We start from the raw sequence: 71,353 nt of genomic DNA, 5'->3' as shown, positions 1-71,353 counted from the left end.
CGCCTTCCAAACCAATATCCGGTCAACCTTGACCTATTGGTATCACATGCTTAGCATCTGGTCACTCCCTTGACCTGCTAAGACTCCCTACCAAGTGTCCGGTCAATCCCTTTGACCCACTTAGACTTTTCTCTTCGTGCCAAGTATCCGGTCACTCCCTTGACCTACTTGACCTTCACAACACCAGATGTCCGATCAGCCTTGATCCATCTGGATTTTTCCTTGCCCGGCTTCACTCACCAGGACTTCCCAACTGCCTGGCTTCACTCACCAGGACTTTCCCTTGCCTGGCTTCACTCACCAGGACTTTCACCAACTGCCTGGCTTCACTCACCAGGACTTTCACTTTCACCTAGCTTCACTCACTAGGGTTTTCACCTGGCTTCACTCACCAGGATTTCCAATCTGCCTGGCTTCACTCACCAGGACTTTTTCGTCTGCCTGGCTTCACTCACCGGGACTTTGCATCTGCCTGGCTTCACTCACCAGGACTTTCACCTGGCTTCACTCACCAGGATTTTCACCTGGCTTCACTCACCAGGATTTTCCATCTGCCTTCCTGATCTAGAGAACGAGCTACCGAGCCCTCTCTGACCTAGTCCGGAGAACGAGCTACCGAGCCCTCTCCGTCTTTCACTTCCGGTCCAGAGAACGAGCTACCGAGCCCTCTCTGACCTAGTCCGGAGAACGAGCTACTGAGCCCTCTCCGACTTCCACTTGCCAAGTTCCCATACTTGGACTTCTCCGTGCCAAGCCTCCATACTTGGACTTTCTCCCGTGCCAAGCTCCCTGCTTGGACTTTTCCCGTGCCAAGCTCCCTGCTTGGACTTTTCCGTGCCAAGTCAACTCACCTCGGGTCAACCAGGTCAACCTTGACCAAGGGTTGCACCCACAACCTCCCAAATTTCTGTTCTTGTCAAACATCAAGATACAACTTGAGTCAGGTCAACTCGAGTCTGGTCAACCAGGTCAACCTTAACCTAAGGTTGCACCAATAATCTCCCATCAAAATACAACTCTTTTGTTCTCGTCAAACATCAAAATACAACTCGAGTCAGGTCAACTCGAGTCGGGTCAACCAGGTCAACCTTGACCTAAGGTTGCACCAACACCTCTGAGGAGTTTGATATGGAAGAACCAAAGCACTCGAGTCATCTGGACTTTATGGCAAGAAACGAAAATTCCAAATCTGAGGAAGAGTACGAGCTCGAGACCGACACCGAGTCCGAGATCGACACCAAGTCCGAGATCGACACCGAGTCCAAGAGAAGCCACAAATCCATATCCGTTTTTGAAAGTCTCGATATGGTAACCTTTTTATTCCAAGTCGAATTTACTTAAAGTAGTTAAATGTCTATTTAAAAAATTAACAAAAATAAAAATAAAATAAAATAACTTACTACTTAAGGAAATTGACCACCTTAAGGAGCAAGTGAACTTGAGTAACTCGACTAACCAATTTCAAGTTGGAACTTCAACTCAAGTTGTAAAACTTGAGGAAGAAAATTCCAACTTGAAAGGTCAAGTCAGCGACTCAAGAAAATGTTGGAAAAGTTCGAGCTGGGATTCAAGTGTTTAAATATAGTACTTGGGTCGCAAAGAGCCATGTACAACAAAACGGAACTTGGCTATAAACCAAACAAAACCAACAAATTGCATCTATCTCTAATTAGTCAAAATATTAGAAATCAAGTCCAAGCATGAGTCTCTAAAAATTATTTAACCAAACCAATTAAACCAAATTATTATTTGATCCCTAAGAGTCAAATTCATTACTTAGATAGATCATATCTAAGCTATGATTGAGGGGGAGCAAATAGAAAGACTGTTCAACCAACTTGGTTAACCTACTTTGCATACTTAAGATTAGGTTTACTTTTTGCTTAGTTTAAAACGGTTAGTTAAAAAGGTTTACCAAACCCTAATAACATAGCATCAGAATGGATTGGGATGATAGTACGTCAAGGAAGCATTGTCCAAGGCATGTCTAGACTGAATATTGAATAGTCTACCTGGTGCACTAGACTTAGTAGATCTGACCGAAGCTACCCAGTCAAATATGGGCTAATAGACCAAAACTTAGTATTAAGATTTTTGGGCAGGACTATTTTAGAAAGTATTCAGCAAGTCCACCATTGATACACAAGAAGGTCATATGTCTCGCCACTGAACTAAAAACTTATCCTTAGGAAGCTTGCTTGATTAACCCAAAACTAAGTTTGAATCTAACCTACATGGGTTGAACAACCTTTTTTATAGGTTTTTTAATCTAAATCGAATCAACTTTAACTTAATCATAAAATCAAAATACTAAACTTAATTAAAAATATTTCAAAACTTAATTAAAATTATTTTTACAACTTAATTAAAATATTTAAAAACATAATTAAATTATTTTAAAACTTAATTAAAATTATTTTAAAACTTAATTTAAATTATTTTTAAAAATTAATTAAAAATATTTCAAAACTTAATTAAATTATTTTAAAACTTAATTTAAATTATTTTAAAACTTAATTTAAATTATTTTAAAACTTAATTTAAATTATTTTAAAAAATAATTAAAAATATTTTAAAACATAATTAAAAATATTTTAAAATTTAATTTAAATTATTTTTAAAAATTAATTAAAAATATTTTAAAACTCAATTAAAAATATTAAACCTAATTATGAAATCCTAAAATGACTTAAAACACCTATTAACTTAACTTAAATCTAACCTCTAAATTAATATTAACTTAACTTAAAAAAAATGCAAAGTTAAATCTTAACTTAAAATAAACTTAACTTAAAATTATTAGAATTAAATCAACATTATTCAAATAAACAACTTAAAATAAGACTAAATCTTAAATTTAAGCTAAAACTTGATAACTAAACTCAAAACATTTAAAACACCATTAACCACACTTTAGTTTAACTCATACGTTATGTGTAGAAATCCAAAGCTCTGGACAAATGGATTTTGAACAACGGTTGCTTTAGATATATAACTGGGGATCAACACAAATTCACCAATATTGAGTTCAAAAACCTAGGACCAGTTGCCTTTGGGAACAGACAAGCTAAAGATAATTGTACAAGGATTGCTTGTTGAGCATTTTCATTAAAATTTACTTAGTATAAGTCAATTATGTGATTCTGAATTTAAAGTCAAATTTTTATCTTTTGAATGTCTAATAAGTTATAATGAATCAACTAATATATTGCTGAAACGATTTAGAGATAAAAATATCTACTCAATAAATCTACTAAAAACTTCACCCAAGTATTTTTTTTAACACAACATGAAGAAACATGGTTGTGGCATAGGAGAAACCTAACTGACATATTTACCAAATCTTTACCTGAAACTGAGTTTAGTAATTTAAGAAGACAATTAGGAATATGTTTTATAGAAAAGGGTTCTTTATCCCTTAACACGTTTTTGAAAAATATTACTTAGTAGCTTTTCAAAATTCTCTTTTCAAAATAGATTTTAAAATATTTTATCTTTTTGGAGTAGCTTAGACCTTCCCATAGAAATGTATGTTCCAATAGTTTTAGCAACCAGCATCTCACAAGCATAGTAGGATGCCTTCCTTATGTATTTTGAAAACATAAAATGGTGTAGGATGCTTAGGACTTACCTTAAGATTTTAGATACTTACTTATGTCAGTAAATCGCTATAAATCTGGGCTTTAAACAAAACACATTATCAACTTGGGAAATCTAACTAGTAACAACCTAGTTAGAATCATACTCTCAAGTTGACCAACCTGAATCAAAACTGCTATCTTGTGGTAGTCGGCTAAGTATGAAAGTTGGACATTTCATCATAAGAATATTTTTCTAGTTTTAAAAATCATGCTTGGACTTTTAGGTACTTATCAATTTTAGGGGGAGCATTAATAACATTTTCTCAATTATTTTTCAAATTATTTTCAAAAATACCTTTTACATATTTTCAAAATTTTCAAACTTTATCTTTAAAAATCTTTTCAAAATTTGTTTTCAAATCTTTCTAAATTTTTAAACTCGCATTAAATCTTCACCTTAATCTTCAACTTAAATTATATTCATTTTCATTTTTTTCAACTTAAATTATATTCATTTCCATTTTTTTCAACTTAAATTTTAACTTATCAAATTTTTAAATTTTTTCCTTAACAAATTTTCAAATTTTTTACATTAACTTATCAAATTACCCTACCAAGTTTTAACTTAATGTTTAGCTTTACCAATTGTTCCTATCTTTTGACTTTAGAAAATTTCAATCTTCCTTTCAAAATGTATCTTTCTAAGTTTTCAAAGGTTTACTTTTCTTGGATATTTTCTTACTTAGATTTTTTTCAAAACCTTATTTTCAAAACTCTTAAGTTTTGTTTCCCTTATTTTTGATATGTGTCAAAGGGGGAGAAATAGTGTATTCAGAGGGAGTTGTTAAACTCAGGGGGAGTAAAAGTAAAAAAAAATTAAAAAAAAAACTTGTTTACTTGTATGTTTGCATATGTTATTAACTTAACTGTGAACCTTGATTGTCAAACATCAAAAAGGGGAAGATTGTTGGTGCAAGGTGCGTCAGAATTGAACCTGAGTTTTGATGTTGTCAAAGGTTCAAGTTAAATCTTGTTGTGATCTAACAAGTTGGCTGAGTGTATGGTTGTTTACTTAATTGAGAAAACCCTAATCGTGACTAGGCAGAAAAGACTTAGCAGATTGTGGAAGTCAGGCAGAAAGACCAAGTAGGTCGAGAGGACCCGACACTTGGCAGAGAAGTTCGATAGGTTTGGAGGACCGAAGATAAAGGGAAAGTCCTAGTGGGTTGATCCGATGCTAAGCGACAAAGTCCAAATAGGTCTGGAGGACCAAGGTTTGGCAAGTAAGTTGAGGTAAGCAACTGAAAGAGAGACAGTGAGGTCGTGTTCCAAGAATGAACAAACCCTAGGTCGCTGATTCAACTGAAGAAATCGGGAAGGTTTCCAAGTTGAGATCAAGACAGTGTTACTGTCTTTTACTACTCATGCATCTCACTATATTACTGTGCTAATCTTTGTTTTGCAGGGAATGACCTGATCGGTCTACCGAACCGAAGAATCGGTCAACCGAACAAGGCTAACTCAGACCAAAGACTAGTTCAGACCAAAGCAAAGTATAGTCCGATCAAAACTTGATCGGTCGACTGAACCTTCATTGTGTGGCACAGATCAGACCGAGCCAAAGCAAAGAAGGAAACTTGGATGATCGGTTGACCAAACTGGAGGATCGATCGACCAAAAGATCTCTCATTAATGGAGCATAAGTGCGAATCTCGACAAATAGAGAAGGTTCAATGTTCGGTCGACCGAACATGGTGATCGGTCGACCGAACCATTAAACATCATTAATACTCGAAGATTGGATCTCAGCGAAGAAGGAAGGGAGCGGGTTTAGTCGACTGAACCCGAGGATCGATCGACCGAACGTTGACGATTCTTATAAAAAGGGGCTCGAGGTCCGAGGCAGATAATCAAGTTTTCAATTCATCTCTGTGCAAAGGCTCTATTGGTGCTACTATTTTGTAACACGCCTTTAAACAAGCTACTGCTCCAGCACAGCGCCGACAAACTTCATCGATATTCCTTGTTTGGTATAATTATTATTTATTAGCTTGCATTGTACTTAGATTAAAATAAGATAGTAGATTGTTACTATCTTATACTTTGCATCTGTACGAATTGCTTCTCTCTGAAGGATTTCGGAAAGAAGAGTTTTAATGAATTGCTCAACAGTGTGATCTAGGATCCCTGGTCTTAGAGTAGGAGTTGACCTAGACTCCGAACCAAGTAACCAAAACGAGTCGTTTACTTTCCGTTGCACTGCTCTTGCTATTACGCTACGAAAAGAAAAGTTCTTTTAAGAGCGATATTCCCCCCCCCCCCCCCTCCAACCGCATTTTTCGATCCTTCAGAGACATGGGGTGTTGTCATATGAGCTCTTAGAGTCAAAACTAGGTGCATCTGAGTATGTCTTCCTACCTTGTCCACCTGCACTAATGGCTAGTAGCTACCCGTGATATACCTTCTCTGTGTTGGCCTAGGGACGAGTTGGCAGGGACGCTGGGGCAAGCAAATCTCCTTTTTTTTTCCACATGAACACGCATGTCTTTGCCCCCATATGTTGACGTGTTGACATAGTTAGTACTTTCATGTGTAGTTGCTCTAATAGATTTTGGGATCAATTTTCAGTGAGTATAAAATGTCTCACTGGATGCCCCGATCCATGTAAAGGACCATTGCACTAGAGAAAATTCTCCATGTGATTTATCTCTTTTCAGAGAGTGAGGGGCTGCTAAAGTAACGACTTCACCTTTTTTGCTCCAATGAATATGAATGTCTTTGTGACATGCAAAGTAGTCAAGTAATTTCTTATGTATCTACGATTCAAATCTTAGTAACGTTGTACTACAGGCATTTTCCTCACGTTGAGTGAAAATATGAGATGTTGATTGTAGGACGAGGAGTTGAGATTTGCCTAATGGTTCGTCGGTAGGATCGGGCTATCTATCTCTAGGATTAATTGCACCGAAAGTCTATACACTAGATTATTAAAAAAAATAAATAAAAAGTGAAGGTCTTTGCAACTTGACTGACAAATTCAATTGACAAATCCAGTCCAACTTCTTCGACTGACTTGAGAAGACCCAATTAACCAATCTAGTTCAACAAACCCAAGTAACTTGATAAACACACACATCTATATTGTGCCAATCATATTGAATAGTCCAATCAATATCCTAACCAAGCTCATTCAACCTAACCAATTTGTCTATCTCATTTGACCCATTTAGTCCGATCAACATGCCGCGAACCACCTATCTAGTTAGTTTGGTTCAACATGATCTACTCATCTAACTAGCATATCTATCCAATCGAACTAAACTAATCTAGCTCGACCGACTCCTTTGGTCCAATTAGCTCATCACACCCAAGAACCTCCAGCCAAAATCACCATTCATCTCGATCAACCTATATATCCAACCTCAGCTGAATCAAATCATCTAACCTTAACCATTTGGCTCATTCCTGTCAAGTTTTTTCGCATCTTAGCCATGGGCCCAAACAATCATATCTCACTCGGCAATTTAATTACTCTCCACGTGTCCTTAAACGCATAATTATGAAATTAATCCTTGTCATTCGTATTACACCTTTCTATAAACAATTACATTAAACTAAATGATAGTAGTAATAATAATAATAATAAAGGAAAGTCATCCGCTGTCGTGATTAGCGCCGGCCAATCCCATGGCTTCCGGTTCAAGCAACTGGCAATTTGACTACCGTTTGTGATTAACAACTAACAAAGAGTTGATGATTTTGTTTTTTTTTTAAAAAATAAATAGAATTCCTTTTTTTAGTCAAATAAAAAACGAGAAAATTATTTGAGGCGGACAAGAGAGATCATGGCAGTCGACAAGTTTCCTCAAATTTTGCTCGCCACGTGGCCGATCGGTGAGGTCAACTAGAAAGCGCGCTGCACGCCTAATATTAAACAAATCCCCCTCGAATTTCATTTCCAACCAACTTGCGGCAGTTTGAATCTATTTCAACTCGCTGTTAACGTAAGTAAGCAGTTTAGTCACTAATTAGTTAAATTGACAAACATATTTAATAGTTTTTAAAATCAAGTTGCTACAGAATCTAGGTAGATCCTTCCTTCTGAGACAAGAAATCTACGTGATTGATGCACTACAATCCATGAATGTAGTCCAGAAATACTTGAGGTTTAATGAGATAGGCTTAGGTTACCTAACTTAGAATGATCATCATAAGTCCTAACATAACCGTTGCTGTGCCCTAAACTTAAAAGAGATAAGGAATGGTGAATTGAACGTATATGTACATTGGAAAGGTTTAGGGTTTTAGGGTTTAAGGGGAAAATAGTTGGCCATTTCATTGAAAAGCCAAGCAGGGAATCTGTTCCACTATTTCAGTGCCTGCTTTAAAATATATTAAACCGTGGATTAAAATATTATTTCACATCTTACTCTGACAAATTGATAGTGCAAAATGTTCTTAGTTAAATTTATCCATCAAAATATTATGGTTTGGCAGAGACTCCACGAATATATAATTTTTTTTGCACGTGTTCGAGTCGTGAAATTTGCACTCCATTTGGTCCTTGTTTTTTATTTGATATTAATTTAATTTTGTACCCCCCATCCCTGTCATGATTCTTCCCTCTCTTTTTTAATTCTCGCCAACACAGCTCATTTCATGGAGCTGCCCAGCATCATCTCCATTCGCTTCTGCATCCGATTTCCCCAATTTCAGCTTTATAAAGCCACTGCTAATTTGCTCTTGGAACAGTGGACGATTTGCAGTTGATTGATTGATTGATCGATTGCTGGCTCCGGGTGTTCTTGATGCCTTTTGACAGGCAAGGATTTGAGGCTTGTTGTCGGTAAAGATTCTCCTTTTCAATTTATAATTAGGTTAGTACTCTGCTTCTACTTGCCTCTGGTTGCTTGTGATTGTCGGGTAATCTTGATTCGTATGCTGGGAGAGAATTCTGGGAGTTTAATTTGTTGGTTGCAAAATAATTTTGACAGGCAACGAGTTTTGTTCATCATCATCGAGATGCTCGTTATTCTCGATTCGGGTTGATCGGTGATATGATGGAAATGGGCGGGGATGAGCAGCTTCTGGCTGCGTATCCCTTCTACTTTGGGGTTTCCTGCGCTTTTGTTGCCCTGGATCTCGTATCGAGGAAGAGGAGAGAGCTTCTCGATGTCAATGGCGGATGGGGATCTCGGTTGGCGGAGATGATGCTTAAGGGGAGCGCCCAGTTGTTGGGTTTGCTGGTGGAGAGAGCCCAGGCGAGGGGGCAGGCCATGGAGAAGAAGTTAAAGAAGGCCCATTTGGATCTGGAAGCGATGAAGCAGCGGCGAACCGAGGACGCCAAGGCGAACGAGAAGGTCGTCGCTATCTTTGCTGGCCATGAACAACAATGGATCGCAGAGAGGAAGAGCCTCCGGCTCCAGATCCATGCCCTGGCCAATGAGCTCCAGATTGCGAATTCTAACAACAACGACGCCATTTCGATTTTGGAGAAGAGGATTGAGGAAGAAGAGCAAACGAGGATGCTCAAAGACGATGCATTGGAAGCTGAGGCGAGGAAGCTTAAGGATTTGGAGGAGAAGCTGGAGTTGGCCGATGAGGTGCTCGATGAAATGACCGAAAGAACTAAAAAGGCGGCGCAGGACCACTCAGCCGAGGTTTGGAAGCACAAGACCGCGTTCGTGGAGCTAGTGTTGAGCCAGCGGCAAATGGAAGCCGAGATGAACCGCACTCTCCGGCAAGCAGAGGTGGCAAAGCACGAACTCGAGGAGGCTCTCGAGCGGAAGGAGGAAGCTTTCGCCACGGTCCATAAGCTTTCACAACGGATTGTGAGAATGCAGAAGGATTCCGAGCAAAAAGATAAGATTATTTCTGCAATGCTGAGGAAATTGAAGCTTGATACAGCTGAGAAGCAGATGCTCGTGAAGGAAGTTAAGATTTCAAAGGCAAAAAAGAAGCAAGCTGAAATGGAGATTGAGAAGTGGAGGAACATGTGGGAATCATCAAGGAACAAGAACTCCAGGAACATGCATTCTGTGGATATAGCATCGTTGCAGAACCGGAGGCCGGAACTGGTGCCAGTGGGTTCCTTTGGCCAAAACTCCATAAATCTACTTCCAGAATCCGAGGATAGGAAAGAAGAACCTTCCACAATAGCTGCATTAAAGTGCCACGGTCACCTCTCCATTGATGAGAATGGTGAAGCTGGTACGACTAACATGCTCTTCTCATTAAATTTGATGTTCTCAAATTGAACCATTTAAGAATCATTCTTGGTTTCCTTGAACATTTGATAAACAAGCAATCTTAATCATTCTCATATTTCAGTCTCTCTCAACACCGGTGCAAATTATATTTTTCTGAATTGAAGATAGTAGTTTGTTCTTATGTTCTAATCAGAGCCAAAGTTGGCTTCAGTTGATAGATCTTCCAAATTATCTCATTTTGCTTTTCTAGCATTGGCTATGGAGGACTACCAGCAATTGCAAGATTGGGTTCGCAAGGAAACAGAAAAGTATGCAACCATCCTTGAGCAGAAACATTACGCAGAGATTGAAGCATTCACAGAGCAGTTGAGGCAAAACGATGAGAAGTTGGCGGCTTCTCAATGGCAGGTCAGGAGCATGGAGTTTGAAACAAAGAGGCTTAGATCCCACATTAAAGACTTGGACGAGGAGATATCCTATTTCAGAGTAGAAAATGCTAAATTGGAGGCCATGTTGTTGGATAAGGGGCACAAAATCAAGCAGCAGTTCAATCTCCATGTTCAGAACTCACAAAGGAATCATTCAAATCGTTTTCCCATTCCTGATACTTGTCATGCTATTTGGTCAGAAGTAACGATCAGCGAAAACAAACAAAAAGAGAAAACAGAAGATTCAATTGCCGAGTTGATTGGTAATATTCACGAGACGATGAATAAGGCAGTGGAAATGGACGCTGGAAATGACACGGATCGGGAAAGAAAGAATGTACACGCAGAAATTAACAAAGGTAATGGAGCAGAGCAGCCATCACCAAGCAATAATAGTTCATGGGAGTATTCTGATGGATGCAGTGAAACGCCATCCCCAGAACATCATAAAAATTCAGGGAGTAGTAATTCTGAAGACCAAGTGATGAACATGCCAGAGGTGTCCAACTCCCATGCCGCAGACAAAGACATTGAAAAGAAAGAGATGAGATTGGACCTAGCTAATCTTCGAGCTACAAATAGTTGCAAACATGATGCTGGAACTGCCCATAAGTTGCCGTTAACCAAGACATCCCTTGTAAATGATACTTGTTTGAAGATGGATATCCAAGCACTTGGAGTCTCCTACAAGATCAAAAGGCTAAAACAGCAGTTGATTGTGCTTGAAAAGCTAGCTCCTTCACTGGCAGTGATGCGGATAACAAATAAGGATGCAAAAACAAGCAGTCTGGATGGGTCTAGCGACAAGGAGATCGATGAGAACAAGCAGCAGACCAATGGCCTATTGCTAGTGCAATCTTTACTAAACAAACAACTAAAGAGATACCAGTCTCTTGAAGAGAAGACTGATAACCTATGTAGCAGAATGGTAAGATTCTGTTAATGAAATACTTCAACATTTGTCAATCGATTGATATTTGTTTTCTTCTAATTGCAGAAAGAGAGCTACGGATCAGGAGGCGGTCGAGATTTGCAGAATGGCAGGACGATGGAACAAAGTGAAATGCTCGGGCACTTCCTTGAAGAAACATTTCAGCTGCAAAGGTCTATAGTGGCAACGGGCCAGAAGTTGATGGAAATGCAGTCAAGGATTGACTCTACACTTAATGGTGCTACTAGATTCGATGAGTCTGTAGGTTTCAATATTAAGCTGTTTGCAGACATTGTTCGGACTCTTTTTAGAGAGATACAGCAAGGATTTGAGGTGAGAATTGCTCGAATCATAGGAGATCTTGAAGGGACACTAGCTTGTGAAGGGATTCTCCATAGATGAAGCTGAATGTGAATGTCAAAAGCTATAATAAAGCTATCAACATTGCGTGGTAAAATCAGAATACTTATTTTGCATATATATTGAAGGGACAACGTGCATGTTTAACATAGGTTTTGTTTACTCTGAGGAAGTGAAAGGAAAGAGAATGCCAAGGGAAGGAAGATGGATCAAAAAATAATCATTTGGCTGGTGGATAGAAAAGAGGAGAGATCTTTCCAAATAAATCATGTCTTTACAATTTCACACAATCTCTTGCCTCCTCGATACCTTTGAGCTCGCAACCCCTTCGATAGGCAAGCTCCCATGACCTCCTCTAGTGAGAGACCTCCTTTGACCTCCTAGCGAGCTCTTGTAATTACCTTGTCCAATCTGCAAATGAACTCAAGAGGCCTCTTAGATCTCCTTCAACCTTTTAGACAACTATCTATAGTCAATCTCAATGCCAAAACATGTGGCATAAAGATGTCTTCTAGGCACTAGGCTCCAATATGCTTCCACAGTGGAAAAGCTGCTCTATTTTTAGCCATCATGGTGGTCAGTCGCAAAATGCATATAGAACTCAGGTCACAGCAACTCATTTTAAAGCATTGCAAAATGAAACTGAAATCAAATTGTAACAAAGGATTTATCAATTGATCACGAAATAGCATAAATATTGACATCAAATTGATGTTCTCATCGTTCAAACAAGACTAACAGCAACTCGTATAGAACAAAAGAGCAGTAATCTAATGTAGAACGTAACTAATCATGATCATCAAACCAAGGAATGGATGAACAGAGGAATCTCTTTTATCATTTGCAATGGATCCAGTCGTTACTCTGCGGCCGGAAGTGAGAATCTGCAGAGGGGACAAGAATTGCTCCACCGCAGCCACTCCTTCATGATAAAATAATTGGGTTGAGAAATATCAACCTAAATCTTATCCATTCTATTTAAATTCTTAAGAAATTATAAATTGGATAGCCAAAAATTATGGAAGCATACCAGAATGCATAGTATGCAGTCGATTTTGGGCAAGATCTTCAATTTGCAGATCTTCCTTAGTATCCAGAGAGTTTTGTCGATGAGGAAACAAAACAAAAAAAAAACATCATATCCAAACTGGGACCATAACCCTTATTTATAGAAACATAAGTTTGCCTATTTCTAATTTGGCCCCTCAACAAATTAGAAATTGCACATGGTATCCATATTAATTTATTCATAACAATTAAACCCTTAAGTCATATTACTTAATCATAATTTGATCACATTAAATTATGACTTCTTTAATTGATGACATTAGACATTTATAATTACAATTATGGTCCCAAAATTCTAACAATCTCCCACTGGACCATATGTGTAAACTTATAAATGTTAACCTTAATGAGCTCATAACTTTTGTCATCATAGATGTAGAGTTTCCTTAACAATCTCGTCCATTAACTATATAGACATAGGATCAATGTAGTTTTCGTTGTATCTTTCACAACTAAACCATCAATGGTCACGTACATCAATATAATCAAATGACATAGATCAATTATGAATATGTGGCATGAAAATTACATGCAAGGTGATATATTCATGTCAATTTTCAACTGGTCCTCTTTAACCAAAGTGAGATCAGAACTTTAACTTAAGTTATACAAAGTGTAATGAAGTAAACATTGAACTTTATATTTGATCAGATAATCTCTAAATACATATGTTTCATCAACATAACCAAACATATATATAAAACATGTATAGTACAAACTCCCACTAGATCTAGATTTCACCAAACTGAATAACACCCATATGAGTGGTATGCTCATAGAAGACATTGGGTGGTAAACCCTTTGTAAAAGGATCTGCTATCATGGAGTTTGTGCCTATGTGTTCTATCGAAATCTGTCCACTTTGTACTCTTTCTTTCACAACAAGGAACTTGATATCGATGTGCTTCGATTTTGTCGAACTCCTATTGTTGTTAGAATACAATACAGCTGATCGATTGTCACAAAATAACTTTAGTGGTCTTTCAACCTTTCCCAAAATACGCAGCCCAGTGACAAAATTTTTCAGACATATTCCATGATTAGATGCCTCGTAACATGCTATAAATTCTGTTGGCATGGTGGAAGAAGCTATCAATGCCTGTTTGGCACTTCTCCAAGAGATAGCTCCGTCGGCCAACAGAAAAACATAGCCAGAAGTGGATCTCATGCTATCTTGGCATCCCGCAAAATCAGAGTCAGAATATCCCATGATCTCAAGAGTATCTGACCTCTTAAATGTGAGCATGTAATCACTAGTTCTCTTTAAATATCTCATTACCCTATTTGCTGCTTTCCAATGATCCATTCCTGGGTTGCTTAAATATCTGCCCAACACTTCAACAATGTACGCAATATCCGGACGCGTACATACTTGAGCATACATAAGACTTCCTACAGCTGAAGCATAGGGAATCTTTTGCATTTCTTGAGTCTCGAGGCTTCCTTTAGGGCATTGTTTAAGACTAAACTTATCTCCTTTAGCAACTGGGGTATTACCTGATTTGCAATCTTGCATGTCAAATCTTTTAAGCACCTTATCGATATAGTTCTTTTGTGATAATCCAAGAATACCTCGAGAACGATCTCGATGTATTTGGATTCCTAATACAAAAGATGTGTTACCAAGATCTTTCATTTCAAAATATCTAGATAGAAATCTCTTGGTATCGTTCAACATACCTATATCATTTGTGGCAAGCAAAATGTCATCAACATATAGAACCAGGAAGATATGCTTACTCCCACTGAACTTATGATACACACAATCATCTACCACATTTACCTCAAAACCAAATGAGATTATTATTTGATGAAATTTGTGATATCATTGATAAGATGCTTATTTTAACCCATAGATGGACTTCTTAAGTTTAAAAACCATACTCTTTGGATCTCCTAATACAAAGTATTCGGGTTGCACCATATAGATTGTTTCCTCAATGTATCCATTGAGAAAAGCTGTCTTGACATCCATCTGATGGAGTTCCATATCGAAGTGTGCGACAAGTGTCATGATTGTCCTTAAAGAGTCCTTCGTTGAAACTGGAGAAAAAGTCTCTTTAAAGTCAATCCCATATTTCTGAGTATAGCTTTTAGCTACAAGACGTGCTTTATACCTTTTCACATTACCATTTGAATCTCGTTTGATTTTAAAAATCCACTTACAACCAATGGGTTTCACACCTTCTGGTAATAGGACAAGTTCCCAAACTTTATTGTCTTGCATTAACTTATACTCCTCATTCATTGCCTCAATCCACTTTTGAGAATTTGAATCTTGCATGGCTTGACGAAAGTTGATCGGATCATCCTCTGTCATACCATCATTTTCCTCATGTTCTTGAAGTAGTACTATGTAATCATCCGAAATAGCACTCCTCCTTTCTCTAGTGGACCTTCGTAAAGGCACCTGTTCTACATACACTGGTTCTTGAGGTTGTTGAGTTTGTTCTTCTAGAAGTTGATTAACAATGTCTTGTTGTTCTGGTATTGCATCCTGATCACTGACAGGAATAAAATCCTGATCATTATTAGAAGCAATCATAGGAATATAAACCATTTCCTCTTGAAGAGTAGTGGGAATACATTCCTCCTCAAAGACAAGGTCAGTTACTTTATTCTTCCCCCCAAACTCAATATCCTCAAAGAACATTGCAGTTCTCGTCTCAAAGATGGTCTTTATTTTGGGATCGTAAAACTTATAGCCCCGTGATCGCTCAGAATATCCAATAAAGTAGCTACTTACAGTTCTGGAGTCCAGTTTCTTTTCATGTGGCCTATACGGTCTAGCCTCAGCTGGACATCCCCAAATATGAAAATGTTTAAGACTTGGCTTTTGCCTTGTCCAAAGTTCAAAAGGTGTTTTAGTAGCTGCTTTAGTGGTATTCGATTTAGAATGTAAATTGCTGTCTTTAATGCTTCTCCCTAGAGTGACATTGGTAAGGTTGAATGATTAATCATACTCCTTACCATATCCTTAAGAGTTCGATTACGTCGTTCAGCTACACCATTCATGCTTGGTGAGCCTGACATGGTGTACTGTGGGACGATTCCACACTCCTCTAGGTATTGAGCAAAAGGTCCTGGACGTTGCTCACCTGAACTGTCATATCTACCGTAGTATTCACCACCACGATCAGATCTAACTTTCTTAATTCTTTTGTTTAGTTGGTTCTCAACTTCAACCTTAAATGATTTGAAAACGTCTAATGTTTGAGCCTTCTCATAAATAAGAAATAGGTATGCATATCGAGAATAATCATCAATAAATTATACAAAATATTCTTGATCATTCCAAGAATGTGTTGGGAATGGTCCACAAACATCTGTATGTATCAATTCCAATACTGGTCTATTTGGTCTGTTTGTCCTTAATGCATTCAATACAAATATTTAGGTCTGAAAAATCAATGGAGTGTAAAATTCCATCTGATACAAGTCGTTCAACTTTATTTCTAGAAATGTATCCTAAACGTTTATGCCATAAGGCACCTGAGTTTTCATTATTAAATTTATGCTTAGTACCACGTGAATCCACATTCAGGGTTTCAATATAAGAAGCATTTATATCAAGCATATATAGATTGTCATAAATTATAAGTGAACCGGTTCCAACAATAATAGAGTTAATAGATAAACTGAATTGACCATTTCCAAACGAACAACAGTAACCTAATTTGTCCAAATTAGAAATAGAAACCAAATTCCGTCTAAATGACGGTACAACAAAAGTATCTATTAAGTCTAAATAGAAACCAGTGCTTAACAACAATCTAAAATGCCCTATTGCTTCCACCTCAACCAACTTGCCATCACCCACATAAATGAATCTTTCAGCATCAGTTGGCTTTCAGTAGCTCAGGCAACCCTGCATTGAAACACTGATGTTAGTAGTAGCACCAGAGTCTAACCACCAAGTGTTTCGAAGTACTGAAGTTAAATTTACTTCAGAACAAACCAAATTGAAAAATATACCCTTTTTCGCACGTCAGGCATGGTACTTAGGACATTCTTTCTTGACATGATTAGACTTGTTACAGAAGAAACAACCTTTCTTGTCTGTATCCTGCTTTTGTTTCTTCACATAAAGACCTTTAGTAGCCTCATTCTTTCTTTTGTTGCCCTTATCTTTAGGGGTGCTTGCCAAATAGGCACTTTCAGCCTTGATTTGCTTCAACCTCTCTTCCTCTTGAACACAGTATAAAATGAGCTCATTAAGAGTTCATTTCTCCCTTTGACGGTTATAATTTATTTGGAACTGACTGAACTGGTTCGGGAGAGATATAAGCACTAAATGCACAAGCATGTCATCCGACAATTCAAGATTAAGTGTCTTTAATTTTGATGCAAGGTAGGACATTTACATAATATATTCCCTAATATTTCCCTTGCCTTTATACTTCATGGAAATCAAGCTCTTCATAATTGTGCTTGTTTCCACCTTATCGCTTTTGACAAAGCGCTTCAATCTCATCGAGATATTCCTTAGCTTTGGTGACACTATTAGACACCGCGCCCCTAAAAGCCTCAGGTATGCCGCGCTTGATGATCATAAGACTCATGCGATTAGAGCGATCTCACTTCTCATATTTAACCCTCAGTTCAGAGGAACTAGTTTCTGTAGGAGCAGTGGGTTGCTCTGTCCTAAGCGCAAGATCTAGATCTATGCAGCCAAGAACAATTAAAATGTTCTCCTTCCAATCCTTAAAATGTGTACCATTAAGGATCGACACTGAACTTAAGTTAGCAGAAATAGTAGCAACATTTGCTGAAAAGAGAACACAAGAATTTAACATAAATAATATGCTCATTTTGAATCAATTAAAAACAAATGGTAAATCTCATCTAAAGATACCTAGTGCAACAACAATATCAAGTCTTTGGACAGTAATATTATTTGCAAGTGGTACTCTTTCTGTAATAATCAAACACTAACAATAATGCATGGCAAATAATAAACTTATCTTTTGATCGATTTATTATATGCATCAACCATAACAGATAAAACCTTATAATTGTTACATGTTTATTATCACAAGTAAATGTATAATTTGCAAGTACAAATCTTCCTTTGGGTCGATTAATACTCACATAAATATATACATTTACACTTTATTTAATATCTCAATAATATTTTAATTAAAATTAAATTCAAATAATAGAGGTCACTTTGGCGACATATAATTTAAATTTAATTGAAATTAAAATTAAATAATAGATATTAACCGAACCCATATAATCCATTTAAAAATTTAAATCAATATTATAAAATAATTTAATTAAATTATTTTATCCAAATATTTAAATTTAATGGATTATTTTAAAGGGGATAAAATTGTTGGATCGAGAAGCACTAGAGGAGGGGGGGTGAATAGCGCTCATGGCTATTTCGTTCGATTCGTAAAACTCGAGTGTTAAAGCAGCGGAAAATAAAAAGAACAACACACAAAGACACATATTATTTACTTGGTTCGGAGCCTGTGGCGACTCCTACTCCAAGGCCCACGATCGTTGATCGCTTTCGGTGGGCAACAACTATAATATCGTAAATGAGAGTACAACTTTGAAATACAATATTAAAGCTGGAATACAAATTATACCGACGATGAAAATCATTATCTTGAAGCTTCGACTCGTCGGGGTCTTGCCGTAGCTCATCCGGATCGTCTTGTTAGCAGCACACAGGAGAAAGAGCTCTAGAGGATTGATTGTATGAGTGTTGCCTCGACAACCCCTTTTATACACTGCTGAAGGCGCCTCTAAGCACGTCTGAGGCGCCTCCAAGCACGTCTGAGGCGCCTCCAGGCTGCCCGAGTCGCACGCGTGGATCAGCATAGAACTGGTCGCACTTATTTACTTTAAGGCGCCTTCAAGCCTCTTCAAGGCGCCTTCAAGCCTTGGTCCAAGGCACTTCCAGCTTCATCTGAGGCGCCTCCAGCACTGCTTCGCAGCCAGCTCCTGCTTTGCACTCGAGGTGCCTCAGACACTGTTCATCTGAAACTTAGCTTGTTCCTTTCTTACTTGCAAGACACGTTAGTCCCAAAACAATAACATACCCTTCAATACAAAGTTAGAACAGATATAAATATGATAAATCAAGTAATTGACATCCATCGGACTGTTCGGGTCTAACTTCAGATTTCCCATCGGAAATCCTAGGTCGACCCGACGCCTACTGTTCCCTCTACAGGGAACGCGTCCTCACCTACTCCCTTCAGGAGAGATTACCTGGTGCAAGTCCGGTCCTCCAGACCGACTGGACTTTCTGCCTAGAGTTACCACCCCCTAGGAGCTAGGGTTATCGCCCCTAGGGTTTTTCTCTACCTGGGGTTACTACCCCCTAGGACCTAGGGTTACCGCGCCCTAGGGTTTTCCTTCACCTAGGGTTACCACCCCCTAGGACCTAACGTTACCGCCCCTTAGGATTTTCTACCACCTAAGGTTACCACCCCCTAGGACCTAGGGTTACCACCCCCTAGGATTTTTCACCTGCCTAACCATAGTTAGGACTTTCATGAAATCTCATTTAAGCACATTAGATAACAAGGAATCTTAACTTTGAATCCCTTTGCCATTATCAAAACTTAGGTTTGATCCTCGGATGCTTCCCGCACCAACAATCTCCCCCTTTTTGATTATGACAACAAAAAATCAAAGTTAAGTAAAACAAGATGCACAAAATTAAGATAAGCATGCTATAGATAGTGCAGGCATGATTTAAGCTAAAACATAGTGTGTAAGGCTCCCCCTTAATGAGAGCTCTGTTTTTCTTATCACTTAATTTTGAATTAGTATTTTGAATTTGTCTTACTCTCCCCCTTTGCCATTTATCAAAAAAAACTTTATAGGAGGAAAGAGACAAGATGAAAGGCCTAAGTTTTTAAAACCAAAAAGTTGTACTTTAAAACGACATTTCTTGTAGGTTTTACTTGAAAATTACTTTAGTGTTGAAGAGCTCTTTTTACTTAGCCAGAATTTGTGCAAAGTTAGGTTTAATTTTGAAAAATTGAAACAAACGATTTTCGAAAGGCAAGTTTCGAAGATAGTAGGCTAAGTTTTGCAAAAGAGAGATTTTAGAAGGCTTTGTTGAAAAAAAATTAATTTTGAAAGTTGGGTTAACTTGAGATCTTAATCTTTGAAATAAAAATCAAAAAGTTAATTTTGAGGAAGGCTATAGAAGTCAAAAAGACATTTTTATTGAAAGGGAAGAGTTGGGTTGAAGGCGCCTTAGGTGGGGAAATCACGGAGAAATCGCTTTGGCATCGCGTGAAAAGTTTGAGCAGAAACAAGCAGAGAAAGCTTTTGTTCGTGGTGAAACTAGGTATTGAAGGCGCCTTAAATGTTCTTTAAGGCGCCTTGACTGTGCTGTTGGAGGCGCCTTGGAGATGGTCTGATGCGCCTTAACTGAAGTAGGCGGGACTTTTCCTGCCATTTTCTAGGGTGCCTCCCTTGTATGGGAGGCGCCTCCGAGAGGCTCCACGTGTCTTTTTTTTTAAGTTAAATTTGAAAAAAAAAAATAAGTTAATTAAATTTGAAAAAATTAAATTTAAAAAATTTTAAGTTAATTAAATTTGAAAAAAAAATTAAGATAATTAAATTAAAAAAAAAGTTTAAGTTAATTAAATTTGAAAAAAAAATTAAGTTAATTAAATTTGAAAACAAATTTTAAGTTAATTAAATTTTAAAAAAGTTTAAGTTATAAATAATCCGAGCGGAAAGCCGACGAGCACCGTCGTTAAAAATTGAAAACCGCGCCGACCGGCTATAAATATCCGCGCCGACGAGCCCCGTCGTTAAAAATCGAGAGACGGGCCGGCGTCTATAAATAATCCGAGCGGAAAGCCGACGAGCACCGTCGTTAAAAATCGAGAGCCGCGCCGACCCACTTCCTGAAGGGTCTCAGCCTGAGAACCGATGAAAGGCTGTGCGGTGGATGGCCGAGCCGAGCGGATGGGTAGGTCCGAACGGAGCTATAGATAAACTCATCCATGGGCTCATGTTTCCGACGCCCAGGTAGGAAGACCGAAGGGCCGAGCGGGAGTCCGATCGGCAGGGGCCAAGGGCCGAGGGGGTTGTCCGTTCGGCCAAAATAGGGGCGAGGGTATAAAGGGGGTCGAGCGGCCTATGCGCTCGACTCAGGATATGAGATATCAGCCGAAGCATGTCTAATGATTAGGTCGTACACAAGATCGGACGATCTTGCCGTCACATCATGGAGAGGATGATATAGTAACAGTATGGTCTCATGGACGTCTCCCTGACAGATCCATATTTAGACATGGCCCTTCTGACAGAACCATACCTGGGCATGGTCAAAGGCAGGTGGTTGCTTTGATTGGCACGCCCAGGCTTCTTTGAGAGATCTATATAAGGCTTCCATTTCTCCACTGGAGGTATGAAAAATCTTCATCTTGAAGCCACCTTTTTGTTATTCCTCGCCTGACTTGAGCGTCGGAGGGCCGTCGCCAGGACACCCCTCCCGGCTCGGTTTCGTTGCAGGTTCACCGGAGCATTCGAGGATCTAGCAGGAATCGCCACGTGCCCAGCGTCCACTGATTCCCGGTTCGGACAGGATCAAATTGGCGCCGTCTGTGGGAATATGCAGCCCGGCTCCTCAGAAAAAGAGCCGGTCGGTTTACACTCATCGGAGATCAGCTTTACAAGAAAGCTTTTTCGCGTCCTTTGCTGAAATGTGTAAGCTCGGAAGACTCAGCTTACATCCTCCAGGAAGTACATCAAGGATCATGCGGGGGACATCCAGGCGGGCGCTCGTTGGCCAAGAAGATCCTCTTGGCCGGATACTTTTGGCCAACCTTACAAACAGATGCCGCTCGGACAGTATCTACATGTCTTTCATGCCAGAAGTATCATAACTTCATCCACCGACCGGCAGAGGAGATGAAGGCATCAACCATCTCATGTTCGTTTGATCAATGGGGAATGGATATTGTGGGTCCATTTCCGATGGCGACCGGGCAGAGGAAATTCTTACTAGTGGCGGTAGACTACTTCTCCAAGTGGGTGGAGGCCGAGCCGCTCGCAAAGATTACTAAACAAATGGTTAAAAAATTCATCTGGCAACACATCATTTGTCGGTTCGGCATCCCCCGCCGACTAGTGTCCGACAACGGGCGGCAGTTCACAGGGAAAATGTTAGAAGAGTGGTGCAGGAGCTACGGCATTGAGCAACATTTCACGTCTGTGGCCTATCCTCAGAGCAACGGTCAGGCTGAAGTCGCCAACAGGGAAATTCTCCGTATTCTGCGTGCTCGGCTCGACCATTTGGGGGGAAGTTGGCCAGATGAAGTGCCGAGCGTCTTGTGGGCCATCCGAACGACGCCAAAAGAAGGGACAGGAGTCACACCGTTCCATTTGGTATATGGCGGTGAGGCCGTCATTCCAGTCGAAGTCGGCGTTGATTCAATCCGGATCCAGAGCTACGATGATGACAACGCCGAACGAAGAAACATGGAGCTGGACTTGGTAGAAGAGGAGAGGGCGAAGGCAGCCGTTCGGCTGATGGCATACCGCCAAATTCCCAGATCGTTCCAAGTCGGCGATCTTGTCTGGAAGAAAGTCAAGCCGGTCGGCGACGTCGGCAAGCTTGAAGCTCCATGGGCCGGTCCCTTCAGAGTCATCGAAAAGCTCCGCTCGGGCGCGTATTATTTGGAAGACAAGGACGGTCGGCAGCTAGATAGACCGTGGAGCGCGAACCACCTCCAGCCTTACCGGGCGGGATGAAAGGTGTATCACTGTAAATCACTCGGTGTACTTCATTTTTCGACTGAATGCTTGAAATGCAGAAATGAAGAGTCAAAAGAGCGAAAATGAGACGTTATCGTGGGTCGAAGGCCCTGTACCGTTCGAACGGCGGTAAATTATCTTAGCAAAAATGCTCGACGAAGCAGACCCTGAGCCGTTCGGCCAGGAATACGTTCTCCACACTGGGTGAAAGGTGCGCTAAATGTAACTGTATATGCTCCTCGGTCGCCTAGGCACTTGCGATGCAGGAAGTAGAAGGATGATAGCACAGGGTATCCTCTGCGAAACGGAAGGCCAAGGTCGCTCGACCTGGTAAGGAGTTAGCCCTAAAGCCGTCTAGCCCAGACATTAAACCGGAGAGCCGCGCCGACCGGCTATAAATATCCGCGCCGACAGTCGAGAGACGGGCCGGCGTCTATAAATAATCCGAGCGGAAAGCCGACGAGCACCGTCGTTAAAAATCGAGAGACGGACCGGCGTCTATAAATAATCCGAGCGGAAAGCCGACGAGCCGCGCCGACGAGCCCCGTCGTTAAAAATCGAGAGACGGGCCGGCGTCTATAAATAATCCGAGCGGAAACCGATAAGCACCGTCGTTAAAAATCGAGAGCCGCGCCGACCGGCTATAAATATCCGCGCCGACGAGCCCCGTCGTTAAAAATCGAGAGACGGGCCGGCGTCTATAAATAATCCGAGCAGAAAGCCGACGAGCACCGTCGTTAAAAATCGAGAGCGGGCGTCTATAAATAATCCGACGGAAGCCGACGAGCCCGTCGTTAAAATCGAGAGCCGCGACCGGCTATAAATATCAAGCCGACGAGCCCGTCGTTAAAAATCGAGAGGCGGCGTCTATAAATAATCCGAGCGGAAAGCCGACGAGCACCGTCGTTAAAAATCGAGAGCCGCGCCGACCGGCTATAAATATCCGCGCCGACGAGCCCCGTCGTTAAAAATCGAGAGACAGGCCGGCGTCTATAAATAATCCGAGCGGAAAGCCGACGAGCACCGTCGTTAAAAATCGAGAGCCGCGCCGACCCACTTCCTGAAGGGTCTCAGCCTGAGGACCGATGAAAGGCTGTGCGGTGGATGGCCGAGCCGAGCGGATGGGTAGGTCCGAACGGAGCTATAGATAAACCCATCCATGGGCTCATGTTTCCGACGCCCAGGCAGGAAGACCGAAGGGCCGAGGGGGTTGTCCGTTCGGCCAAAATAGGGGCGAGGGTATAAAGGGGGTCGAGCGGCCTATGCGCTCGACTCAGGATATGAGATATCAGCCGAAGCATGTCTAATGATTAGGCCGTACACAAGATCGCACGATCTTGCCGTCACATCATGGAGAGGCTGATACAGTAACAGTATGGTCTCATGGACGTCTCCCTGACAGATCCATATTTAGACATGGCCCTTCTGACAGACCCATACCTGGGCATGGTCAAAGGCAGGTGGTTGCTTTGATTGGCACACCCAGGCTTCTTTGAGAGATCTATATAAGGCTTCCATTTCTCCACTGGAGGTATGAAAAATCTTCATCTTGAAGCCACCTTTTTGTTATTCCTCGCCTGACTTGAGCGTCAGAGGGCCGTCGCCGGGACACCCCTCCCGGCTCGGTTTCGTTGCAGGTTCACCGGAGCATTCGAGGATCTAGCAGGAAGCGCCACGTGCCCAGCGTCCACTGATTCCCGGTTCGGACAGGATCACGTACTATCATCCAATACTTCACCAGTACCGTGGATCAAGTTAAACTTAGCCCTTTTTATTCTAGTTCTAATTACCCTGCCGGGTAGGTTGCGTTTAGTTATCCTGTCAGGTAGATTCCTTTTGGAGGTGCCAGCTATTCTAGAGCCTCCCTTCATATTCCTTTATAACTTTTATTTAATTTAAAGTTTGAATTATATATATATATATATATATATATATATATATATATATATATATATATATATATATATATATATATATATATATATATATATATATATTATTTATTAATTTATTAAGACAGTTTTTCTTTTTGCTCCCTCTAGATCATAGCCTCGATAAGGTTTATCAAGGTAATGAATTTGATCCTTGGGGACCCAATATTAACCAAGTCCAACTTGATTGACCAAGTTGGACTTGGGTACCCATGCTTGGACTAGTTTACTATTTGGTCTGTTGACTAAGGATAGATAGGATCGATATTTCCTTTTGGAATTAAAACCTAATCCAGTTCTATTATAAACGGCTCTTTGTGTCCCAAGAATCAAGTCAAGATTCTTGGAGCCCAGTGTAAACCGTTCCAAAGCAGTCTTCAAATCCTTGACTTGGCTTTTCAGGTTGGAATTCTCTTCCTCAAGTTTTTGAACTTGAGTTGAGGTTCCAGTCTAAACTGGATCAGTCAAGGATTCGGTATTAGTCACTTCTTTAAGGAGTGTTACCTCCTTTAGGAGCGACTTGATTCGAACTTTGAACTTAGCTACGTTATGCATTAAGTAATTGATTAAACTATATAACCGACATTTACTTACAGAGGGGTTTGGCCCTTCGGAAATAGATGCGGATCTGTGGCTTCTCTTGGACTCGGCTTCCGATTCGTCCTCGCTTCTGGTGTCGTCCCGGGCTATCAATGCGAGGAAGCTTGCCTGCTCGACTTCTTCGTCGTCGGATTCCTCGGACGAAGATTCGTCCCAAGTTGCCTTCAGAGCCTTCTTAGTTTCTTTGGATCCTTTTGGTTCGAGCAGTTCGCCTTGATGTGCCCCTTCTGATTACACCCGTAGCAAGTCACCTCGAATTTGACCTTTGAACTCGTTTGGGCTTCTTTGGTCTGGATTGCCTTTTTAACATCCTTTTTGTTGAAGCCCTTCTTTTTGTAGAGTTTCTTCATCAGGTTGACGATTTCGGTTGTGAGCTCGTTGTCGTCTTCCGAATCTTGTTCCTCTTCTGATTCTTGTTCGGTTCTACGTTTTGATTTTGACTCGCATGCTCTTCCTATACCTGCAATCAAAGCCAACCCTTTCTCGGTCGGACGTGAGTTAGTCTGTTCAGGAAGCTCAAACTCAGACAACAACTCATTTAATTTAATAGTAGAGAGGTCCTTAGAAACCTTGTAGGCATCTACCATGGATGCCCATAAGGTGTTCCTCGGAAAGGCGTTTAAGGAGTACCTTATGATGTCCCGGTTATCTACCTTCGGGAAAGGAATTCGGCCGTGGAGCTGGCTAGCCATCTCACCTTCCTGCATTTTTAAGTTATACAGTTTATTGAATAACAAATTTCGCTTACTTACTTTGGTATCCGAGGTCCCTTCGTGAAGCTTGATCAGCTTCTCCCATAGCTCTTTGGCGCTCGAGAATAGACCGACACGGTTCAGCTACTCCTTTGTTAGTCCGCACTGGAGGGTACAAGTTTCTCTGGCATTTGCCTCCACCTTCTTGATTAATGCTGGTTCCCAGTCCTCGCAGGGTGTAGGTTTGCCGTCTTTATCAGTTGGTAGTTCCAATCCAGTCTTGACGATCATCCACGTTTCAAACTGGATCTTCAAGAAGTTCTCCATTCTGCCCTTCCAGTAACCGAAGTCCTCTCCGGTGAAGAGCGGGGGGCAGACAGTATTATAGCCTTCTTGTTGGGCCATTTTAGATCTACCGCAGAGAGAAGAAAGAAAGAAAATATCCCAAGACTTGATCTTGGATTAGTAGTGTTGTATGAAAGACAATAATTAATTGCGTTCTCGAGTGGTGTTGCACCGACTTCGAGAAAAGAGTACGATAACAAAAAGAACTTAATCAGAAAATAGCAATTATGCTAATTTCCAATTGACTCCGAAAAATAGAAAGCACCACGAAAAAATTGCGTGATTGGTGGTTGCACCAGATCAACGCTACCCCGCTCTGATACTAATTGTTGGATCAAGAAGCGCTAGAGGGGGGTGAATAGCGCTTGTGGCTATTTCGCTCGATTCGTAAAACTCGAGTGTTAAAGCAGCGGAAAATAAAAAGAACAACACACAAAGACACATATTATTTACTTGGTTCGGAGCCTGTGGCGACTCCTACTCCAAGGCCCACGATCGTTGATCGCTTTCGGTGGGCAACAACTATAATATTGTAAATGAGAGTACAACTTTGAAATACAATATTAAAGCTGGAATACAAATTATACCGACGATGAAAATCACTATCTTGAAGCTTCGACTCGTCGGGGTCTTGCCGTAGCTCAGCTGGATCGTCTTGTTAGCAGCACACAGGAGAAAGAGCTCTAGAGAATTGATTGTATGAGTGTTGCCTCGACAACCCCTTTTATACACTGCTGAAGGCGCCTCCAAGCACGTCTGAGGTGCCTCCAGGCTGCCCGAGCCGCACGCGTGGATCAGCATAGAACTGGTCGCACTTATCTACTTTAAGGCGCCTCCAAGCCTCTTCAAGGCGCCTTCAAGCCTTGGTCCAAGGCGCCTCCAGCTTCATCTGAGGCGCTTCCAACACTGCTTCGTAGCCAGCTCCTGCTTTGCACCCGAGGCGCCTCCAAGCTCGATGGAGGCGCCTCGGACACTGTTCATCCGAGACTTAGTTTGTTCCTTTCTTACCTGCAAGACACGTTAGTCCCAAAACAACAACTTACCCTGCAAGACAAAGTTAGAACAAATATAAATATGATAAATCAAGTAATTGACAGCCATCGGACTGTCCGGGTCTGATTTCAGATTTCCCACCGGAAACCCTAGGTAGACCCGACGCCTACTGTCCCCTCTACGAGGAACGCGTCCTCACCTACTCTCTTCAGGAGAGATTACCTGGTGTCAGTCCGGTCCTCCAGACTGACTGGACTTTCTGCCTAGGGTTACCACCCCTAGGACCTAGGATTACCGTCCCCTAGGATTTTTCTCCACCTGGGGTTACCACCCCCTAGGACCTAGGGTTACCGCGCCCTAGGGTTTTCCTTCACCTAGGGTTACCACCCCCTAGGACCTAAGGTTACCACCCCTTAGGGTTTTCTACCACCTAGGGTTACCACCCTCTAGGACCTAGGGTTATCACCCCCTAGGGTTTTTCACCTGCCTAACCTCAGTTAGGACTTTCTTGCAATCTCATTTAAGCACATTAGATAACAAGGAATCTTAACTTTGAATCTCTTTGCCATTATCAAAACTTAGGTTTGATTGTCGGATACTTCCCGCACCAACAAAAATAAGGACCATTAAAATAATGGAGGTCACTTATTTGTATCCATATAATTATCACATTTTTTTTAATGTCAATAAAAAAAATAAAAATGAAATGACACCTAACAACTAAACGTGGCCATCCTTTGCCATCGTGGCCACTGTTCTCGTAAACGTGGCATCATTTTCTGAATTTTAATCACGTAAATGTTGAAAAACTGCAACTGTTTATCTTCAAAAAAATCGACGTTTCGTCGCGTGCTTCGCCGCACGCCTCCACGCCGCATGAACCACCGCAACTGTGGTTGTCGACCACGACAGCCAAACCGACGGCATACCAGGACCGTTGCCGACCTTTCCAATGTGGAACGCCGGTCACATTTTGCTCGCGTGGTCGCCAGCTTCTGTTTGCGCAGAAACAGTGAGAGATGGCCACAGTCAACTCACCGGCCACATACGTATCTCCGGCCAACTGTAACATTTTATCCTGCTCGGAAAACAACCTCCAGCATGAAGTTGTCGCCGGTAGCCTATTGTTGGTCACCGACGCTCGCTCGCGATGAGTAGAAAACTCAAGAAGCGGAGTTCAGCGTGTTGCCAACTATCTTGGATGTCGTCGCCGGTCCAGGAACATGATCACAAACAACCTCCCACGGTACTTTCCCTTTATCGGTGGAAGTTGCGATGCAGTTGCAATTTTTTTTTTTTTTCAGCCGATGGCAACACAGAACAATGTCGAAAATTGCGATCCAGAAATAAAATCGCAAGATGATATATCCAGAACCAAAATCGAGATTACACAAAGATAAAGCTTTGTAATCAAAAATTATTTTCCTAAGAATTTGAAATAGAAAGCTCTCATACCAATTGATAAAATAATTGGGTTGAGAAATCTCAACATAAATCTTATGCATTCTATTCAAATTCTTAAGAAATTATAAATTGGATAGATAGAAATTACGAAGCATACCAGAATCCATAGTATGCAATCGATTTTGGGCATGATCTTCAATTTACAGATCTTCCTTAGTATCAAGAGAATTTTGTCATGAGGAAACAAAACAAAAAAACATCATCTTCAAATTGAGACCATAACCTTTATTTATAGAAACATAAGTTTATCTATTTATAATTTGGCCCCTCAACAAATTAGAAATTATACATGGTATCCACATTAATTTATTCATAACAATTAAACCCTTAAGTCATATTACTTAATCATAATTTGATCATATTAAATTATGACTTCTTTAATTGATGGCATTAGACATTTATAATTACAATTATAATCCCAAAATTCTGATACTTCATACATCCCTCGTTAAACGATCGTATGGCCATAAGGCATTGTCAGAGCCTGCGTCGTCACCTCAAAATCGAACATGTGACATAAAGGCTTCCTGTAGTTTGTTCTAAAGCTTTGCCAGTGCATGTGTTGGGTCTGCTGGGCATAGCAGCTCGCTGTAAATATGAAATCAACAAGAAATGTTCTTTTCCAAAGAAAAATCATACTGTGATGATAATCAATCATAATATAAAGGATCGCATTAACGAACTTAGAGAAACCAAATTATGAAAAAATCTGCCTTCAGAAGATGTCGTTTCAGCCATTTGTTTAGCTTTTTGATACAAATTAATTCATACTGTGAATACAAACATCTTCGCCAGTGTCTTTACTATCAAGGCGATGCAGGACTAACATAGAAGTATTTAATTTTTTATAGATCATAATTTTTTATTCGGTATTTGGAAGCAAATTCTCTTGGCTTTCATATGATTAAATTTTGGACCAAAAATAGGTTTTTTTTTTTGGAGGATCCTAGTATTTTTTTTTGTTATTTTTATTAATTTTTATTTTTATAATATTTACGATATCTTTAGTAGTTTAGTAGGTTAGGTATTTATGAATTATGGATGGTCTATATAAACATCATATTCAACTATATGAGGATTTATTTAATATTCTTAATAATTTTTCTATTTATGAGATTTTTTAAAAAAATTTCCAATTTTTCTTTTCTGGTCAGCCCCGAATCACTATCCTGTCGTTACGTGACAACCACCTTCACTTTCAGTGTATGGATATAGATATATATCTATGGAGATGGAGAGTATGCCCTTTCATTATGTGAGGCATCAATGCTGCTGTCTCCTCGGCATGGAATAATTGACATGATCGATATTAACAAAGAGCATCGTCTAAATGTGATAAGGAGTAGTTATGGCATCGATATGATCATTCCATAGAGCAAGAATTAATGATGAAGGGGACAGATCGCAACTAGAATATCTCGACGTTGTCTAGATCATTATGATCATTTCATAGAGCAAGAATTTCCCAAAAAAAAGAAAGATATGTTTTGAGGGGACAAAAATAAGGATTACAATATTTATTTGGACTAAAAGGAAAAAAAAATTATTATTATTGTAATCGGAATGATTCCTTTTCTCGCCACATTTCATAGAGTTTAACTCCTAATAATAAAATTATGCGAAATTATTTAAATAAATAAAGTTAAGTTTATCATATGATCCTATACATCTTTATGATTTGTTTCGATTGATGTTGATATATTATTTTATATATTTTATTATTTTATATATTTTATTATTTTATTAAGAATTTTGATATTTACTAACTAACTTTAAATTAATTTGATGAAACTCAAAATCAAATTAAGTTAATATCTTTTTTTAATTTTTACATTGAAAATATTTTTAAGATTTATTAGTAATTTACACAAGCATATCAATTAGAGATCTAGAATAGGAATTCAAGACAATTATGATGTATTATTGGAAATTTTTCTCATTAATCAATTAGAGATCTAAATTTCGAGACTCAATTGCAGCGTATTATTGAGAATTTTTCTCATTAATCAATTAGGAATATAAAGTCTCTTTAGTCCTACATCTTAGGATTAATAACACTACAAGTAAAGAAACTTCTATAAATACCTTGGGTCGGTAGAAACTTCTATAAATACCTTGGGTCGTTAACGTTAGAAAGTATACTTTTCTCGACCTTTTGGTTAAGATCAAATATGATATTAAATTATTTTTTTTAATAAAAGAGAGTCCGTTAAAATAACTTGCTGTTAGAATTCTTAAGTGTCATCTTTATGGGCGGTCGGTCTTTTGGCTATGATTAAGTGTTGTATTTGTTAGACCTTTTTGGCTAAAATTATATTATCATTGAATAATGTTGTTTAATTACTTGATAGAAAATATTCATTTTATAAAATTTATATGTATTCATGTATTATATTACACATGCAAGCAATGGTGCAATGTGTGTGTACGATCGCTAACGTCACCCTTATATAGCACTATTGTATAGACGTACCTTTACTCAATTTATGGGTGATCTTTTGGTTAAGATTAAGTGTAGTATTTGTTCTAATAAAATTTACGTATATTCATGTATTATATTATACACTCAACGTGTGTACATGATTGCTAATATTTTCACTATTCCAAAGGCTAGTAGTCGCCCGTGATTACCTCTTTCGTGTTAACCCCGGGACGGATTGGCGGGGGCGTTGGGGGCGAGCGTATTCGCCTTTTGCCACAATGATTGCTAATATTTAATTAAGAATATGGACTTTTTAATAACCAACTCTTAATTGATTTGGTGAACCCCAAAATTAAGTTACGTTAATATCTTTTTTTCTTTTTATATCAAAAATAATTTCAACTTCTTATCCTTCTCAAATCACAGACGCATAACCTAATTCCTACTATCTGCATCGCTGCTTCTTGTCGCCTCAATCCTTATCGATTTTTCATCATTTTCTCCTCCCCTTCATCTCTCTAATTTTTATTACAACTTTCTCTTTCTAATCATTTTTATATCACAACGCATCAATTCATTTGTTTCAGTTCTTCTGTATATTGATACAGCCGCATCAATCCATCTGTATCTCATCAATTCTTGGGAAAAATTATAGTGACATCTATTCATCTATGTATTTTATCGGTTATCTCATTGGTTCTTTGGGTGATATAAGACATTAACTCTATATAACTTGAGGTATGATTAACAACATAATTTCTACTTTACTTTCATATTAAGATTTTTATAGAATAAATCGTATTATTTGAAAGTAAATATTTATTTTATGTAATTTACGTATATTCATGCATTATATTACACGCAACACGTGTGCACAATGCCTAGTATATAATTAAACATATAGAAGGAAAATAAAAAATGGAATAATATCTTTTGGAACCCCTAACGCTCGCGAGTTACCATTAATTATTTATGTCTACATGTTTGACTAATGCCAAAGACAATGAGATCATGAAATATTGAAAGATAAAGACTTGCTGCGCTCACGGGGTATAGGTAGACGGTGGGCGCATGATATTTCTGGTGTAATGACTAAAGATCGATTTTTAAGAACCCATGACCTGCATGGTTTACTCTACCATGCGCTTCTCGCTTATGTATCTATATTTATCTCCCTCTTTATCCGTAAGATTGGTACTAAAGGGCTGTTAAGATAGCATATATTTTTTTTTTTTTGAAAGATTTTTGTGAAAGATAAAGACTTCATGCTTAACAAAAAATTAAACTTTGTTAACAAGGGATATATATATATATATATATATATATATATATATATATATATATATATATATATATATATATATATATATATATATATATATATATATATATATATATATATATATATATATATCTCAATGATTATCTACTGTTTTTAATTAGACATATATCTGTCTAGTGTGATTAGTCAAAATATAATCTACTTAGGATTGACTGACAATATTCTTTTTTTTTTAAAAAAAAAAACTATTTTGTCATCATAGAATATAAATTTAACATTTTATTAAAAAACCAAGGGTAATTGAATATTTCAGAGGTTAAAAATTTGCGTATATATTCACTGTTAAAAAATAAATACTTGAAGTTGGATATATTGTTAAAGAGTTAAGATAAACATATAGTGTGATAATTTAAACTGCCATTTAATATTCTGTAAGAGGAAAAAATATGTAAGAAATAAATACCACTTTGTTAGAATAAAGAATACAAGATCTAGTAAAATTTGGAGAATCATTTGTTAAATCTAATTGTTAAATTTTATTATCTAAGTTCTTAATAAATTACAATATTAAGTGAATTTTTAATAAGTTGAGCTTTTGTAATATTGTAAATCAATTCTACAAGAATTTTAGAGGCTATAAATTTAATTAATTGTTAGTAAGATTGATACTAAGGACTATTAAAGATAGAAAAACCATTGTTTAAGAATGTTTAACTTTGTCATTGGTAACTACTCATAGAAGGAATAGTTTAATTTCAAATATTGTATATAAAACATTTAATAGTGACCTAAAAAACAGGGTACCTCTCCAGTCTCCTCTGTATTCACATAAATTCACCATCTCCTTGCTATGGACTACTAATCCACTCTCAACCAAACCCAACCACTAGAATAAAGAGTCATCGTGTAATTCGATAGTCATACATGATATGATGCTTTGGATCTATAGAGCACTCAATGCGCATGTACTCCATTGTCAAATCATATCTAGTAGCAAGAACCACTGGTCGCCCACAAAATCTTTGCCTCTGGCCCACCATTATCTTGTCATTTAATTTGTTTGGGGTCGCCATAACTTGTTTACCCTATTTGGCATGCGTGCATCCGAATCTCTCCACTTCGACGCACGCAATCCCCTCACCTTGCGCAACGTAATTTAAGATGCGTAAAACGGTGGGGAGGTTAAATGAATTGCCACTGGCAACCAGACAACATCTAACTGAATCAACGACCACCAAACTGCCGGGAATCTGCTGGTACCTTGGTCCGAATCTAGGCCGTGAAGTTTTTCGGTACCGAGTGGTCCCGGTTTTGCGTAAGGCAACCTGCCAGGCCACATGGCTTTTTCATCCGATGATCAAATTCGGCCAACTACGCACCGAGGAATCCGCCGACAGCCCACGATCCCCGCGGCAGACTGGCCGAACACCCCACTCGGCGGTTACGGCCGTTCTGCCACAAATCCACTGCGAGATTCGACCCGGTGCGTGGCCTCAGATTCTGTGCCTGTCTCAAATTAGATTCGTTTCCTACTCGACCTCATGTGATGCCCTGCCTTACCCTGGCCCACCACGTGCCCCCCGGCATTCGCGCCGCGATCGGAGCGGGAGATGATGGAACGGTGCGCGCGCTGTCGTCTATGGGCCGTGTCTCGGCCGCTTCATCGTCGGTCGGCGGGAAGGTGGCGGGAAGTTGTGGGTGCCTCGATTGGAATAGGAACCACGAGAACGATGGATGGCCCTACCCAATCGGTCGCGTAGTAGTTTGCCATTTGGCGGATAGTCGTATTTATTTAATTCGCTAGAAGAAAACTGATCCATATTTTATTTTGAAGAAAATAAAACAATTTTATTTCCCATGAACGACTTCGACTCTCTCATTCTGAGAACAATGATTTAAAAATAAAACCAATGTCTTTAAATAAAAGTGAAATCATTTATGTCTATTTATGTAGATTGGGGTGCAAATCATCAATGTCTATTTTTTTTTAAAAAAAAAGAAAAAAAGCGGTAAGAAATCATTTATGCCTTGTTTAGTTAGATGAGCAAATGGGTCAAAGCATTCAATTTTTGGCCATGTGACATGTTGAATGTATATGTATTCATTTGTATCCTGCAGGTGCACTTAGCAAAGTCAACATAAATACTCTTTCCACGATGATCAATTATAATTTTTTGATTTATCTTCTTAAGTTGACCTTTTACTATAATTTATATCTTAGTAAAAAATATATTACCTTAATTATTTTTCACATGTGCTGTTGTTGTTCAACAAATTTTCTCATAATTTATCTCCCTTTGAGATAATGATGAGTCAGTTTAGAAAGGTGACAATTTTACTTGTTTATTTTTCCTGTCTATTTGCATCCTTATTAACTTATGAAAATATTTGTATGGGTGTGTATATTGCATATTATTTAATTATAAAAATTGTGCTTAATTAACCATATATTTTATATTGGATTTCGATTGATTTATTTAAGTTGAACTGAATTTTTACTCACCTTATCCACATATTTATATTCTTATTAAATTATAGAAATATGGCCTATACATTGTCAAAATCAACATTTACAAGAGTAGAACATGAACAAAAACATTTTTCATACTTGAATATTTAAGAAAATTGTATAATATCAGTTTAAAATAATTTAGGTAATATGAAAATTTTGAGTTTTTTCTTTAAAAAGTTAATTTTGATGGAAAAAAAAGAGACAACTTCTCAGATTAACTTATAAATACTGAAACATAACAAATCATGAAATTCTCATGGATATCGATGGATGGATTCCAAGTTCCTAGGTTTTGAATTGGTCAAACCTCAAACGGTTTGACTTTGAAGGTGACAAGATTAATGTGCTAATCCATCGAAATAGACAAATTAGCCACCTATTTGCTTCTACTAAGAACAAGAACCGCAACAAGATCCAAAGCCACAACAAAAAGACGGATAGTCCAATTTATTCCTGTCAAATGTCAAATATTTTCCTTTTTTCCCTCACTGGATAATTCATCTTTCTTTGTTCACCAAACAAAAGTAAGTCGGATATTTTAATTATTTTTTCAATCTTTTTTTAAATATGAAAAAAATTAAAAAATATGCAAAGGCGCCATTATTTTTTTTTTTCAAAAAAAGAATTACGTTGATGGATAAAACTCTTTTTAAGGAACGAAAAGAAACTACTTTGGGGCGAGTGGATTTATAAATAAGCCCGTCTCTGCTTGTCATCCAATTCGTCTTCTTCGCCATTGCAGCAGCGTTAGTGGGGAGAAAGAGCGAACGAGAGAGATGAAGTACGTGTTGGTGACGGGCGGAGTGGTGAGTGGGCTGGGGAAAGGGGTGACGGCCAGCAGCATCGGAATCCTCCTCAAGGCCTGTGGCCTCCGCGTCACCTCCATTAAGATCGGTACACGCCTCGCTCTTCATATCCTCCCAAATCAAAGGATTTTTTTTTTTTTTTAATATTTCCATTTTTTGCATTCCGAGTTTTTTGTTTTCTTGTATCATTCTCGCACTACGGTCCGTCAAAATCGTTTTTTTGAATCGCATTCCCCTTCTTTTTCCCCCTTTAAAAATTGTGTTTTCCTCCCTTCTCTTCTTCTTTTCTGTGAAGGCCGTCGCAGCCGTGTGATGTAATGATGGGGACATTGGCGGTTGTGTTTGGCTGCAAATATTTGGGAGAGATCGTTGCAGTACAGGTCTTTCGATGTGCATCCCTTCAGTATTATCTGGGCCTCATCGCGAATATAGATACCTGATTCGCTTGTTCTTCTTCAGATTTGCTATACAGAAAATTTGTTTGACTGAAAGGCTTTTTGTTTCAACTTTACACTGTTGTAGATGTTGTAACGTGCTTGTTCTTCTTCAGATTTGCTATTGTTTTTTCATCTTTTCTTGTGCTTGTGTTTTCTCACTTAGTTTTCCCTTTTTTAAAAAGAAAAAAAAATGTAAGAGATAGTTAACAATATGGATAAAGTCTTCATATCCTTAGTTTGCATCACTCTATCTTAAATTGATAACTCTGTCATTGTGGACTTGTGCAGATCCTTATCTAAACACTGATGCTGGGACCATGTCTCCATTCGAGCATGGGGAAGTTTTTGTGTTAGATGATGGCGGAGAGGTAATATGAGCATTGAGATATCTCTGATGCATTTCTTGAAATCTAGAATCAAGTTAATTTTCATTCAAGGATTGGGCTTCTATTGTGTTTTCTCAAATCTAGAAACCTAAACATTTTGTGCCCAACTCTTGTCTATGAAAGGCTAGTTAATCATTTCCTTCTGTGGCTTCATTTCACTTCAAGTGGTGACCCTTCTTGTACTTCATGTAATAGGTGGACTTGGATCTAGGAAATTATGAACGCTTCCTTGACATCAAGTTAACTCGCGATAACAATATTACAACTGGAAAAATATACCAGGTGACTTTTATTCTTTGCGTGTTGGTGATCCTCACTTTGTAAATTTACTTCCAATTTTCTTTGGCTATTTTGGTTCTTTATGAATTACTGTTATTCTCCTCTCGTAATGTATCTATTTCTGGTGACAGTATGTCATTAACAAAGAGAGGAGAGGGGACTACCTGGGAAAAACAGTTCAGGTGTGTCTCTAACTAATGAACAAATTGCACCTGCTCACTAAAAAATTTGGTTACTTTCTCACTATCCCTTCAAAACTGTCTTTATTTCTTTTGAAGGTCGTGCCCCATATTACAGACGCCATTCAAGAATGGATTGAACGTGTGGCAATGATACCTGTAGATGGCACAGATGAACCAGCTGATGTTTGTATCATCGAATTAGGCGGAACTATAGGTAAGGTTTCTTCAGGAGTTCTGTTTTAGTAAGCACAAACTATAGTAGCCAAAAGATACTGCAACTATCTGATCAAATCTTACTATTGCAAGTTATTATTATCTAAATACTGCCATATTCATCCAAGTATGCATCCAGAAGAAACATTACTTTCCATAATATTAACTGTGAAGATCTTAATTCAGGAGACATTGAATCAATGCAATTTATAGAAGCTTTGGGTCAATTCTCTTACCGTGTAGGTGAGAAGAATCTGCAGCCAATTGCTCAATATATTAGTTTTGACAGCTTATTTTAAATCCTCTTTCATGTACAAGATTTTGGTTGTTCATAACAGGGCCTGGTAATTTCTGTCTGGTTCATGTCAGTCTTGTACCAGTTCTCAAATCAGTCGGCGAACCAGTAATGAGTACAAAGTTATTTGCAGCTGAATGTATTTCTCCAAATCATTACAGCTAACACTTTCTTTTATTCCTGTAGAAAACTAAACCAACACAACATAGTGTTAGGGGATTAAGAGGACTTGGGCTAACCCCACATATTTTAGCTTGCCGTAGTGAGAAGGTCCCTATTAAACTCTCATTTCATCATTTTTAGCCCTCTTGTATGTTGCCACTAATTTCTTTTCCTTTACCATGATTCATCTACTAAAGTTCAATTTGATGTTTTTTTTGCAGCCCCTTGAAGTAAATGTTAAAGAAAAACTTTCACTTTTTTGCCACGTTCCAGTAATTTTCTCAACTTTTACTCGTCAAGATATTTTCTCTGTTGTTTATTCTAGGATGAGAGTGCTAATTTTATCGTATCAATCAACTATTTGTTTCTTTTAGGTGGCAAATATTATTACCCTCCATGATGTTACAAACATCTGGCACATTCCATTGGTTCTGAGGGTAGTGCAATTTTTTTCGTTTTGACAATACCATGAATACTCTTTGTTTCAAAAATTGTCTCTAGTTATTATAACATTTATATTAACATCCTTCATGACCTCTGCAGGAGCAAAAGGCTCATGAAGCTCTTCTGAAGTTATTAAACCTTGAAAGGTCATTTTGTTATAAAGCTTATTCTGTTGCAATTTAGTTACTTGTTCCCTCCCTCATAAGACAACTTTAACTTGTATAGATGCACTAAGGAACCTCTACTGGTAGAATGGATGGCTAGAGCTAAACTCTGTGATATGTTGCATGATCCTGTGAGCCATCTTCTTTCCTCTCTAATTCTTTTATTTGTTCCAATGGGAGTTAAAAATACTTACTAATTAAATGATTGTTTTTTTAGGTGAAGATTGCCATTGTAGGAAAGTATACTGGTCTTCCTGATTCTTATCTCTCTGTACTGAAGGTGAATGCTGATGTCAATTTGTTCTTCTAAAATATAGTAATTTCCATTGATTCTTGTAGTTCTGTGCACTTTAGGGCTGTCATTGTTGGGATTGGCAACCCTTGTGTGTGTGTTCTTATAAAAACGAAGCACTTTCACTGACTATAGTCTCCTTTGTGAAATTGCAGGCTCTTTTACATGCTTCTGTTGCTTGTCGGAAAAAACTTGTCATAAATTGGGTGCCCTCATCTGATCTTGAAGAAACTTCTGCAGAAGAGGTCTGCTTTCATGATACTCTATAGCCTCGTCCCTTGAATTTCTTGTTAGCATTTTCCTTGTTTTCAAAATTTACAATAATTCTTATTGGCACAGACTCCTGATGCATACAAAGCAGCATGGAGGCTTTTGAAGGTGAACTTGTTTTTACTTAAGAAATCAATGCCAGACATTTTAAAGTGCATTTTCATCATCTTAACTTTTGTTTCACTCCAATATAGTTTACTTTTGCAACAATGTTAACAATCGTTTGTTACAGAGTGCAGATGGCATACTTGTCCCTGGAGGTTTTGGAGACAGAGGGGTGGAGGGTAAAATTCTTGCCGCTAAATATGCCCGTGAAAACAAAGTTCCGTACCTCGGTATTTGTCTCGGGATGCAGATTGCTGTCATAGAATATGCTCGCTCAGTCATGAACTTGAGGGAGGCAAATAGCACAGAGTTTGATCCTGATACAACAACTCCTGTTGTTGTTTTTATGCCAGAGGTAACTCTCGATTTCTACATTTTCCATCCTATTTTTTCAGATAATCTTACATGATCTTTTTATTCTCCCTTAACATAAAAGGGTTCCAAAACTCATATGGGAGGTACAATGAGACTTGGATCGAGGAGAACTTACTTTGAACTTGCTGATTGCAAATCTGCAAAGTTGTAAGCACAGAAGTATCTTTTGACCAGTGATGGTTTCATATTTAGTGTTTAAAAAGGCAATTAACTTGTTATATCTTCCGGTTTTTCTTTAGGTATGGCAAAGCAAGCTTTGTTGACGAAAGGCATCGACATAGATACGAGGTTTGGCCCATTTCATCTTGCTGATTAGAGAAGTTTAGCTAGAAGTTTAATATGATAACAGAGTTTGCTTAATCTTGTCTTGCTGTGTTTTTCCCTATAGTTCTTAGTTATTAATTTTACAGGTAAATCCTGAGATGGTAACAGAATTTGAAGAAGCTGGTCTTGCTTTTGTTGGTAAAGATGAGACGGGAAGAAGAATGGAAGTAGGCATTTGGAAGATTTTCTTGCACTCAAGAATTTCAGATTTTTTTTCTACTGTTTTTTAATATATATATCTACTATCATCAATGGTGCAGATTATTGAGCTGCCCACTCATCCTTACTTTGTCGGCGTGCAATTTCATCCAGAATTCAAGTCTAGGCCAGGGAAACCCTCTGCTGTTTTCTTAGGTAAGCAGCATTTTGAATATTGCATAATTTCAAGACACTAAGCCAGTTTTATGTTCAAATTCAGCACACATGCCTCAGTTTTGAATGCAAGATGAAAGTCGTATCAATTATTGCATGCCTCAGTTTTAAGTGACTGCCACTGATACTTTCTACTTGAATGGTGATCCTGCATCCACTCTGATTAAGCATATGCATCTTTGCCAGTGTTCTCTATTTCAATTTTTTAAGTCTATTAGCTTTACATATAAATTGTGACTTTGAATCTTGTCTCCCTACTTCCTTCTCGATGATCATTTCTGCACAATCATTTTACAATTTTCTTTTCAAGCATCTCATACACCATCTGGGATTCAGAGGCTAGTGCACGCCTAGTGCTTTCTTTTAGGAAATTAAAGGAATAATTTTAAATCTTATTTAACATTCTTCTTGACAAACTCTTTTACAGGTTTAATAGCAGCTTCGTGTGGCCGGTTAGATTTTTGGTTGCAAGCTTCTGGTCAACCGAGCATCTTAAAACCTCATACTTCCAGTAATGGTTTCTCCAAAGTCTACCAAAATGGGAGCTTGAAGAAATCTCCCAAAAGTCTGCTTAATGGAACTTTCCACTCCAATGGAAATGGTGTTCATGTCTAACGTTGGAATAGTCAACCTCCTGGATGTTATTGTGGCTTTTATGTCTTGTGGTTTTCTTGGCAGTTTCTGTTCTTCCATAGTTGCATGTGCACTGCTTTGTACAGTTAGTTGATTATGAAATCGAGTAAATGCTCCAGTGTTTTGACAGGGAGCCTTGGTGACCTTGCCATCAGTTAGAGTTTCAGGTGTAGCCTCATTTCTTCTAATGAATGTTTGATTTTGACTAGAGGAAGTTGGTGAGCGAATCAGGTGTATTTGAGAGAGGAAAGATTTATGTGAAATTGTTGTATGACATTCTAATCTCTAAGGTGATGATGCCTGTCAGTTTTATTTTATCTTAATGTTTCTACATGATGATACCTCGTTGGGCTGTTGATCGTTTCTACTCTGCACTCGAAAAGTAGCAAGACTTGCTGCCATTCACATTGTTCATCGTAAAACTGACAACAAGATAGCTCGATTGATCACTAACCGGGATTAAGATTGAAGCGCAAGGCAGTTGCCATTGGTGGGTGCAAAATGCCCGTCTGAGATGCTCTGCCATTAGCATCACACAAATGGACAAGGTTCTCCATTTCCAATATCAATCTTCATGTCCTGTAATTTATCACTGAATCTACCAAACTCGGAATATGATGAAGCATGTAGCAGACTTTGACAAAACAAAAAAAAAACGACATTGGAGTGGAGAAGAAGAGATGCTACATAATTTGTTTGGTACACCAACTGTACCAAATAATAAACACAAGACGGTGAACAAACGTTCACCGTTCACCAACTGTATTAAATACGATGTAGTTTATACAAGACCTTATTGTCAATTTGTCAAATTTTAGCATGTAAATATATAATAAACATTTTAGTATTAACATTCAATTTATTTATATATTATAGTTTTTCTAATATAGAAAGTATTAAGATTTATATAAATGATGTTTTAGGCTGCCAAACAATAGTCTCTATGTTGACAACAACAATGCCACTGTGAATTTTGAAACTAGCTTTTTTGAGGGACTGATGTTCTATTTTAATAGTTTAGCCATTGAGCATGGGCTATTACAGGATTACAAGATGGCTGCAGAAATAGATAAAGACGGATAAAGTGCGAGGGCAATAATTGAGAACAGATGGCACGGTGTAGTGGTATGGAAATTTGGTAGTTTAGTGATATTTTCTACTTAAACTGTAATCCTGCAAACTTTATGATGCTTAATATTTTTGACACTGCAGTGAAGAGCCATTGGCAGAAGGAAACAAGAATCAGTGGAAATTCAGTCCAGTTTCAGTTTGAGCTTCTAAAATATTATAGAAATAGTTAATTTTAACAATAGATGAAATTCGATCGTAAACAGTTCAAAACAAAGTTCATTCTAAGAATAGATTTAGAAGCAAAATAGGAAACGTAATTTCTAAGGCAACAAATCATTAAACAGACGCGAAAGGTTCAAGAGTTGGGATTCAGAATCTGGTTGTTGTTGTTGTTTTAATCATGAAGATGAAGAAGGGCACTGGTCGGCAGGATTGTTAATGCTCTAAAAATAAAAGAAATTAGAGAACAGAAGAGATGAAAGAAGATAGAGTGAGTATTCATTAACCATTTTGATTTCTACAGAAGACAGACTTCTTTTTTCCTCTCTTAATTTGCTATTTCATTCAACTCCAAACTCCCCAAACACTTTCTCCGAGAAAACTCATGAATCTCCTCACTGAGCTCTTGCTCTCATGGCTGTTGTTTTCATTATTCTCCTGTTCTACTTCGTCTTCTGCTTCTTCTTCTTCACTATCATCAACACACCCCTCATCGCCGAATTCACCGACAATATTGTCGCTACACAAATGCCCTCCATCCACTTCCAGGAATCGTTTCGCTTCCGATCCCAAGATCTCCTCCCCCGCCGCCGCCGCCGCTAAGTCGCAGCCTTTCCGCTCCCTTTGCTTCCGGCGGCGCCCGCGACCGCGCTCCCTGCTCTCCAGGCTCTCCTCGACCGCGTCGATGATGCGGTGAATGACGTGCCGGTTCGGCGACGCGTCCCACCGCGCCCAGAAGCTCTTGTAGCACCCGAAGCAGTCGCAGCCCAGCTCCGGGGGATGCGCCCTCCGCCTCCGCTGCTCCCTCCACCTCCCGCCGCCGGACAACAAGTAGGCCAGGACCTCCTGCTCCCCCGCCGTCAGCGTCGCCGCCAGGGCCATCACGGCCGCGGGTAGCGCAGCCAGGTGGCCTTGCGGCGCTGGCGCAGGGTGCACCTTTCCCTTCCCGTTGCCGAGCTTCTTCATCTCCCAGCCGAAGAGTAAAGAAAAAAAAAAAAAATCAGTTTTTGAGGCAAGAAGAAAGGTAAAGATGCCTCCTCTGTAGCGATGATAAGACGTAGAAATGGATATTCGGTGAGGAGATAACTCAAAAGGAGAAGTGACGGAGCAGATTTACTTCCTTTCCTCTGTACCAATAACATTAAAAATCTTCGACTGTTGGTAGTTTTGTTGACTGAGTTAACGGGCTATGCTACTTTTTGGGGGAAGGTGAAAGCAGCAGGAATCAATAATGAAATTGCTGACAATCTACGCTGTCCAATTTGCATTTAGTGAGGGCAATTCCAAGCAACTTTTTTTTTAGAGAACTTTCTGAAATTTAAAAACTGAAGGAAAAAAAATTCAAACCGTATTACATTTGAGATTTTTATTGTAAAAACAGTAAGGAAATTTTAAAATTTCTTTTCTTTTAAAATTGAATAAGATGATGAAAAAATAATAAATAAAAATATATGATTTGACACATATTCATATTTAGATTTTTTTTAAGTACACATATTCATTATCATCATCACTTTTTAGTTTGAGTACGATACAAACAAAAAATAATTAGAAGTTTTGTTAATCGGAGGAAATTTAAACATATGGATTAGCAAAATATATAACTAATTAAGACACGGTCAAAATGTAAATTTCCACCGTTCATTGAATGCCCAAAATAAGGAAGAAAGAAATGCCCCAAATCCAAAAATAACCATTAACCTTGTTGCCAACTTCCCTTTAAATATCATCAACCTCTTCCCTCTCTTCCTCGTCCCTTGCTCGGCAACAAATTAATAATTCCGGTAGCGAACGAAGTTGGCGTCGAGAATGGCCGCCTCCCTCAAAGCGGTGGCCGTCCTCGCTCTGATCATCTGCGTGGCTTTCATGGAATCGAGCGTCGTCCCCGCGGACGCCCGGCCGCTGCCGGTGAGAATGGTCCTCGAGGCAGCGCAGGAGAGCCAAGGGGTGGCATCGTCAGCCGTCATGGCGGCCGAGGCCGCCGCCGCCGATGAAGACGCAGACGAGGGATTCGAGTTCGACCAGGAATTGGTCGTGTTGGGTCATTAATTAAGCAAGTTAATGTTTTATTTGATTCGTGAGGGTGGTGATCGATCTACATTGTAATATTCATTCTGATTAAGTTTTGTGCCTTCTTCCATTCTTGGCGTTTGATTTTGTTTGGCACTACGTATTGAAATTTTCATTGTCTTAAAACACACATTGAAATCTCAACTCAATTTCTTTGCTTTCCTTGGTTAAAGGCATTATGATCATAGAAAGAAAATTAAGAACAATTAGGACGCCTGCAAAAGAGAATGTACAAATGAAAACAGTTGGTAGTAAAGGAAGAAAATCAATAGCACTGTAGGATATCTTTCGAAATGTGTTCAGAGATCGTTAGATGAGAAAATTTTCTTCTGTGAGAGGGCTTTTAGTAAAAAGTTGTCCAAAGACGAAGAGGTCAAGTGGCAGTGGCAGAAGAAGAGCCAGAGTACAAATTTTCAAGCACCTGCACAGCATCCTTCATCGAAGGCCTCCTCTGCGGCGCCGTGGCGCAGCAAGCAAACCCTAGCTTGAAGCACCCTAATAACGCCTCCTCCTTGCCCTCCACCTCGTCTCGTATGGCGGCGTCCGCCATCCTCACCGCCCGGTTCCGTTCCTCCGCGACGAAGCCAGAGTTCAGGCGGCAGAGCTCCAGCTCCGAAAGCACCCGCCCCGCGATCAGCTCCAGCAGCACCCTCCCGAAGGCGTACACGTCCCACTTCACGCTGGCCTTCAGGTTCTTCAGCGACTCCGGCGCCTGGTAGGGTGGAGGAGCGAACCTCGACGCGGAGGACGCGCCGGCGGCGGATGGACTGGCTCCTGCAGACGCCGACAAATCCGGTAAGCTGATCGAGGAGTGCGTGGAGCGTTTGCTCCCGAACTGCCGGGTTGATGGGCCAGCGCCGGCCATCGCTCGATCGAGGCCGAAATCTCCGATCTTGGCTTCCATGTCGGAATCCAGGAGAATGTTGCTTGGTTTGACATTGCCGTGCAAGGTCTTCTTGTCGTGGAGATAGGCGAGCCCCCTCGCCACGCCTCTTGCGATCCGGAGACGCGTTTCCCAGCTCAGATGTAACGCTGACGAGCCGAGCTTCTCTGCAAAAAAAAGGTTTAAGGGCAAGTTAAATTTCGCGTTTGTGCAAAGATTTTTAGGATTTTGATTTCGTATCTTGAAATTCATGGAGAGGGGAAAGTAGCGTACTGTTGCTAAATGTGATGTTGGCGAGGCTGCCATTGGTTGCGTAGTCGTGGATGAGAAGCTTCTCGTCGGAGCCCCAGTAGAATCCCCGGAGACGAAGGAGATTTGGATGTCGAAATTTGGCTATGCTGCGGACCTGCGCATCGAATTCCTTGTACTTGTTGACGAGGCTGCTCTCCCCGATCCGACGCACAGCCAAGGCGGTGCCGTCGGCTAGCACCGCCTTGTAGACGATGCTCGACGCACTTGCCCCGAGAATGAAAGCCGAGGCCTTGAGCAGAGTCTCCATTTCCAGGTTAGTCTCGCCGTCCACAATGACGAGAGTAGCCTCTGCATGTTGCTTCTTCTGCTGCAAGTGGTTGGATTTGCCGTCCTCCCCCTCCGCGCCCTTGCACGCTGCGTCTTCGTCTTCCGCCTCCGTGTCTGGTGACTCCGACGACTCTGATGTCTCCTCGGAGTCGCCTCCGTCGTCGCTTTTCTTCCTCAAACAACATGATAATGACCTGATCACACTGCAATCGCTAGCGTCGGCTGCTTCTGTGGCCGCTGGAGGCCGTTCATTCTTCAACCAGTTGCTTCGACCATCATCCTGCTGCAGTTCATCTTGCTGCTTTTGCCTTTTCCTCTTCTTCACATGGTATACGTGCAAGATTACTGCGGAGATGATCGCAATGCCAACCAAGTCCCCGACCGTGATCAGGATAACCGCCAACGGTCGAAGCGATCCACGGCCGGCCGTGCTCTGGCCGGCAGTATCCGGAGTGGTTCCGTCCGGATTCTTGGGGAATGCTGCAAAGGCGGGGGGAGATTTAGCCGGTTGCAAGGTCACGCTGGAGGTATTGGGAGGAGCGCTGGAGAGAGAGGAAGGGATGGTGCACGGGTTCCTGAGCGGCCTGCCGCAGAGGCTAGGGTTTCCAGCAAAAGCCATCGGTTTCTCAGAGCCGAAAGCTCCGCCGTTTGGTATCACTCCCGTGAGATTGTTGAACGAGAGATCCACCGTGGCATTTACTGGAATTCTCGCCCCCAGCTCCGGAGGGATCGAGCCGGAAAGCCGGTTGTAAGACAGGTTCAAGTAACGGAGCCTCGCCCCGCCGAGTTCCGTCGGCAGGGAGCCGTTGATGAGGTTGGAACTGAGGTCCAAATACTGTAGCCGCTCGTACCCGCCGACAGGAAGCTCTCCGCAGAGGTAGTTGTTGAAGAGCGAGGCGACGGTGAGGTTCGGCAGCCGCGAGAGCTTCGACGGCAACCTACCAGTCAACGCGTTGTCGGAGAGATTGAGCACCTGGAGGCTGCTGCTGAACTCGTCCAAGTCCGGGAGCTCGCCGGAGATGGCGTTGTTGGCCAGCGAAAGCACGCGGAGCTCGGACGCGTTGAAGAGGGCTGGCGGGAGTGTGCCGTTGAGCATGTTACCGGAGAGGTCCAGATGGCGGAGGTGCTGGACTAAGCCGAGCTCTGCGGGGACGGATCCCAAGAGCTGGGAGTTAGGCAGGACCAGGCTGATGACTCTAGAAGCCATGGAAACCTCCGCATTGTGGCGGCCACCGCCACCGCAATTAGCAGGGGGACTCCAATTGAAAGCAGCTGCCTCCGGGAATCCCGTGCAGACGACTCCATTCCAAGAGCAGGGCGTGTCATCGTAGAGGTTCCAGTCGCTGAGCACGGCCATAGGGTCGCTGAGAACGGAGTACTTGAACTCGAGCAACAGCTCTCCATCTCCGTTGAGGCCTAGCGTGCCGCTGATCTGGAGAAGAAAAATTACCAGCAAAGTAACAGATCTAACATTGGAAGCCTCCCATTTGTTTTGGAGCTCGCAACTTTTTGAGCTCATGTTGTTGCTTCCCCGGTGTAAATCATGCCTCGGTGACTGCGTGATCAAGGGGAGAAGCTTCCAACTGTCCAACATTTGTTTGCAGAGAAAGATGAACTCATAAATTTGTAGAAGCAAAGAGATCAGGAAAGGAGGCAAGCAGAACAAATCAATCTCTAGACTGCTACACTTAGAAATGTGTCAAAGAGAGCAATTTTGTATCCAAGAAAAGATCGAAATGGAGAGGAAATAAGGGGGGAAAAAACAAAACTTAGGCTGCTACCGTCACTGAGAGCGACGCCTGCAACATTTATTTGAAGGGGGAAGAAGAACTTCAGAAGGGAAATGGTCGCAATGCATGTGAAGGAAAGCGAGATGGATTATGGGGAAGAGAGGAAAGCAAGTGTGCTGCACCCTCAATATTTTTTAACCTGTAACAGCGTAACGGACGGAGAAGGATGGATAAATTACTTCCAAGAGACAGATGCTGGAAAGGAAGCAAAAGGAATGGCTTGCTTGCCCTTGTTCGTTCTATTCGTCGGTCAACTTGACTTAGGGCTGGCTTACCGAACGAACGAACGAACGAACGGGCTAAAACGTACCGTAAAGTGTCACTGGGAGGGGAATCTCGCTGATCGAAAGTGGACATGGAGGAGAGATTCGCCAATGAGCCAGTGAAGATGGAGCCAAGAACAGAGAAAATGGGAGGGAGGAGGGTTACGAAATAGAAAAATAATATGCACAGACAAAGGATCGCAGGGAAATATGCAAGGATAAACAGATAATATGATTAAATATGTTTTCCTGTGTATATCAGCACTCTATGGAATATTAGTTCGATCTTCCTCTTGAAATTTGAATATAAAAACGGTGTTTGAATTGTTCTTTAGGTAGCAATCCGCTCGTTAAGTAGAAAATAAATGAAAGACAGAAGGAGATTTTTTTTCCCTTTGAAATTTCATGCAAAAGTAAAAGTGAGATTCGAACTCTCCTTTTCGTTTTCATTTATTTCTTTTAATCTTTTTCTCACTCACCTTTTTACTGTTTTAGTGTAGGATTTCACTCCGTCAGCATACGATGTTATGATATCATCATCATTATGGTTTAAATATACCGTAACCTAACAATTTCTTTTTTAAATGAACGGAAAGTGATACTAAAGATTTGGAGTGCTGTCGCACACCTGCCCTTTTGTACTGATCATAAGTATAATTTTATGGATGCTATGATTGAACAAATTCCATAGCTTTGATTTAATCACGTTTAATCTTTATTGCACGCTTCATTCCACACATTCTCCATAGGTTCAATTTGTCTTCCATGGGGGGTCTCTTGCTAGTCAAGGACTAACTCATTCTACTTGTTCTCTCTTTGGAGCTTATGAATGGGTGTGTTTCATATTATATCTTGTGCTTGTAGTCTTTAAGTGGCAAAAGATGATATCGCTCGCTCCAGCGTTTTCGTCGTACCACGCCTAAGGTCTTCACGAGGGAGATAAATCACGGTAGCTGGAGAAGTTAGTGCGCAGTGGAAAGAGGTGCACAGGGACCAGGAAATTATGCCCTGACTATCTCACGATTCAAACTCATGTTCTCAAATAACAAATTTCTATGTACTAACCGCTCCAGATAACCTTGTGGGACATTATGCTTGTAGCCTTTAAGCCCCTTGAAGGAGGGAAGAAGCTTCAAGGAAGAAGATAAAAGAAGATCAACATCAAGCAACATAGTGATCGTCAAAGTTGGCGTCATGTTGGCAGTAGACATGTGGCAAGGCTAGGCTAAACTTAGTTTTTAAAATTCCACTTCGGGTGCAGTGTTGGTTCATCTTACTGCTTTCAAAAAAACAATAGCCAAAATTTTGTTGAATAAAAATAAAATGAAAGTGCTCAGGTCGATCACGTGCCTTCCAACTGAAAAGTTAATAAATGATTAAATGTGTAGTGATGTCACGTATATTCTTTCTTTGTCGATCATGTTCACAACGAGCATCGTTCCAAGAGAATGCGACAGCTACTTTTACACATTGCTTTCTATCTTTTTCAATTTCATTTTCAATTTACTTTATTTTTTATTTTTACTCTATCAGATAAAAAAAAAACCCAAGCTTCTAGCCAGAGTCATATTTAGGGGGAAATGAAAATCCTGAAGTTACATGTGTAAAATGACTGTATTTTTCCAGCTTACATTGGCATTGATGTGACCATAAGCAAAGGGGTAAATGAATCCAGTCGTGTATAAATTATTCGAAATTCGATTCAATAAATTCAAATTTCATAATATTTGACTCATTAGTTCATAAATATACTCATTAAGTTTATGAATTAATTTATAAATAAAAATAATAATTTTAATATTAAATTTATAGATTCACACTCTATGTATGAAACAAATATATTAAATTTATTTATTAGAATAAAATTATAAATTTTAATAAGAATATTATTATTTTCTTTAAATATATAATTTAATTTTTAATAAATATTTAAATTTTTATTTGATATTTATTAATCTAAACGCTCGTTTAAACTCGATAAAAGTTGAATAAGCTCGTGAACCATGAATATATTCGTTAAATAAAACTCGAGCTCGGTTCGATTATAAACAAACCAAACTCAAATATTCAAGAGTTCGGCTCGGCTCAACTCGATTACACCCCTAGCGATAAGAAGGAGTCCACCTGGTACATGTCAACTGTTATGTTGGAGGTCAAAGTTAAGGATATCAATGTCAGAACTTAAAAGAGCGGAAGGTGGTTGCATTGGGCGACTGAATGAACCAGTGTCCGATCGGTAGGAGATTCGTCCGAGCGCAGTGGCGGATCTAGGAATTCAATCATGGAGGGGCGACCGCAATCTGAGCGCGGCGAATTTTTTTTGAACAGTTAATAACTTCTATGTAATTAAAAAATATTTTTTAAATAACTTGCATACAAGAGAAAAAGGTACAATATTATGAAAAGAAACTCGTACAATAATATTAAAATATTAAAGTAGTCTACTAACGAATACGTGATAATTGCATTCTTCGAGACTCCATGTTCTGAAAACGCTGTAAAATTGGCTCATTGTCGACAGTATTAAAAACATCTTTCTCGATATAGACTACTAAACTATCATTCATCCATTCATCTCCAATTCTGTTTCGCAAATCTATTTTGACAATATTCATTGTCGAAAACACTCTTTCAACGGTTGCAGTAGCAACGGGAAGAAGTAAGACTAGCTCCATCATCCGATAAACCAAAGGAAATACACGGTTCTTCATTGTTTCAATCATTTTTTTTGCAAGAGCTCCCAAATTTGAAATGCCTTCAAATCGTTCATCTGATTTGATGTCATCAATATATGTTTCAAGCTCTTGTTCAACCAACATACGCTCATTCCAAGAAAAATCATCCTCATAAAAATGAGCTAGACGCACTAACTTCTGTACATTAAATCTAAAGAACGAGTTCCTAGGATCAAGGCATGACATATAAATCAACAAATATGTAGTTGTTTCAGAGAAATGACTATCCATCTCCTGTAGAATAATATCGATAACCTACAATTTAAAAATCAAACAACAAAAGTAAAAATTAATAAATATGTTACTGTTTAAAAGAATTTAATTGACGGTAAACAAAAAAAGAATTATGAAATTACCTCACAAAAGATTTCAACATGGTAGTAGTGATAAAAATTAACATTTTTTTCATCTCTCTTCAAACGGCTACGGCTGTTGATGTTATCTGTCATATTAATCATTTCAATGGAATGAGTGTTACAAAACTTCTTCACATCCTCAAGTAAAATATCCCATCCAGAATCTCTCAACTTTTGCAATTTGCATTTTACATTATTGATCAAACGCATCGCATTCACAATATTTTGATCTTTCTCTTGTAGAACGGTTGACAAATGATTTGTGATTGCCAATATACGTTTCATCAATAATAGAATAAACACAAATTCATATCTCTCCATTCTTTCAACTAAAGTTCTATTTAAACCCTTAGAAGAACGATCATCATCATCAATCAAATTTTGAAGAACCTCTATAACAGATGGCCACATTTGTTCAATACGATATAAAGTTGAATGATGAGACCCCCATCGTGTATCTCCAGGTCTAGCTAGACTAGTTTCTTGGTTTAGTTCTCTACCAGAACTAATCTCTCCTCTTTCAAGAAGTTTAACTTTTCTGTCATGTTCAAGTTGTCGAAGTTTGTCGGCCCTTTTGCAAGATGATGCAGATGTGTTCACAATTGGACCAACAATCCACATGAAATCACAAACATATTGATTTACTTGAGCAACAGCTACAACCACTAGCTGGAGTTGATGAGCAAAACAATGAACATACAATGCATACGGATTTTCTATCATTATCAGTGACTTTAAGCCATTAAATTCTCCAGACATATTTGAAGCACCATCATATCCTTGACCCCTCAATCTCGCCACTGGCAAACCATACTTAGCAAATAAAGAGTCAATTGCCTCTTTCAAGCAAGCAGCTGTAGTTGTTGCAACATGAACTACAACCATAAATCGTTCAATCACCTCTCCATGTTTGTTCACATATCTAATAACAACTGTCATTTGCTCTTTCACTGAACAGTCACGAGCCTCATCAAGTAGTAAAGTGAACCACCTATCTCCAAGATCAGCTAGAATAGCATTTGTGGTCTCAACTGCACAAGCATTCACCAATTGCTTTTGAATTTTTGGGGCAATCATTTGATTATTTCCTGGTGCATTCATTCCAACAACTGCCACAACTTCTGGACACTCTGAGCTATACCATTTGAGCAATTCTAAAAAATTTCCTCTATTGGATGATGTGGAAGACTTATCATGTCCCCGAAAAGGCAATCCTTGTAACAACAAAAATCGAATTACTTTTAAAATGGAAGTCAAGAGTTTGCGATAAGCAACTTCAAGCTCATGTTTCCCCGATGAAAGTGAATACTCCACACTTTGTCTTTGATTCTTGAAACCCTCAAACTGTATTCTTGCCTCATTGTGCGCACTACCAGCTCCACCTACATGCTCATTGAATTTTTCAATTGCTTTTTTCCAATTTATGAAACCAGATCTCGTAAACACATCATCTCCTCCAAACCCTATATTACTAGGTCTAAAAAGATAACACCAGAAACAAAAGGCTGCATCCTTTGAAACACTATACTCCAACCAATCACGGTTTTTAAACCAAACCTCTCTGAAATATCTATTGTCTTTACCCATTTTTTTTTCTTGGAAAATTATGGCCTCGAGGTTGACAAGGGCCCATAACAACATATTCTTTTCGAATACGATCTCTAGCACCAACATCATACTCTTCAATCAATTTTCGTAAACCATGATCAGCAACAATTTCTACTTCACTACTCAGATTTTCAATATTTTCAAATAAAATTTGCGGAGGAGGAGGAGATGGTGGTGGTTGTGGTGCAGGAGTAGACTCTTCATTCGGAACACTAGACGATTCAATTGAACTCCTAGGCCTCTTTGCAAAATATTTCAACATTTTCTACAAATTATAATGTATGGGAAAAAATTATCAACATAATGTAATGTGAACAATTTAACAATAACACAATTAAATTATTTAACATCATTCATCGACACAATTCTTTTAAAAAATAAAATTAATTTAGCATAAATTATCAATATTCATAAATTACAATTAACTAACAGCTAATAAAAAAACTAATTACATATTCAGAGTTTATAAAAAACTAAATTACAAATTATCCAACCATTAAATATATAAAATCTAAATTTTTAATTATCCAACAATCAAATATAAAAAGCAACTAAACACTTAGACAATTAAAATTTTAAATTAGTACTTGTATCATACATTGTAATCAAGAAATAATCAAACAATTATTAAAGAAATAAAATAAAATAAAATCTACTTACTTGAAGGGCGAAGGCTGAACTTCGCCGCTTTGGTCGGCACTCGGAAGAGACTAGAGAGGGAAAAACAGCCTTTGGGCGCAGGACTTTACGGATTCGTTGCTTTGGTCGGCGCTTGGGAGAGAGAGAGAGAGAGAGAAGAACGAAAGGCAAGTCGGCAAGATGCCAAGATCACAAGGGTAAAGCAGTAAAGGTTTTGTGAGCGGCGTCGCGGCAGAAACAAAAAAACTCGAGCAGAGATAAATAAAAAATCTAAAAAATAAACCTTTATATAATTATATATGGAATGAAAACGTGTCAAACAAAAAATCGAGGAGAGATAAATAAAAATATAAAAAACTAAACCTTTATATAATTATATATGGAATGAAAACGCGTCAATGTGGACACGCGGCTGTATCAAAGGGGGCACGTGGTTCACAATTAACAAAATGCACTATTCTTCGTCTCTTCGTTTTCTCCGATATCGTTCTGTTTTTTTCTCTTGCTGCGACTGCGATTTTTTCTTCGTCACTGTGAAGAGTTTTTTACCGTCGCGCCCCGATTTTTTTTTTTTTGTTTCGCCAGCAAGAGGGGGCGACCGCCGACGCGCCCCCCGGTACATCCACCCTTGTCCGAGCGGATCACCCGTCCGGCTCAAGGTAAGGCGATGGCATCTCTCGACACCGAGCGTTCTAGGAAACATTGAGGCACCGGGTATGGAAGAGCTTGTTCGATCTAATGACAATAATAGAAATAATCTCTAATTGATTTCAATCAATTGAGATTTATTATATTTGGCACACAATCAAGATCGACATGAATCAAATAGTGAAAATAATATTTCCAAGTCTATTATATTACTATGTTTATAATTATATATTATGATTGTATGCCTTATTTAATCTTTCCATTATTATTTTGGACAATTTATATAAATAAACCTATTGACTTTAGTAATAAGATGATAAAAAAGCTTTATATTATTTCTTTCCTCTACTTAATGATTTTTACATGGTATCAAAGTCATGATCCCTTCCTTTTCTTTATCTTCCCTCAAAATTTAGATTCTTAATTCTTAAATTCCTATTCCAGCACCTCAATTCCAGCGCCAGATTTCTACAGCATTAGTCAGCAACAACGTGAACATCTTGGAGCACAACAACAACTTGGAGCAACCCAAAGATCAACTTACTCCATCAACATCTTGCAGTCTCATCGCCAATGCCCTTTCTTACCAGTATTGTACGACAACCTCAGGAACTTCGACAACTACAGTAATAATTTTTTTCCCTCTACTAGTACGATTTTCTACTTTGTGTTTTTATTTTTTTTCTCCTCCTCCTCCGCTTGGTAAAAAAAATCGAGAAAAAAAACAGAAAAAACCGAGAGAGAGAAAAAAAAAAGCAAAGGAAAAAAAAGAGCAATAAAAAACGAAGAAAAAAAAGCAGAAAAAAAATGTGGAGAAAAAATCGAGAGAAAAAAAAGGAAAAAAAAAATGTCTTCTCTCGAGTCCATTGAAATCTTTTTATCATCACAAAATATCTCTTTTTCAATTCCTATAGTTCCTTCTTTCTCTGTTAAACTTGATCATGATAATTATTTACTATGTAAATTACAATTTCTTCCTTTATTTTGTGTTCATGATTTACTTGGTCATGTTGATGATAGTTTATCCTCACCTCAAAAAGATGATTCATCCTCTACTATTTGGTTTAAGAAGAATCAACTTGTCTTGACTTGGTAAATTTCATCAATTACTGAGTCTATACTTCCTATGCTCGTTGGGCTCAACACTTCGTGCCAGGTTTGGGAAGCTCTTGATCATTCTTTTGCATCTCACTCTCAAGCACGAAGCCATGCTTTTGCATCTCACTCTCAAGCTCGTTGGCCCCCTAGATCATTCTTTTGCCCTACAATATACCACAATTACATGACCCGAAATCTAATTTCCTGACTTTCAAAAAAGCAACCTACAGTCTCTCGCTCGAGTACTGAAGCTGAATATAAAGCTATCGCTAACGCAACGTTAGAAATTATTTGGCTACAATATCTTCTTTCAGAATTACATTTTTTCCCAACTGCTACGCCTAAAATATGGTGTGATAATATTGGAGCAATTTATCTTACAGCAAGTTCTATTTTTCATGCTCATACCAAGCATGTAGAGATTGATTTTCATTTTGTTCGCGAGCGTGTGACAACTCAACAACTTTCAGTTTCTTATATCTCTACGGAAGATCAAATTGCTGATATATTTACTAAACCATTATCTAGACAACGTTTCGCCAAGTTAGCATTCAAACTCAACATTCAGGCACTCCGTTGAGTTTGTCGGAGGGTAATGACAATAATGGAAATAATCCCTAATTGATTTCAATCATTTGAGATTTATTATATTTGACACACAATCAAATAGTAAAAATAATATTTTCAAGCCTATTCTATTAATATGTTTATAATTATTATGATTGTATGCCTTATTTAATCTTTTCATTATTATTTGGACAATTTGTATAAATAAGCCTATTGGCTTTAGTAATAAGATGATCAAAAAGTTTTATATTATTTCTTTGCTTTACTTATTGATTTCTACACGATCAAGAGGAACAAATCATCGCTCGAAATCATCACACAGAAGAGTAGCCGAAGCCGACCGAGCGGAGGAGTCCTGGTGTCGAGCGGCTGACCCGTTCGGACAAGCAATAGGGCAGGCAGACTGTGCACATTGGAACGTGGGGGACGTGACCACGAACATGCTAGAGAATGTGGCTACGTACATATCGGAGAACGTGGCCACACTTCGAGAAACAATTTTATTGTTTCACTTCTTCTTCACATTCTGATGACTGACTTGAGCGTCAGAAGGCCAATGTCGGGACCCCTTTCCTGATTCGGCACTGACGTCATTTATTTTGTAGAGCGAAATGGAGTCCATATTTAGTCAGTGAGTTCGCCACATCTCAACTTTTCATTCGTACGCTTTCGGACATGATAAGGCATGATCTTTGCTCTGATATATCCATGCAAATACGAAGAAGAAGAGGAGGAGGAGGAGGAGGAGGCATCTTAAACAGCAGTGGTCCTGACAAACACTAGAGAAATACCTACAGATCGATGGACTTTCTGCTTGCGATCTCAATGAGTTGCTTGCCACTGAATTCCTGTGTTTGTCCATTGCAGATTTGGCAATTTTAGGACTTGTTTCAGTGGACCTGTTCCTGTTCTTCGGGAATCCTTCCACATCTCGTGATCAGAGTCCAATGATGTATTGATCAGGCATTAGGCAGGTCTTTTTCAAGGACATGAAGATTCAATTGCAGTACAGAAAAGTAAAATATGAATGGAAAAAAAAGAAGAAGAAATAATTGTTGTCACCATTCTAGCCGTAGGAACCCTAATCCAAGTAATTAAAATCAAAGATTATTATGAATGATTAAGTCAAAATAAGCGTATGAGCAAACTCGGGGAGGAGTCGAAAAGGATCGGCCAAAATATTTATTTGTATTTGATAGAAATGATTATTTTCTTAGTTATATAATAGTTAATCAAAGGATAATAAATATAATAAGAAATTTAATCTTCTATTTTATCAATATATTTTTTTATAAAAAAAATTATTTGTTACTTAGACAGCTAATTGCAATTATTTAATTAAAAATAAATTATTTTTGTATGAATTCAACGTTATATCTATTTTTTATTTTTATAGACATAATTAATTTTTATTATTAAATGTTTTTTATAAATTTAAAATTTACCATGTTTTTATGTGTGTAATTATTTTGTATTTTACTAAATTAAAAATGTATTATAATATAATTTTTTTTTAATGAATCAGATTATGTAAATAACTTATTTTACTATTATATCAATCTCATAAGGGTAATTAAAAAATAATTTAGGTTTAGACTTTAGAATAACATTTTGATTAAAAAAATCCCTTTTAATGATTCTTAAAAACTAAATTTTAATAGTAAATTACTTTTCCCACCTCGTTCTGGCAGCACACCCCCTTCTCTCTCCCCTGTTAAATGACTTTTTTGCCCCTCCTTTAAAATAACAAGTTATTTTATTTTTTTCCAATTTTATTTACTTTCTTTAGTTTTATTTTTTTCAATTTTATTTACTTCCTTAGTTTTATTTTTTTAAAATAAATTTTGTTTATTATTTTTTTCATCAATTTTTTTTTATTTTTTATCCATATTTTACTTTCAAATTTTTTATAAGTAATAACTTCTAAAATCTATTATTTTAAAAAACAAAGATTATAAGATATCGAATCCTCTATCTAAATATCACCTTTCCCCATATCCTACTCATTGCCCCAGTCCATCGTCGGTGGCACCACCGGCGGCCTTCGGCCGCCGCCCCGATTAAAACTATATTCTAGGGGGAAGGTGAATACGGTCGCCATCGACGCGATCAATCCCGAAATTCAGCCAGATTTGAATAGACTTTTCTTCGTCGACGATATGAGTCTCTACTTAAATTCGGCCGAATTTCGACGTCGATCGCCCTGATAGCAATCCCGGGTTCATCTTTCCCTAGGGTATAGTTCTGGTCGGGGCGACGACCAGAGGCCGCTGGTAGTGGGCTTGAGGCGACGAGTAGGATAGGTGGACAGAGTAAATTGGGGACAAAATATCCAATCTTATATTACGAATATAAAAAAAGCATGACTTTTTTGTCGAAAAAATACTTAAAAAAATGATATAAAGGTAAATAATATGATGAGACTGGGAAGGGAGTGTGTACGAAAATCTACGATTAAAAAATAAATAAAAGATTATAAATATATAATAAAAAATTAAAAAGAATTAAAATTATAAAAAAAACTGATTAAAAAAACAAAAATCAATAAAATAAAACAAAACAAAATAAAACGTGGAGGTGGAAAAAACACTACCACTCAACATATATTAATTTATAATTTTTATTTTGATCCATATTTTTATACTATTTAAATTTTTACAAATAATAACTCTTAAAATCTAAGATAAAAATAAAGAAAGGTTAAAATAAATAATAAAAAAATTATTCAAAAAATAAAACTGATAAAAAATAAAATTAGTTAAAAAACAAAACTTAAAAAAATTAAAATAAAAAAAACGTGAATGAGGAATAAAGAAAAGGATAGTAGGGTAAATATCATTGAATTTTATGATGGGCCCGGGGAGGGGAGGGTGTCAGCGGGGTGGGAAAAGCAGTTCTCTTTTAATATAAATTTTATTAAATATAGATAAACACTTGGTAAATAAATTTAGTATTTACATTATTTTTTGACATTAAATCATGTAAAATGCTAATTTATCCGCAAGCTACATTTGTATATTATATTAAAAACACCGATTATGATATCATAAAATATAAAATAATATGAAAATAAAAATTTCGAGCACAATTAAAAAAACCTATTGAGTTTAAATGACTATAGGGTTTAAAACTCAAGTTTTCCTTTTGATCATTTATCAAAAATCAATAAAATTGAACGGTAAAAATAGCGTTAGTCTAACTTTTTAATTAGTTTGCGATTGCACAATTTAAACATTTAAACATTTTATATGAATTTAGGAGTAATTAAAATTGTAACAAAACAATAGTTAATTAGTCCCTCTACTTTATAACCATCCATTATATTTCTAATTCTTTGAATTTATATATTTACCAAATTCCACAACACTAAAAAATAAAGGGGTCAAATCTCAAACTATTTTAATCAAATTTCAACATATTTTCAGAGAGATTGGTAGCGCATGAACATCTAAATTTGCATATACATATAAATGAATACAAAAAGCTTCACAATAAACTTTTAGGTATGTATTTTTTTTTTTTGAACACAATTTCAATGCCAATCTATTGCAAGGTGGTGTGCAATTTTATAAACAACAAAAGTTTATTATGAAACTTAAAGATCAGATTGAGAAAATAAAATAAAGTTGGATGAACCTTCAGAAGTTTCTATCACGGGAAACATGAAAACTTATGCAAGGGATTTTTAGTCCTCTTTTTAATTGGAATTTGGTGAATTCTCTATATAAAAAAATTATGATTTGGTGGAATATCAATGATTATATTATTCTCAGACATTAATTTTTCTTTATTTCTCGACCATCCTTTAATTTCTGGGCTCCCCTGCTTCCTTCCTGCTCATTTAATCCATTCAAATTATGAGATCGAATCCACTCAGAGGCTGAGTGATTTCGCTTGTTATTCCCCGTATTTTGGCGAATAAACCACAAGGATGTCCCTTCAAATGTCCCTACTCTCTTCAGATTCCTTGCAAAATTACTGTTCCCGATAATTTTTGGCAGAGCGATGAGCAAGAACTTCCAAAAGGGCGCATACAAATACAATCGAAAAGTTTCTCTTTTGATGCTCCAGATCGCTTTATTTCATGGAAAAGCTCTCAGATTTCATCCAAATTTGACATTTTGATCGGTATACGAAGGCTTCTCGGTTGCCGGCGGTCAACAGAACCACGGCCGTCGACGGCGGCATGGACGGAAACATGATCATCATCCTCGCGGCTCTGCTCTGTGCGCTGATAATCGCGCTCGGGCTGAACTCCGTGGTGCGGTGCGCGGTACAGTGGGGGCGGCGGTTGGCGTTCGAGATGCCGGAGGAGTCGGCGACGAGGTCGGCGGCAACGTCCGGGCTCAAGAAGCAGGCGCTTCGCCGGCTGCCTGTGGCGGTTTACGGGCCGGGCGCCGGCGTCCTAGCGACGGAGTGTCCGATCTGCTTGGCGGAGTTCGCCGATGGGGAGGAGGTCCGGGTGCTCCCCTGGTGCCACCATGGCTTCCACGTCGGATGCATCGATGAGTGGCTGTCTTCGCACTCGTCCTGCCCCACTTGCCGGCAGTCCTTGCTCGAGGACGGCAGCGGGCCGCCGGCGGCGAACACGGCGAGCCAATTAAACACTGCCTATCGATCAAATTTGTTAATGTAGATGATGGATGCTATTCATTATCACTTATTAGCTTTCTAAGTTGCTCGTTTCATATTTCTACGTCCATTTCATCCAGAATTAAGGTGCTTTATCTTAGCAGATTGCTACTAAGTCAGTTTTCCGCTTCTTTTTCTATGAACAGAAGGGCGAAGCTCGTCCATTTCCGTTGGAGAGCAATTGCGCATTTCTGTCTGTGATGGTATCTTTGGCAAAGGAATCAAGAACTCTCCCTGGTTCCATCAAACTTTCTTTCCTATAAAACAATCGCGTATTCCTTTATCCAATTAACTATTCCTTCTGTTGTTATGGCAATAGATAAATTCTAGGGATTATATAAGAAGGCTCGCTGTCGTGAAAGATGTTTTTTTCCCCTTACCAAATTCATTCTTTCTTCTTGGATAAAATGAACTACTATTGTGTCCTCTGTTTTTTTCCCTAGTCAGTTGTTTTTTAGGATCCAAAAATTATTTCTTTTACATGCTCAATGGATTCATGAATCATGTAGTTCAAATGCTCACCGCGACGTCTACTATTCGAGACGCTATTGCCTTTGCGCAATGATATTCATAGAAAAAATCTCAAGAAAATATTCAGGGATAGATATATTAATTCTTAATATATCATTTCACTTGTTGTGAGTCTCATCATGTTGTGTCAATCTTTAAACATTTCTTTGAGATTCTTTCTCGGTTCATATCATTTTTTATTGCCTTCTTCGTGCCAAATTGCACCCTGATGGTAGGGACTTTGCATGTTCAATTTTGCTCATCTCAATTGGAGGACCCTGCATAGTATTGATCGAGAAGCGATGAGGGTGGACCATCGATAATGTGGCATGCAAATTGACTATCTCTAAGAACTCTAAGAAGAGAAGGAAATTTTCAGTAAACGGGTTAGGGGGGCCTAGTGTAGTTACTTGGAAGAAGAACTTGTACTCAGTTTTGTGGGGAAAAAAAAATCTGATTTTTTTTGTAAAACAAAATCAGATGAATATTCAGGAGATAGCTCACCAGGCGAGGAACTGCGTCGAGGAGAGGGAAGAGTCGCGACGAGAACATGTCGCGGAGAGGGAAGTGTCGCGACGAGGACAACATCGAGGAACAAACCTAACTTCGCGGTGAGGGAAGAGGACAGTGACAAGGAAAAAACCTAACTTCGCGGTGAGGAACGACGCCCACCAACGCGTCGTAGAGAGGGTAGAGTTGTGGCGATGACAACATCGAGGAGAGGGAAGAGCTGCGGTGAGAACACGTTGTGGAGAGGAAAAATTGATTTGGATGGGTGAAGAAAAGAAATATGATAGAAAAAAATGAAGGAAAAGCATGAAGAAGATGTGCTAAATCAGAATGAACAATAATTTTTTTCATTCCTCCTAATTTACCATGGATTGGAGGAAACCATATACTAGTATATGAAATTTACTATTCAGTAAATAATTTCACTCACCAAACATATCAATTGATTCACATACCCTTTTCTTTGATCAACTCCCTCTAACCAAGTAGGCCCTCAATCTTTCCCATCCTTATGCTTATACCGTTTCCATCAATCACTTTGGTTTAGAGAAGGTGTAAGTATCTGTACATAGATACGATCATCTGATAAACCCACGTGCTATATTAATGGCAATAATTGGTTTTTAGGCCGGGAGGCCTCTTGGGGTGCTAGCTAGAAAATGGGCTTCTCAGAGGACTTGTTTATGTATATGACTTAACTAGGTCGTAGATACATCCTCAAAGGGAGTAGTCTAATAAGTCAATATTGACTCTTTTATGGCCCGTCTGATTGGCAAGACAAATTGGGGGAGAAAAGGGGGAGCAGAGCCCCGAGTGCATCAGGTTTGAGCTAGAAGTAGGGCCCTCAGAGAGCTTGTCTGATCGGCAAGGCCGATCGGGGAGAGGGAAACTGAGTCCAAAGTGAACCTAGTCCGTGCTGGGAGTGAGGCCCACGAGGAACATTTCCGATCGGCAGGGCCGATTGGGAGTGAGGGGAGCTAAGTCTTGAGTGAGTCCCATCCGCGTAGGAAGTAGTGCTCATATGGACTATGTCCGACCAGCAAGGCCTATCAGGAGTGAGGAGAGTTGAGTCCCAAATGAACCCGGTTCGCGCTAGATGTGGGGTTCACAGAGAACCTATCCGATCGATAGGACCAATTGGGAGTGTGGAGCCCTATTAAGCTAGTTATTCGGTTTTCTGATCCACAGTGAATTTGGTCACCACCTATATAAGTTTATTGATCTCTTTTCCTTCGGGTCGACCCTTTCCCTACTCACCAGATCATGCATAATATACATTTAGATTGGTTGAGTCTAATTCTAATTCTTCTGTTCTAAAGTAAAGATACCACGGAGGCCGATTCTAACTATTTAGATATTCACGAGGAGTACTCCATTCTCTTTCAGGCCCTAGTATTATTAAGTAACTAAAACAGCAGGACAATTTGTCTAGTGCACTTCCATTATTAGTCTTACAGTTCAATTTTGTGGCTCTGTTTTGAGTTATCTAAAGCAATTATAATTTTCTGTTGCTTTCTGCAAAGAAATTCTTCGCTACGTGTCATGTCGAATATTTATTAAATTGCATTAGAATCATAATATCCTCAATATCTTAAGGTTTTAAAAATAATTAAATGTTCAAGTTGATGGACCTTCAGAAATCTATCTGCGTCAGTAGTTATAACCACCTAGTTAGTACCTTTGCCAGTTAAAAGGAAATCAGTTAAGTATACGGATGCTTTAATGAGATAAACATACCCAAAAAAAAAAAATGGCTTTGATGCACTTGTTTCTGTATTTATTGGTGCAATGTACTTGTTTACGTATGTGTGTATTCCTAGATGCATACGAGGAATCAGGAAACACAGTTACGAACTTGTCTATGCAATGGATTGTAGAGAGATCATATTCACCAGAAATCACCATTTTATAAGCCTGTTCTTGAGGCTTATTAAACTTGGCCCCAGCAATGAGGTGTGTTTTCTAAAGCATGATTATATATTATTGAAGCTTTCTGAGGATTTGTCAAACTTTGCCAATACTTGTTTCCTGTGAGTTGTGACTTCTGTTGTCATTGCGCAATAGTTCTTTGAACAAAAAAAATCAGTTTAGCAGTGTTGTGAAAAGCAAAATAGTTTCACTTGTGATCATCCTCCACGCTCAATATGATTTACTTCTGGCATCATTATTACATGTGGACGTCTCTTGTAGTTCTGTTTCTTTTCAAATGTAGTTGCATACCACATCTATAATGTATAGATAGGTCAGTCTAATCATTTTTTCCCTCTTTTCCAACTGTGGTTATATATATATCAGTTCGGATAGATGCGTTTGTGTGGTTATCTATATATTGTGCATTGGCACACAACATGGCATGTGCTTTTAGCTCTCAGCCCTTGAGAATTTGATCATCGATCGATGGAGGCATGGCTTGCCTACCCTGGAGTGTCGAATTGATGCATTTTGAAAAACATCAAATTGATTTTGTATTTGGTTTGTAGAAGGAGCTGATCTGCTGACTTGCATTAGAAACTGAACTGAATCCCTTCAAACCCATGCAGTCAGATTTTTGTTGGTTTAATATTCATTTGATTCACTTTGCAATCATAACTAAACTCCTATGTTACCGTTCTTTTAGTAGAGTCATTATAGATTATAAAACCAAGGTTGTGTGGTCTGTTAGAATTTATTTTGAAATTAATAAAAACAAGATGGAACAGGAAATTTATATCAAAATCAAACCCGATTAGCTAGTTTATATGAAAACTTAACTGAGTGGAATGAATTATATTTGATTCTGTTGGATTTAATTTGTTGGTTTGAACTGGGTAATGGATACCAAGGATTAGACATAAAAAAACCACTACAACAAAAATGACTATTCGCAGAGCACAAATTCACTTTCCGCAACGTGCATTGCACGTTGCACAGTTAAAAACTATTAAAAGCCCTAGGTTATTGATAGCGTGCATTTGCACGCTGCGGAAAGCACATTCCACAACACGCAACATATACTGTGAAAAACACATTTCGCAATGTGCGTTGTGTGCTACGGATACTCTTTGGAATGTGTTTTCCGCAGCAAGTAAATGCATGCCATAGATATTCTAATCCGCAGCTTATAAATGTACGTTGTTGATGTTCTTATCTATATTTAAAAAAAATTAATTTCATTGACGAAAACAATAAACCAAATTTTTGCAATAAATTTAGTGTAAATTTAAGTTTAATCCACACATAAAACTAATAAAAGTCATTGTTTTCATTATACCAAAATAAAAGATCTGAAGATTTAAAATAAGATACGAAATCTCTAACAAACTAGCTAGTACATATATAACACTGATTAAACTTTCAACCCACATAAATTAGTAGAATATATATCAATCATACAATACTATAAATCGGTTGGCTTCTCTTTCACCCGAGCTTCCACTTTTGGTACTTGTGTATCATTGTTCTTCTCGACAGGAAATACAGGTGAAGTATCCTTACCGGCTATCTCATCTGATGGTACTACATGAGTGTCAGTAGGAGCAGACTTAGAGATAACAATAACTTTGGTCCTAGGAATCATTGTATCACCTTTTTTGGCAATGAACTATCGATCATATAAAAATTCAATGGTATTAAGTTCCATGAGAAAAAAATGAAAAATATAAACAAAGCATAAATAAAAAATAGATCCTCTAACCTTCTGAACAATTCCAGCTTCAGGACTAGCACTACAAAAAAAAATCAATGGATTAGGGACGAAATTTTGGGACAAATAATTTTCGTCCCAAATTGGCAACAAATTTAGCAACAAAAAAAAATTGTCTCAAATTACGAACGAATTTTGCAACCAAATGATTTTGTCCCAGAAATAGCAACAAATAAAATTTTGTCACACATTTCGTTGCAATTTGACAACGGAATTTAATTTTCATTCCAATATATGCGACAAATAAAATATTCGTTGGTGATTTTGCAACGAAAATGATATTCGTTGCAAATTCTGTGACCCAAATCTGGGATGAATCCAAGATTCGTCCCAGATTTAAAAAAATAAACAAAAATTAATCAGAACCCCTAAATATTGACTTAGAGATGTCAGAATTCCATAAAACAAGTTTCTATATATTTCAAATTTTCTCCTAACCATAAATATATCCTCATCCATAATTTTTACCTAATATGTTAAGTGTGGTAATTTTTTAACATGAATTAGGTTATATTCATATTAAAAAATCACCACACTCAATATATTAAGCTAAAATTATAGATGAGGATATACTTATGATCAAGAGAAAATTAGGAACACATAGAAACTTGTTTCATGAAATTCCGACATTTCTAGGCCAATATTTAGAACTTTCGATTGATTTTTCGTTTATTTTCTTATTTTTTGGAATCTGGGATGAATCTTGGATTCGTTGCAGAATCTGGGACGAATCCAGGATTCGACCTAGAAGTAAAAAAATAAATAAAGAAAGAAAAATGAATCGGAGGCCCAAAATATGGACCTACAGATGTCGGTATTTCATGAAACAAGATTCTATGAGTTTCTAATTTTCTCCTGATCATAAATATGTCTTCATCCATAATTTTAACCGAACATATTGAGTGTGGTGATTTTTTAGCATGAATATGACCTAATTCATGTTGAAAAATTACCACACTCAATATGTTAGGTTAAAATTCTGGATGAGGATATTTTTATGATCAGGAGAAAAATATGAACATATAGAAACCTGTTTCATAAAATTCCGACATCTCTAAGTCTATATATAGGGCTTTCGATTGACTATTCTCTTATTTTCTTATTTTTTGAAACCTGGGACGTTCAACATGAATTAGGTCGTATTCATGTTAAAAAATCACCACACTCAATATGCAAGATTAAAATTATGAATGAGGACATATTTACGATCAAGAGAAAATTAGGAACCTATAGAAACTTGTTTTATGAAATTCTGACATCTCTAGGTCCAGATTTAGGACTACCGATTGATTTCCATTTTATTTTCTTATTTTTTGAAATCTGGGACGAATCTTGGATTCGTCACAGATTTGGAGATGAATCAACAGATTCATCGCTAAATCTAGGATGAATCTAGGGATTCGTCATAAAATCTAGGACTAATCCAGGATTCGTCCCAGAAGTAAAAAAAAATAAATAAATAAAGAAAAAAAATTGGAGGCCCAAAATATAGACCTAGAGATGTTAGAATTTCATGAAACAAGTTTCTTTGGATTCCTAATTTTTTCCTGATCATAAATATGTGCTCATCTATAATTTTAACCTAACATAGTGAGTGTGGTGATTTTTTTAACATGAATATGACCTAATTAATGTTAAAAAATTACCACACTCAATATGTTAGGTTAAAATTATGGATGTGGGCATATTTATGATCAGAAGAAAATAAAAAATCCGTAAAAACTTGTTTCATGAAATTTCGACATCTCTAGGTCTATATTTAGGGCTTTCGATTGATTTTTTCTTTAATTTTCTTATTTTTTGAAATCTGGGACGAATATTGGATCCATCCCAGATTTGGCAACGAATCCATGGATTCGTCCTAGATTTGGGGACAAATCCTTGGATTCATCCTAGATTTAAAAAAAAAAGAAAATAAAAGAAAAATCAATTAGAAGCCCTAAATATAGACTTAGAGATGTCAGAATTTAATGAAATTTTTTTTTACAGTTTTTTAATTTTCTCCTGATCATAAATATGCCCTCATCCAAAATTTTAACCTAATATATTGATTGTGGTAATTTTTTTTAACATGAATTAGATCATATTCATGTTAAAAAATCACCACACTCAATATGTTAGGTTAAAATAATGAATGAGTATATATTTATGACCAGGAAAAAATTAGGAACCTATAAAAACTTATTTCATAAAATTTTGACATCTCTAAGTCCAGATTTAGGGCTACTAATTAATTTTTATTTTATTTTCTTATTTTTTTGAAATCTAGGATGAATCCACAGATTGGTCCCCAAATCTGAGATAAATCTAGGGATTCATCCCAAAATCTGGGATGAATCCAGGATTCATCCCAAAATCTGGGATGAATCCAGGATTCATCACAGAAGTAAAAAAATAAATAAAAAAAGAAAAATGAATCAGAGGCCCTAAATATGCACCTAGAGATGTCAGAATTTCATGAAACAAGTTTCTATGAGTTCTTAATTTTATATTGATCATAAATAAGTGTTCATCTTTAATTTTAACCTAACATATTGAGTGTGGTGATTTTTTAACATGAATATGATCTAATTCATGTTAAAAAATTACCACAGTCAATATATTAGGTTAAAATTCTGGATGAGGACATATTTATGATCAGGAGAAAAATATAAACCCATAGAAACTTGTTTCATGAAATTTTGACATCTTTAGGTTGATATTTAGTGAAACATATATAGTTTATTATTAATTAAGCATGCTAATGTTCAACGCATGTTTGGATATCTATCTGAAACTTAAAAATATGGTGCCAGAGATATCAGAATTTTATAAAACAAGTTTTTATAAATTTTTAATTTTCTCCTAACCATAAATATGTCCTCACCCATAATTTTAACTTAACATATTGAGTGTGGTGATTTTTTTAACATGAATATGACCTAATTCATGTTAAAAAATCACCACACTCAATATATTAGTTTAAAATTATGGATGAGGACATATTTATGATCAGGAGAAAATTTGAAATCTGTAAAAACTTGTTTCATGGAATTTCAACATCTCTAGGTCGATATTTAGGGCTTCCGATTGATTTTTCTTTTATTTTCTTATTTTTTGAAATCTGAGACGAATCTTGGATTCATCCCAGATTTGGTGACGAATCTTGGATTGTCCCAAATTTGGCGACAAATCCATGGATTTATCCCAGATTTGGCGATGGCTCCATGGATTCGTCCCCAAATCTAGGACGAATCCAAGATTCATCCGACATTTCAAAAGATAAGAAAATAAAAGAAAAATCAATCGGAAGCCCTAAATATAGACTTAGAGACGTTGGAATTTCATGAAAAAACTTTTTACAGATTTTTAATTTTTTCCTGATCATAAATAGGTCCTTATCCATAATTTTAACCTAACATATTGAGTGTGGTGATTTTTTTAACATGAATTAGGTCATATTTATGTTAAAAAATCACCACACTCAATATGTTAGGTTAAAATAATGGATGAGTATATATTTATGATCAGGAGAAAATTAGGAATGCATAGAAACTTATTTTATGAAATTTTGATATCTCTAGGTCCAGATTTAGGGCTACCGAGTGATTTTTATTTTATTTTCTTATTTTTTGAAATCTGGGACGAATCCCTGGATTCGTCCTAGATTAGGGACGAATATATGATTCCCAGATTCATCCCAAATCGAATCCAGGATTCATCTCAAAAGTAAAAAAAATAAAAAAAAATGAATCAGAGGCCCTAAATATGAACCTAGAGATGTCAGAATTTCATGAAACAAGTTACGATGAGTTTTTAATTTTATCCTAATCATAAATATGTGCTCATCCATAATTTTAACCTAACATATTGAGTGTGGTGATTTTTTAACATGAATTAGGTCATATTCATGTTAATAAATCACCACACTTAATATGCTAGGTTAAAATAATGGATGAGTATATATTTATGATCAAGAGAAAATTAGGAACCTATAAGAACTTGTTTCATGAAATTCTGACATCCCTAGGTCCATATTTAGGGTTACCAATTTATTTTTTTTTATTTTCTTATTTTTTAAAATATGGGATGAATCAAGCTTTCATCCCAAAATCTGGGATGAATCTAGGATCCATCCCAGAAGTAAAAAAAATAAATAAAAAAAGAAAAATGAATCGGAGGTCCTAAATGGACCTAGAGATGTCAGAATTTAATGAAACAAGGTTTTACAGATTTCTAATTTTATCCTGATCATAAATATGTACTCATCCATAATTTTAACCTAACATATTGAGTGTGGTAATTTTTTTAACATGAATATAACCTAATTCTTGTTAAAAATCACCACAGTCAATATATTAGGTTAAAATTTTGGATAAGAACATATTTATGATTAGGAGAAAAATATGAACCCATAGAAACTTGTTTCATGAAATTTTGACATCTCTAGGTCGATATTTAGATAAACATATATAATTTACTATTAATTAAGTATGTTAATGTTCAGCGCATGTGATTGAGTCAAAGAAAGAGAGCAACAAGCTAACGATATGGATCATGGTCAACCCACTCTAGACGTTAATGATGATCTATTTTGCATCAATGGAGGCCCAATTACAAGGGCTAAGGCTAGAAAGATGAAGGAAGCACTTAATATACTAATTGAAGATGTGAAGGCCAAAGCTACTATTGAAGAAGGTTTTGTTGGTTAGTCCTAGGAAGATCGTACCGGTTCCACTGTACAAAAATTTTGTACAAGTGTCGAACCTATTCTAATAACCTATTGTGTTCTTTGGAAATTAAATTCAGAATCACAAACGGAACTTAACATTATTGATTCCAAATTTAACTTATTTGTTCTTAATGATTTAGACTTGGATCGCAAACGATGCTTAACATTATTGATCCAAATCCACCTATGTTATAAATTCAATTAAATATTAATTTCAGAAATCGGCTTCCAGGTTAAACATGGTGAGGCTCTAGGTCTTCTTGGATATGAGAGCAACCACCACTTCCTAGACAAAGCCTTTCAATGAAATCTAATATTTAATTTCCTTATATAACCCTAGGTTTAACCAAAAAGAACAATCGAATCACAAATTCGAAAAACAAAAAAAACACAAACTCGAATCACAAATTCGAAACCTAGAATTATATGTCTCTTGTGTTTGGAATTCATACAAAGAAAAACTAGTATGATGCGGAAAACAATTACTAGTTATACCTTTCTTTATATGCAATGACCTCTTGATCTTCTACCGTATTCCTCTTCTTATCTCGGACGTTGTGTAGGCAACGATCTACCGAGATGAGAACTACCCAAACCCTTCTTCTTCCTCCTTGCAAGTTTCGGCCAAGCTCCTCTCCTTGAGATGAAGAATTTCGGCCACACCACCAAGCTTCAAGGGATACTAGAAACAAAGCCTCCTTTCTCTGCTTCTCCTCCAAGCAAGATCCGGCCACCACCACAAAGCTCCAAGGGATGATGCTGCTGGCCACCAAAGAAGAATAGAAGAGGAGAAGAACAAGGACTAGGGTCGGCCACCACCAAGGAAGAGAGGGAGGAAAATAGAATAGAGTTGTTCCTCATGAAGGCACCCCTACCCCCTCTTTTATATTCCTTGGTCTTGGAAAATAAGGAAAAATTAAATAAAATCTTCCTTATTTTCTTTGCCATGAAAAGGAAAATATAATTGATTAAAACCAATTTTCTTTTCTTAAATATCATAGCCGGCCACCTCATTGCTCCAAGCAAGGAAAGTTTTAACACAAAATTAAAACTTTCTAATTTGTTTCCAGAAATTTTAAAATAAAAATTTCTCTAATAATTTTTCCCTTCATGGTTGGTGATAAAAGGAATTTTATAAATTAAAATCTCTTTATTAAAACATGTGGATGATTTCCAAAAAAGAAAGTTATCTTTTAAAATTAAAATATTCCTCTCAATCTACAAATAAGGAAAGATATCAAATCTTTTCTTAATCTTTTGTAGAAACTTATAAAAGAAAAAATTTATAATTTTAAAACTCTCTTTTAAATCATGAACATGGTTACAAAAAAGGAAAGTTTTCTCAAAATTAAAATCTTCCTTTTAATCTACAAATAAGGAAAGATATCAAATCTTTTCTTAATCTTTTTGTAGAAAGCTATAAAAGGAAAGACTTATAATTTTAAACTCTCTTTTAAAACCATGGAATCCACGTAAGAAAAATTTTAAAAAATTAAAATCCTTTTAATTTTATGTGGCTGGCCACACCAAGCTTGGGTTCAAGCTAGGGCCGGCCACACAACTTGGCTCATCCTATTTGCTTGGCCGACCCAAGCTTTGGTTCCAAGCTTGCTTGGCCGGCCACCTTAGGAAGAGTATAAAGGTGGGTATAATACTTTATAAATAAGAGGTTATGATAGAGACTGAGAGGAGGAATTGGTTTTGATCTCCCGATGAAAATAAGCTTCTTGTGTTCGCCCCGAACACCTAACTTAATTTCATCAATAATAATTCATACAACTAAAGAATTATTATTGAACTACCGCACCAATCCCAAATTACATTTTTGGGCTCCTTCTTATTATGAGTGTGTTAGTCTCCCTGTGTTTAAGATGTCAAATATCCACTAATTAATTGAGTTACTGATAACTCACTTTAATTAATATCTTAGTCCAAGAGTAGTACCATTCAACCTTATCGTCATGTCGAACTAAATCCACCTGCAGGGTTTAACATGATAATCCTTATGAGCTCCTCTTGGGGACATTATCAACCTAGATTACTAGGACACAGTTTCCTTCTATAATCAACAACACACACTATAAGTAATATCGTTTCCCAACTTATCGGGCCTTTTGATTTATCGAGCAGAATAAGCATTTAGCCCCATAGCAGACAAGGCACAGTATGCTCGACAGGTGGAGACCGACCGAGTGAAAGAGGCCGACTGAGTCTTACACCGTTTAACTTCTCATAAACTCTGGCACATAAATCATATGGAAATACTTTGTGATTATACGAGGGCTTAACTAATTTGGGGGGAAATGTCTTCGAGAAGCTTATACAGGTTTGCTAAACGATAAAAAAGGTACATCTGGGGTACGATAAAGATTCCTTAAACTATTTTCACAAGCGGTGCTTACGTCATCTCATAACCAACTCCAACAAACCGGGGTCCACCTCATGACTATGGAGGTCAAGTGAGGTGGTATAAAAAGGGGA

The 71,353-nt window shown here is 38.0% G+C and overlaps 6 protein-coding genes across 7 annotated transcripts; 3 read left to right on the top strand and 3 right to left on the bottom strand.

Moving 5' to 3' along the window:
- Window positions 1-8,213: 8,213 nt before the first annotated feature.
- Window positions 8,214-11,627, top strand: LOC121981767 (myosin heavy chain, clone 203-like). Of its 2 annotated transcripts, none has more exons than XM_042534489.1 (4): window positions 8,214-8,427; window positions 8,576-9,791; window positions 10,041-11,146; window positions 11,216-11,627. In XM_042534489.1, exons 2-4 carry the CDS (start codon window positions 8,639-8,641, stop codon window positions 11,549-11,551), a joined length of 2,595 nt encoding a protein of 864 aa, XP_042390423.1. In that variant the 5' UTR covers window positions 8,214-8,427; window positions 8,576-8,638; the 3' UTR covers window positions 11,552-11,627. The 2 variants fall into 2 exon arrangements, with proteins under 2 accessions (XP_042390423.1, XP_042390415.1); XM_042534481.1 differs by having other exon boundaries at window positions 8,214-8,458.
- Window positions 11,628-35,235: 23,608 nt separating this feature from the next.
- Window positions 35,236-40,618, top strand: LOC121981762 (CTP synthase-like). The gene is made up of 21 exons (XM_042534469.1): window positions 35,236-35,456; window positions 36,094-36,173; window positions 36,387-36,473; window positions 36,602-36,652; window positions 36,749-36,866; window positions 37,052-37,108; window positions 37,204-37,268; window positions 37,347-37,430; window positions 37,544-37,594; window positions 37,697-37,759; window positions 37,866-37,912; window positions 37,992-38,061; window positions 38,148-38,210; window positions 38,378-38,467; window positions 38,562-38,600; window positions 38,725-38,952; window positions 39,034-39,119; window positions 39,212-39,260; window positions 39,383-39,463; window positions 39,557-39,650; window positions 40,096-40,618. The coding sequence occupies exons 1-21, from the start codon at window positions 35,339-35,341 to the stop codon at window positions 40,281-40,283; spliced, it is 1,809 nt and encodes a 602-aa protein (XP_042390403.1). The 5' UTR covers window positions 35,236-35,338; the 3' UTR covers window positions 40,284-40,618.
- A 1,318-nt stretch (window positions 40,619-41,936) lies between these two features.
- LOC122042638 lies at window positions 41,937-42,557 on the bottom strand. Its single transcript, XM_042602858.1, has one exon. The coding sequence runs from the start codon at window positions 42,555-42,557 to the stop codon at window positions 41,937-41,939; it is 621 nt and encodes a 206-aa protein (XP_042458792.1).
- A 1,349-nt stretch (window positions 42,558-43,906) lies between these two features.
- Window positions 43,907-47,137, bottom strand: LOC121981752 (probable LRR receptor-like serine/threonine-protein kinase At4g37250). Its single transcript, XM_042534457.1, has 2 exons — window positions 44,818-47,137; window positions 43,907-44,711 (listed from the first exon to the last, which is right to left on the bottom strand). The coding sequence occupies exons 1-2, from the start codon at window positions 46,715-46,717 to the stop codon at window positions 44,035-44,037; spliced, it is 2,577 nt and encodes an 858-aa protein (XP_042390391.1). The 5' UTR covers window positions 46,718-47,137; the 3' UTR covers window positions 43,907-44,034.
- A 2,483-nt stretch (window positions 47,138-49,620) lies between these two features.
- Window positions 49,621-53,730, bottom strand: LOC122042635 (zinc finger MYM-type protein 1-like). Its single transcript, XM_042602842.1, has 4 exons — window positions 53,707-53,730; window positions 51,924-52,140; window positions 50,310-51,730; window positions 49,621-50,166 (listed from the first exon to the last, which is right to left on the bottom strand). The coding sequence occupies exons 1-4, from the start codon at window positions 53,728-53,730 to the stop codon at window positions 49,621-49,623; spliced, it is 2,208 nt and encodes a 735-aa protein (XP_042458776.1).
- A 4,909-nt stretch (window positions 53,731-58,639) lies between these two features.
- LOC122002775 (RING-H2 finger protein ATL74-like) lies at window positions 58,640-59,900 on the top strand. Its single transcript, XM_042558131.1, has 2 exons — window positions 58,640-59,459; window positions 59,606-59,900. The coding sequence occupies exons 1-2, from the start codon at window positions 59,014-59,016 to the stop codon at window positions 59,658-59,660; spliced, it is 501 nt and encodes a 166-aa protein (XP_042414065.1). The 5' UTR covers window positions 58,640-59,013; the 3' UTR covers window positions 59,661-59,900.
- The last annotated feature ends 11,453 nt before the right edge of the window (window positions 59,901-71,353 follow it).

The sequence above is a fragment of the Zingiber officinale genome, chromosome 1B (genome assembly GCF_018446385.1).
Source record: "Zingiber officinale cultivar Zhangliang chromosome 1B, Zo_v1.1, whole genome shotgun sequence".
Classification (NCBI taxonomy): Eukaryota; Viridiplantae; Streptophyta; class Magnoliopsida; order Zingiberales; family Zingiberaceae; genus Zingiber; species Zingiber officinale.
The sequence above is the reverse complement of the archived record's forward strand: the minus strand, read 5'-3'. Positions and strand labels throughout refer to the sequence as shown.

Excerpts from the sequence above, each read along its gene's own strand:
- LOC121981752 (XM_042534457.1), bottom strand. The coding sequence starts at position 46,717 with ATGTTGGACAGTTGGAAGCTTCTCCCCTTGATCACGCAGTCACCGAGG. Across the intron at positions 44,712-44,817 it reads CAACATCACATTTAGCAACA|AGAAGCTCGGCTCGTCAGCG; the intron begins GTACGCTACTTT and ends TTTTTTTTGCAG.
- LOC122042635 (XM_042602842.1), bottom strand. The coding sequence starts at position 53,730 with ATGAGACTGCAAGATGTTGATGGA. Across the intron at positions 52,141-53,706 it reads GACTGCAAGATGTTGATGGA|AAAATGTTGAAATATTTTGC; the intron begins GTAAGTTGATCT and ends TATAATTTGTAG. Across the intron at positions 51,731-51,923 it reads TGATGTTGGTGCTAGAGATC|GGTTTGGAGGAGATGATGTG; the intron begins GTATTCGAAAAG and ends CTAGTAATATAG.
- LOC121981767 (XM_042534489.1), top strand. The coding sequence starts at position 8,639 with ATGATGGAAATGGGCGGGGATGAGCAGCTTCTGGCTGCGTATCCCTTC. Across the intron at positions 9,792-10,040 it reads TGATGAGAATGGTGAAGCTG|CATTGGCTATGGAGGACTAC; the intron begins GTACGACTAACA and ends TTGCTTTTCTAG. Across the intron at positions 11,147-11,215 it reads ATAACCTATGTAGCAGAATG|AAAGAGAGCTACGGATCAGG; the intron begins GTAAGATTCTGT and ends TTCTAATTGCAG.
- LOC122002775 (XM_042558131.1), top strand. The coding sequence starts at position 59,014 with ATGGACGGAAACATGATCATCATCCTCGCGGCTCTGCTCTGTGCGCTG. Across the intron at positions 59,460-59,605 it reads TATCGATCAAATTTGTTAAT|AAGGGCGAAGCTCGTCCATT; the intron begins GTAGATGATGGA and ends TTCTATGAACAG.
- LOC121981762 (XM_042534469.1), top strand. The coding sequence starts at position 35,339 with ATGAAGTACGTGTTGGTGACGGGCGGAGTGGTGAGTGGGCTGGGGAAA. Across the intron at positions 36,867-37,051 it reads CGAATTAGGCGGAACTATAG|GAGACATTGAATCAATGCAA; the intron begins GTAAGGTTTCTT and ends ATCTTAATTCAG. Across the intron at positions 37,109-37,203 it reads TCAATTCTCTTACCGTGTAG|GGCCTGGTAATTTCTGTCTG; the intron begins GTGAGAAGAATC and ends TGTTCATAACAG.
- LOC122042638 (XM_042602858.1), bottom strand. The coding sequence starts at position 42,557 with ATGAAGAAGCTCGGCAACGGGAAGGGAAAGGTGCACCCTGCGCCAGCG.